Raw genomic sequence first — 60,948 nt, 5'->3', positions numbered from 1 at the left:
AAATATACTCCATGCAGCACAGAGAGAAAATACAATATTCAGAGCTAGATTCAAGGTCATCAAAGAAGCTTAAAAGCAAAGGGAAGATGGCGGGAAAACCCCCAAATTAGCAAAATCAGGACAGCATGACCATCCCTAGACCCAGAGGAATGACGGGAAAAGGTGGTGTGCCCTGAAGCCTGGTACCTAGGCCTAGGCTTGAGAAGAGTTCAGGAGCTTAAACCAGAAGAGATTTGCAACCCCCATAGGAAGTGTTGCCCAGAAATTAGAGAAAAGGAGAAATATTTGGGGTCTTCCTCCTCTAGTCAGTACCTCCCCAGGGCTGAAGCCAATTTCTAAGAGTTTGGAAATCTAGTTTGAAGGGGTCACCCTCTAGAACAGAGCAGGGGAAGGATAAGGAATGAACCTAAGAGTAAACAGGTAGCTGACTAGCCCAAAGAACTCTGAATTATATTTTTGTGCCTCATTTTTAAGTATGAACAAAAATATTACCCAGAAGGAAAGACAATGTAAGAATGAGAAAAAGAAATGTTTTAAGCATGAGAGACAAAAAAGCTATTATCTTCTCAAAGAGATTTGAGATGTTATTGCATTCATGAATCAATAATATGAAGCTATTAAAAAATCTAAATAAAAAATAGAACTCTTAGAAATTAAAAATCATGGTTAAAATAACGAATTAAAGTTGGAAGATTAAACTCTCCTGGAAAAATAGAACCCCAAGATAAGAAATTGAAAAATATGTGGAGAATTGAGAAAGTACATTTGACTAACTAGAGTTCTAGAAAAAGGAAGGAGAAAATAGAGGCAAGAACATTTGTAAAGATAATTTTCTAGAACTGAAGAATACAAGTCTCCAGATTTAAAAGGCCCAGTAAATGCTCAGTACAAGAAATAAATCACATCTAGGCAATTCTTCATGAAGTTTATCAAGGTAAGGAAAGACCCTATAAGCTTTAATAATAATAATAGTCATAATAATAATAATGAAAGTCATCAACAAAGAGAATCACACTGGAAATATATTTATCAGCAGCACTATATTCTCAAAGCCAATTAATTATAAAGATCTTCAAAGTTCTGAGGGAAAATATTTAAGTTGTTTAGAACCAAATTTTTTAATTTTTTTTAAATGTTTTATTTATTTCTAGGAGAGAGAGAGACAGCATGAGCAGGGGAGGATCAGAGAGAGAGGGAGTGACAGACTCTGAAACAGGCTCCAGGCTCTGAGCTGGCAGTCAGCACAGAGCCCGACGCGGGGCTCGAACCCACAAACCGTGAGATCATGACCCAAGCGAAAGTCGGACGCTTTTTTAAGCCACCCAGGCGCCCCTAGAACCAAATTTTTTATATGCAGTAACACTATCAATCAAGTGTGAGATTAGATTACAGATATTTTAGTCCCGTACACACTTCACTTAGGAAGTTATTGGTGATAAATTACAGGAAAATAAAAGAACAAACCAAGGAAGTGAAAGATTTAGAATCTGGGAAACATTATGCCAGGATGTGCCTGTGTGGATCAGGTCAAGAAAATAATTTGTCTGGACAGGAGAGGACAGAGGGCTCGGCGGGGAGGTGGAAGCCATGAGGAAAAGAGAAAATGCCATATATTTGATACTCCTTGAGACACAGAGATTAGGACACACAGTGTTAAGGAAACTCAAAACAAAAACATAAACACACAAAATACATAGAGCTGATCAAAAAAGAAACGTAACCGTAATACATTATTTGGCTGAAGTTAGCAATATGTATTTTGTCATAACAATGTAAACACCACTTATTTTTAACTTAAAAAATTTTCACACTTATTTATTTTTGAGAGACAGAGAGAGACAGAGTGCAAGCAGGGGAGGGGCAGAGAGGGAGACACAGAATCTGAAACCGGGTCCAGGTTCTGATCTGTCAGCATAGAACCTGATGCGGGGCTCGAACCCACGAACTGGGAGATTATGACCTGAGCTGAAGTCAGGTGCTTAACCAACTGGGCCACCCAGGCACCCCTAAGTTTTTAACTTTTAAAGTTTATTTCTTTTGAGAGGTGGGGGAGTACGAGCAGGGGAGGGGCAGAGAGATAGGGAGAGAGAGAGAGAATCCCAAACAGGCTCCACATTGTCAGCACAGAGTCTGACGTGGGGCTCAAACTCATGAATGCTTAACTGACGGAGCCACCCAGGTGCCCGTATTAATTTTTTAACTTTTAGAATCCACCTATTTACAAAGCAAACAGTGACAAGAGTAAAGGGTATCAAGTCTGAAAGTGTAAAAGTTCAGATGGCAAAAGCCAAGAGGTGATGGAAAGAAGCACCCAACTGAAGAGAAAAACAAGCCCACAATAACCTCATTGTCAAGGTCGGAAGTTAAAAAGATACTACCCACAGTTGTCAGAACAAGCAATAAAGGTGTAAATATACCGTTTTAAGACACAAAGGTAGTCAGGGCATTTAAAAATAGTAGTTTATTCTAGGAAGATGGAGAAGGAAAAGCAGCAGGCATGTAAGTGAGCTAAAGCATGATCTGTCATTAACAGAAGCTGGAAACAATTCCTGTGATTTTGAGAGTAAGATAATTCCCAGAAGAAAGAGCTAAAATAAAAGTTAGGCTTTTAGACAGTGGGACTGGCAAGTCAAAGAGTTGAACCCAAAGGTTGATGTTATTATTTATAAGCCTCTGTACCACCTGACTAAAAACCTTGCTCCCTGTGAGTTTGAAAAAATGTACGTGTGTGAGAGATGCAAAGGTTTATAGCAGGCATGACTTTTAGACCATAAGGCTGGGGTGTGAGAAATTCACATCCTCTTCCTTGACTAATAAAAATTAAACTGTTCCAGGGCACCTGGGTGGTTCAGTCGGTTAAGTGTCCCACTCTTGATTTCAGCTCAGATCATGATCTCATGGTTCATGGGATTGAGCCCCGAGCTGGGCCCTGTGCTGACAGCATGGAGCCTGCTTGGGATTCTCTCTCTCTCTCCCTCTCTGTACCTCCCCCACTCGTGTGCACATGCTCTGCACATGCTCATGCTCTCTCTCTCTCAAAATAAATAAACTTAAAAAAAAAAAAGAAAAAGAAAAGTTAAATTGTCCCAAAGTCCCATCCTATAAGTTGTCAGAACTCCAAACTCAGCTGTTTCCAAAGATTCTCCCACCAGGCCGTGGGTCATGCAAAGGCCCTGAGGGCGTACATAGTCTTAAACATTGGAAGAACCTCAGGTCTTCAGTCCATGCTAGTTGTCAACAATGAGTTTATTATCTAACCCGTCAGTCCTCTGGAGGCTGAAAGCAGTAACCCTCTGCCCCCTCGACCTTGTAAGTACAAGCCTTTTTTTAAAAAAATAAAAATAGAATACAAGTAACAGAAAATAAAAGAATGCACAACGTGTAGTGTAAGGCTAAGTACTGTTACCTGAAACTTTTGTTTCACGCATATTTACATGGACTCTGGTATATGTATTTTTTATTGACCCTAAACATTACCCCGTATTGACATTTTTTCTAGATATCCTGTCTTACTTACTTACTTACTGAATAGAACATTCAGATATTCAGTCTACTTTACAAGTATAGTTTTACAACTGCTAGCTCTGACTATGGCTTAGTCTAGGTCAGGCCATGTCAACATTAAGACCCGTAATATCGGCAGACAGCATTTAGAATGGGTGGCAAAACTTCCTACTCTTAACCACCCTACTTGTGCAGCAACTAATTTGGACAATCCAGGTCAGGTAAAGCAAACACTGAACAGAACCCTAAAAAAAAAAATACTTAGCAAGTGATGTGGTTTTGGTATTTATTACTTTTGTTTTTAATGTAATTTTAATAATGACAAATTTGATAGAAATGAATTATAAACCATTGGAAAACTGAATCAGTGAATTCACACTGATAATAAATAGATAAGTGAGTAAAAGAAGTGAATATGGGAATGCCTGGGTGGCTCAGTCGGTTAAGCATCTGCCTTCGGCTCAGGTCATGATCTCATGGTTCGTGAAGTTTGAGCCCTGCGTGGGGCTCTGTGCTGACAGCTCAGAGCCTGGAACCTGCTTTGGATTCTGTGTCTCCCTCCTCTCTGCCCCTCCCCCACTCATGCTGTCTCTCTCTCTCTCATAAATAAATAAACTTAAAAAATTTTTTTAAATAAGTGAATACGTACATATACATAGAGAATGAAAGCCTACTTACAGTAGAATTCTGAAAGCCCATCACAAATATGATGAGAGATCTAGACAGTCCTCATTTGTGAAGGGAGGATACATTTTAGGACCCTGCAGCTTCTTCAAATTCCAACGGTTTTCCCAAGTTAGGTCCTCAAGTTTGCGTTTAAAGACTCCTATTAAATACGTTATTACTGAACAATAATACAGTAGGCAAAGACTGATGTGTAATAAATATTAGGAAATGCCGACATACATTTCTTTAAATATACATTATGTAAATACACTTGTACGTACACACACACTCACACACTACACATTCAAATATATGTTCGAGTCCTCCCCCCCCCCTTTTTTTCATTAAGGTCCCTGTGGTATTAAAAAAAAAAAAGGTTTGGTCTTTGTCCCTGGTTCCTTGCACAGACCTCCTGCCGCTCTTGGAATCTCCTGTCATGGGTGTCGTTTTTAATCATAAGGAGCCTCTTTCAATCATGCTTGAGTTTATGCTAATGAGGTGACCGTAGGCAAGCCCCCAGGTGGCTTCAGGATGGGGGCTGGTGACTGAAAGCCAAGCAGAGGGACAGAGGAGAGGCTGGAAGTGGAAGCCCATCACCAACAGCTGATGATTTAATCAGCGATACTTATATAATGAAGTCTCAATAAAAACCCCTGCATGATGGGGTCCAGAGATGACCACATCAAGGCGTTGGAAGGGCGGCACACCCACAGAGGGCAGGGAGGGTCTGCGTCCTCTTCCCCACTCATACCTTGCCCTATATATCCCTTCCCTATGGCTGTTTCTGCATTATATCTTTTATAATAAGAAAGATGTCACTCAACCACTCAGGTGAGTCATTCTAGTGAATTATCACATCTGAAGGGGGCAGATCTTGAGAACCCCCACATTTGGAGTCAGCTGGGCAGTATTGTGGGTTGTCTGGGGACCTCACTTGCATCTGAAGGGAGGGCTGTCTTGTGGGACTGCGTCCTTCACTTGTGCCATCTGAGGCTAACCCCTCAGACAGTGTCAGAACTGAAATGCATGGTTGGACGCTCGGTGCCATAGAATTGGAGAACTGGTCTAGAAAAACACGTACTTGGTTATCAGAAAAAACCCCACTGCGGACCCAAAGTTGAACGGAAGGCCAGCTTTGGTGGACATTTTTATATACCTCAGAGTCCTGAGGAAGCCAGATCACAGAAAACGACTTGAGAAATCATCTTCCCCAATTTCTTCAGAGACCAAACAGGTAGAATGCATAATTTTTATTTCATTTTTATTTTTGTAAGTAATCTTGACACCCAACATGGAGCTCAAACTCACAACCCTGAGATCAAGGGTTTCACGTACTGTCGAAGGAGCCAGCCAGGGGCCGAATGTGCACCATTTTTAAATGTCTTGAAATAGTGACTTCACAACTGACTACAATGGCGAACCATGCCATCATCTATTATCGGCACTGCTTGTACTTTTTCTACTCTAGGATGACTAGGGAAGGGGTCAGAACAAATCGTTACCAATAGGACTTTTGTGCCCTCTTTACACAGCCAGAGTTGAGGTTAAACACTTTCTTTTACTTTTTTTTTTTTTTCAGTTTTTTAAAATGTTTACTTACTTTTGAGAGACACAGGGAGATAGAGTGTGAGTAGGGGAAGGGCAGACAGAGGGAGACACAGAATCCAAAGCAGGCTCCAGGCTCTGAGCTGTCAGCACAGAGCCCAACACGGGGCTCAAACCCATGAACTGCAGGATCATGACCTGAGCCAAAGTCGGACGCTCAACGAACTGAGCCACCCAGCGCCCCAACTTTCTTCTTGCCAGTACCTTGCCAAGTTCTTAGCACATAGTAGGGAATCCGTTCACTGAATTCAACTACCCTCCCCCCCCCGCCCCCCAGCCTTTGCATTTTGGGTTAGGAAAAAGAGGATGTGAGACAGTCTTTTAACATGACTGTGGGCAAGCTGTTGGGCCAAGAGGCACGGCCATAGGAAGACAATCAGAACTCCAGCCTGTAGCAAGTGGAGGAAGGCCAGCCAAATACAGCTTCAGTGAAGCCTGCCTCTGGGGAGACAAAGGATCAGAGAAAAACCAAGATTTAGCATTAAAATATCTATATTCTGGGCATTGTTCCCACTTGGTTCACATATAGTACTTTCTTACTTAAGGCAATTCAGTTGAAAGCTGGGCATTAATATCTCCATTTTTAAGATCAGGAGACTGATAAAATAAAAATAGGGGCACCTGGGTGGCTCAGTCAGTTAAACGTCTGACTTCAGCTCAGGTCATGATCTCGTGGTTCGTGAGTTCGAGCCGCACGTTGGGCTGTGCTAATGGCTCAGAGCCTGGAACCTGCTTCGGATTCTGTCTCCCTCCCTGACCCTGCTCTGCTCATGCTCTATCTCTCCCTCTCTCAAAAATAAATAATTAAAAAAAATTTAAACATCAGGAGACTGCAGTTCAAAAGGGTTAAGAAAACTTTACCTAAGGTGACATGTTACATACAACTCTCCCTAGGTACTGCTGGTACAACTACTGTTCTTCCTGAGAGGACAATGAACTAGCTTTGTTACTGGTTCAGTTTATTGTGATGAGGGTCTTGGTTCCTTCCTAAAACACATAGAAATAACAATCTCTTTTACATCTATAAGGTTTAACTTTCGAAGCCCTTTCACATCTATAGGGGTAACATTCTTTATTTTGTTTTTTCCTTATGAAAGATTTTCTTTTTTTCCCCACTTTATTTTATTTTTTAATAGTTTATTGTCAAGTTGGTTTCCATATAACACCCAGTGCTCATCCCCACAAGTGCCCTCCTCCATGCCCATCACCCCCCTACCTTCCCCCCACCCCATCTGCCCTCAGTTTGTTCTTGGCATTCAAGAGTCTCTCAAGGTTTGCCTCCCTCCCTCTCCCCCACTATTAGGGGTAACATTCTTCTAACTGTGGGGAAGGGCAGGGCCTTTTATGGGCATTAGACTTAGAATAACCCCAGAAGAGCTGAAAGAATTGGCTGGTTTTCCTGGTCCTCCCACCTAGGTTTTTGTTTGGTTTGGTTCAAAAGGCCTTGAAAATATTCTAGGAAAGAGGGGCTACCCTGGTCAGCTTTAGACTCGTTTGCTTTCTTTCAAGGCTGGCTTGTCCTCTGTCAAGGCTGAAGGTGGCCTCAGTGCATCATTGTGGCCCTCAAAGCAGGAGAAAGAACCTTATAAACTGTACTGATGCTAAATGTAATCACGTCTGCAAAAACTATAAATTGCATTGCCAAATGGAGATACAAGAGAGAATCCTAAATCATTGACGGAGAAGGAAATGGTTTTCTATATTGGCAGAGAGGGGAAAGAAGACACTGCAGGTTAAAAGCCCAGACTTAATCACTGCTCCAAGTTGAAAAGCTAGTGTGCAGATCAAGACCACGGTGAAGGTATATAAGGAACACTAATGCACACACATTTGTATATGTGTATTCTGATATCGAAAACCAATACACACATATAAATACATGTATGTTCATTTTGATACTGAGTTACTCTGACCAGAGAAGTTGAGGATTTGCTTTGTGCACTCTAAGCCAGTGACCTTAAATGACCCTGTTCTATGTTGCCCTTATAAATTAAGCCAGCACTGTATACAACACTTCTGTTTCTTTAAAAAAAATTTTTTTTTTAAATATTTATTTTTGAGAAAGAGAGAGACAAAGTGCGAGCAGGGCAGGGGCAGAGAGTGGGACACAGAATCCGAAGCAGGCTACAGTCTCCGAGCTGTCAGCACAGAGCCTGAAGTAGGGCTCGAATTCAAAAACTGTGAGATCATGACCTGAGCTGAACTCGGAGGCTTAACCGATTGAGCCACCCAGGCGCCCCACAACACTTCTGCTGCTTTCATTTAACAAGGAGAGTGGCTACTATAGGCAGGCATTTGGGATTTGGTAATAAACTAGTCAGACAAAATATCTCTTTCCTGGAACTTCTATTTTAGTGAGCAAGACAATAAAGAAAAACAGCCACGTGTGATGGTGTGGTGGCAGTGGAGGGGTGAGCAGTGAGCTGCGATGTTGTTTTGGAGAAATACAGTATCTATGTTACTTGTCACAGGGCCATTATGAGGATCAACTAAGAAGAGTAGTTTGCAAACTGTGAGGCCTTATATAAGTATCATCAATCCTATAAAGTTATGTTCCATTCTTTACTAGTCAGTCAACATTTGTGATACTATTCATTTGACAAGGGTTTGGTAGGAAGAGAGTGCAAACACATGTTTATTAATTTGTAACTAGTGAATCGACGAATGTCCTGTTTTGATGAACTTTACTAAGTCATAGTATTAAGACGTTGCAGGAACCTCCTGAAATGCCCACAAACAATGCTCTCAGCAATGATGACTAAGACAAACAGAAACAGGAAGGACGATTAGGAGCTGGAAGACGCTGCCGGAGACCAGCAAACACGTGGAGGTAAGCAAGGCTATGGAGTGGGCAAGGGTAAAGGTAGAACAAGCCTCTGACAACAGGACCACTGCATCCGAAGCATCTGGAAGTCCACCCAGAGGAGACCTTCTCTAGCACACACTATGACCACTGTGCACCATCACAGGTAGAACTCAGCTCTGATGCTTTCTGGCAGAAGGCGCTCCCTCACAGAGAACAGTGGTGCCTCCAGCACTCAGGCTAAATTAAACACCATTCCTTCCAATAGAACCTTCCTAGCAAAATGAGACAAATGGTCCAAGAAGGACAGATTTTGGAGTAAAACACTCCTTTCCAGCAGTAACAAAGCAACTGAAATAGGAACCACGCTTTATTTCCTACCCCTCCATCAAGGCTCTGCCATGCTGTCTGGACTATTTATTTCCATCTCCCTCCTTGATGAGTACTTTTCTGTTGACTTTTTGTAGTCTAGTGGACCTGGTTGGCCGAGCACTTGCTTTAAGGCATAGGGGTTCATGAGAATTGCAGAACGACCATAAAAGAGGCATTCTTGTATTTTGCTATAAGTATTTAAACAACACAAAACCATTAAAAATTTGGGGGAGGGGAGGATGGCGCACCTGGATGGCTCAGTCAGTAGAGCATGTGACTCAATCTCAGAGTCCCACGTTGGTGTAGAGACTATTTAAAAATAAAATCTTTAAGAAAAAAACTATTAACTTTATTTTTATGTTTTTAAATGTTTATTTTTGAGAAAGAGAGAGAGTGCTAGTGAGGGAGGTGCAGAGGGGCAGACCCGGGATCTGAAGAGGGCTCTACACTGACAGCAGACAGCCTGATGCGGGGCTCAAATTCATGAACCATGAGATCATGACCTGAGCCAAAGCTGAATGCTCAACCAACTAAGTCACCCAGGTGCCCCCAAACTATGAAGAACTGTAAAAACTTGCTACTCTAAGTGTGGTCCATGTACCAGCAGCCATCAGCAGGGAGAAAGAAATGCAAATTCTCAGGCTGAGTCAGACCTACTGAATCAATGTCTAGGGGTAGGACCCGAGGAGACAGAGTGCGAACAGGGGAGGGGCAGAGAGAGAGTGAGACACAGATTCTAAGCAGGCTCCAGGCTCTGAGGTGTCAGCACAGGGCCCAACATGGGGCTCGAATTCACAAACTGTGAGATCATGACCTAAGCCCAAGTCAGATGCTTAACCGACTGAGCCACCCAAGTGTCCCTGGGGAAGACATATCTTAAGGAAACTCTCACAGATGATTCTTATACTTGCTAAAGTTTAGGAAGTACTGTGTTTATGATACAAATGCATCAGCTCTTAGATATACTTAGATGGTGAATTTTAAAAAATCTATTTATTTTTCCTATATAAGATTCAATTGTTGAGTATGAAGTTATTCTGGTCTTTCACGTGATTGGTCAGCCTTCATTTTACATTTATAAATATAAAATATGTATGTAGTAAATTACCTACCCATGTGTCAAGAACCAGCAAGTCAGCAAAATTAAAAGTAAACAGCCATAGTACATGTTATAAATAGGGATTCATAATTATTATCAAAAATATACTAAGGTCCAGAATTATCTTATCCTAGAAGAAAACATACACATTTGCCAGAAGCAAAGCAAGTCTACGTTTTAAAATAATTTATCCAGGGGCGCCTGGGTGGCTTAGTCGGTTAAGCGTCCGACTTTCGCTTAGGTCATGATCTCGCGGTTCGTGGGTTCGAGCCCCGCGTCGGGCTCTGTGCTGACTGCCAGCTCAGAGCCTGGAGCCTGTTTCAGTCTGTGACTCCCTCTCTCTCTGACCCTCCCCTGCTCACGCTGTCTCTCTCTCTCTCTCCTAGAAATAAATAAAACATTAAAAAAAAAAAAATTAAAATAATTTATCCATACTTTATAAGTGTGCACATGTACATGTATTATGTACAAATATATGCAGGTGTGTACATATAATACACATATGCATGTGCACCACATACATGTACTTGTGTGTATACACACACCCTTACACACACACTTACACAGACTTTTGATCTTAAAGGAGCAAAGTAGCTGTAAAATGTGGCTATATGGACTCCCTAAGATTATAGACGGCCAAGGCTATATTTTTATTTCCTTGAGGACCATGCATTCATAACTGAAATACTTATCAGTATTTCAAAATAGGCAGAAAATGTTACCATCACTATGAAAACAGACCTTGCTCTCTGCACCATGGATTCCAAAGCTGAGGAATATCACCAACCTTACCCATTAGACCCCTGCCTACCTTATTCAAGAAGAATCAGAGGACATGGGATGCTTGGGTAGCTCAGTCGGTTAAGCACCTGACTCTTGGTTTGGGCTAGGGTCATGATCTCTCATGGTTTCATGAGTTCCAGCCCTGCATCAGGCTCTGTGCTGACAGCACTGAGCCTGCTTGGGATTCTCTGTGTCTCTGCCCTTCCTCCACTCATGCTCTCTCTCTCTTGAAATAAACTTAAAAAAAAAAAAAAAGTCAGAGGACATTAATCAAATATGTGTTACTAACCAATTAAAAATTATAAGGATAATTAACATAGTTATGTTAGTTTCAGATATATGATCTACTGATTCAACATTCTATACATTTCTCAGTGCTGCTGACCAATTTATTGAGAACTTGGGAAATAAAGTTCAGTAACTAAACACCGAATGAACAGATTAATAAAACTTTTTTTAAAGGCGGCCCCACTTCAGGCTCCATGCTGACAGCACCAGACGTGCTTGCTCTTTGCTCTCTCCCTCAAAATAAATAAACTTAACAACAACAAAAAACAACCCTTTTTTTAAAGGGGAAGAAACTATCTCACTAGCTTATTACTATTGCTTTTTAGAGGGGAAAGAAGATAGGGCCACTTTTCATCTCACATTCCATTACCAGCGAATTCTTCACTGAATTCAGAACTGCAACGTTTATGAGTGTGACCAGCTTGTCTGAAGAGGACCTCTCACACTGAAGTTTTAACCATTATTTTCAGGAAACTATTTCAAATAACACATAAACTCCTATAGGTCAACCTGCTTGTACTCTGAGTGCTTACGGATAAAACTCCTCCCCTAACCTCAACCCTTTCACTACCTTTACCACCCTTTACTTTGTCTGTTTCATCTTCCATGATAGGAAAATGCTTATGAGACAGGTGTACTCAGAAAGTGCGGTACATCACTTTATTTTCTCCTATGAATCAAAATAGGAAGGATGGAAGGAAAGTTGAGGGAGGGAGGGGAAAATTCCATTATTTCCGGGGCATCTGGATGGCACAGTAAGCTGAGTGTCTGGCTCTTGATTTTGGCTCAGGTCATGATCCCAGGGCTGTGGGATTGACCCCTGCCCTCCAGCTCTGAGAGGACAGTGTGGAGCCTGACTGGGGTTCTCTCCTCTCTCTATGTCCCTCCCCTGTTCGTGCTGGCTCCTAAACATATATACACTTTATGAAAAAAAAAAAAAAAAAGAACCTGTTATTCCTATCAAAGTTTATAAATATCTATGAGGGGAAAAAAGATAAGTCTGTTTTTATTTTGAAATTATTTTAATTTACAAATACAAAACATCTTGGAAGGCAGAATATGAAAGAAAAACACAAAACATACAGGCAGATTTTTTTACTTCCATGAGCTTCTCAAATCCTCACTTATTCACCAGTCCCCAAGATGAAAAACTCTTCTAAAAAGGTATTCAGCCACCACTGTAAAAGAAAGAAAAATGGTCCATTTAAGAGTATAGAACATTTTAATAACAATGATTATTTGAAATGCAATATGCTCTAATTTTATGGAAATAAAACCACTTATTTGAAAACCCCAAGATAGAATAAAAGAGAAGAAACTGTACTTTAAAATCCTGTAACTGAGAAAAGTCCTTAGAGAAGATGTGGCTTTTGAACAGGTTTGTACTAAAAACTCAGAATCTTTCGGGGATGTATGTTTAACAGTCTGGCATAAAGTCTTTCTGAAGATGAAAAATATGAATTATATAACAGGATGGGTAGATGGTAAGTTTTTCCATTTGATATACAATCAGTCAGTTGAAAATAAAGAATGCAAACTAGTTTAACAGTTCCCAACTACTGTATCTTTAATAACTAAAAAACAGGGGTTTAATCATAATGAAAACAAAAATCGTCTTTTCTACAGAACTTAAGTTTCAAAACCATAAACATTAAGGGGCACCTGGGTGGCTCAGTCGGTTAAGCATCCGACTTTGGCTCAGGTCATGATCTCATGGTTCGTGGGTTCGAGCCCCGCATCGGGCTCTGTGCTGACGGCTCAGAGGCTGGAGCCTGCTTCAGATCCTGTGTCTCCCTCTCTGACCCTCCCCTGCTCACACTGTCTAAGAAATAAATAAAACATTAAAAAACAAACAAACCCATAAACATTAAAACTGTATGCTACAATACACGTTAGTACTGTTTACTAATGCTTTTTTTAAAGTAGGCTCCACACTGTATGTGAGACTTGAACTCATGACCCCGAGATCATGAGTGACATGCTCGGCCGACTGAGCCAGTCAGGCACCCCTAGTACTGCTTAATAACGTTAGAAAAACAATTGCATTACTAGATGAAAGTAATATGCCTGAAAGAAATACTCCTGAATATTACTTTAATGCTTAGTGTTTGTTATTAAATTGTATTGCTGTTAACTAAACTCTCCACCAACTACATAACTCCTTTAAATTATAATATCATGGCTTTTACTTCTGACTGCTCTAATTTTATAGGAGAGGAAATACCTTTATCAGAACGGGAAGAAAGGGATAATTCAGCCTAATGAAAGAGAAGCTTGTCGTTGTATTTCACTTGCCATCGTCCCAAAATAATTAAAACAGTGACTTATGATCTTTTCAAGCAGGAAGAAAAACCATCTTTTGGTTTTACAGATATCGAAGAACATTATGAGAAGAGTAAGTTTTGATAGCTTTTCTCACCAAATGCTTTGTTTGGCCTTCATTTTAATGTCAAAACTCTCTAAAGGCAGATTTCTAACTCCTTCAACCTGGAAACAGTTCTGTTACTGGACGACACATTTTCTATGTAACCAGCTGTGGAAGCACCTCTGACTGGTAAGGCTGGTAAAAGATATTGTGTGTTTACTAGGGAAAGAATTAGACAAAGCAAATTCTCAACACTTGTTTCAAAACCCTGTTGGGAACAACCCGACTAATCTCAATCCAATCCGAAAAGGGCACACTCAGGGTGCCTTGTCCGAAATGCTACGTTAGGCCACAACTTGGATGAGGAAGCACAAGCTACTGTCATACAAAACTAGGGTAAACAGCAATGCTGGATAGATGAAGAATTCAGATGTCTTCCCCAAGAGAATCTAGGAAAAAGGAATTTAACACGGGTAATGTTCCATTCTTAGGCTAAAAACAAACCACCCCAACTGTTTAAGCCCCGGATAAAGGAAATTTATGGTAGCAGTTATTTGTGAGAAACCTTCTGAGGAATTTAGGCGTCAGCAAGAAAACATCTGTAGAGGCATTTGATTCTCAATGCCGGAATTTGAATTGATGAAATGCAAACTGGAGCATAAAGTGAGGACTCTGACTCAAAATAAGGACCGTTCAACAGCAGCAGCTTGAGCGATGGCTCTCAACAATTCAAAACAGAGGCTCTGAAGCCAGGCGGCCTGCGTACCGTGTGCTACTCTACGGCTTACTGGTCAATCTACCCGAGGAAGTACCTGCTCTCCGTGCCAGTTTCTTCATCTACAAAATGAAAATAGTAGCCCTAAACTCATAGAAGTGTCACAAGAATTAAAGCAGTTGACTAAAGCAGGAAGAGTCCACGGCACGCAGTAAGTGCCCAATAAGTGTTAGAGGTTGTTCGTATCATCAAGACCCACAGAAAAAGATAAAGATCCTTAATTTGTTCACTTAGTTCAACACTTACTCAGTGCTTCTCAGGGGTACAAGAGTACAGTGGCCTAGTCTCTGCAGTACGCATGCACGCACACACACATCATAACATATACCCGTATTCACGGGTATTTCGTGTGTGCATATATATGGAAATATCCGTACCAGGAAAGCCTCAGAACTCATAACTGAATGTGAAAAGCCCTATCAGTCACTTAAGGCAGACAGACAGTAACGTCTGGCAAGAGAGTTAAAAACACAGTATTAAGTGAAGGCTGGAGAAAAATGTGAGAGGCGCTCATATAACAACATACTGAAAGAGAGAAAAGTATATGTCATCCCAAAGGGTACAACTAAGAACGAGGGGAGTTTACAGGAAACAAGTTCCCTATCAGTTGAAAAAATTAACTGTATCAATTAAACCTGTCTGGAATGGGACGCGGGAGGCATTGAGCTGTATGTATGGAAAAGAAGTCACTGCATAGAGACTCCAACCCACCCCTTCTGTTTACTCAGGAGGTCAAGTGCAGCCCAGAGACATGCAGTCTCAGGTTTTCTAATTCTATCTGACTGTTCTCTCCATGATCCCACGACTCCAGAGCTGGTAATCCTCACTAGTAACAGAATAGAGATTTCTGAAGTCATGGAGTAGGTTGAGAAAAAGGGCTAACTTTCTCTGATCTTAAGTATCTCTTCGTGGCACTTCTGCTTAATAATGACAATAACCTACTTAAGAAATCCATCTCACAATACCACTCAGTCACTTGTCATTTACAAGACAACTTCCACCAGCATCTACAGTAAAGAACCTAGTACTTAAAAGATTTAAGGCTTACAAACCATTTCTAAATAATTGCTTCAAACCTCCCCATGCCATAAAATAAGCCCAATAAGTATTACTATCTCTAAAGGGCAGGTAAAGCCTTATACAACGTCTTTACACCAAACTAAAATGCCTAAAACTGACTATTCTAATTGCTCACTGCTGTTAGGCTTCTCTGTAACTTATAATCAAGCTGGAAAGAAAAGCATTTAGGAGAAGTAAGTCATCCCAGTTTGTCAGTATTTCTTCTCCTCTCCAACATGCTCAAGGGTAAGAAACCCTCCATCAGTCCCCGTGGCTCATGGCAGCCCAGCTTCCATTTCAGTTCTTTCCCCAACTGTTCTTTACGGTTTTACATGAATTACATCATTACTCTTTACTATAACCCAAATAAAAGCTATCAGCCTTATTGAACAAACGGAGTTCACAGAAGCTGAGTAAACTGCCCAAGGTCATGACAGCAATTACGTAACAAGAAAAAGGATCTGAACCTAAGAGATGGAGTCTGGAGCCTGAACTCTTATCACTGCAGTGACTTTCACAGAGGGAGCATTTCCTCTGCACCTTAAAAACCAACTTAATACACAGCATAAAGAAGACTTAAAGGTGAATACTGGTTCTGTCACTTGCTTCGTCACATACTGGTTTAACTTTCTTGATCCTTTAAAATTTTATTTATTAAAGAAAATTGTGCGTATCTCAGAGTTGCTAATAAAGACTGTATAACATAAATTAGCAGGTACTCAATAAATACCAGTAGACTCCAGCAGCATTAAAAAGTCAAAAGACATGTGTATTAACAAAATCAGAGGCTGCCAACTCAAATGATTTCAATACTAATTCTATCCTAGATATTGTCTATTTCAAAAGTTTACTTACACAATGATGTTATTAATAGGGATATGGATCAATTTCACAAAAAAGCCAATGAATCCCATGATAGCGAATCCTATTGCTGTTGCCATGGCAATCTTCTGGAATTCTGGATTTAAAAACACAAAATTTTGGTAATTGTTTGTATTGTCATTGCAAATATAGGAAAAAAAATTAGCAGCAATATAAATAAACTTACTGGTGTACATTTCTCCTGAAAGTAAATATATAATTTTAAATTAAACAAAACATGACATTATTAATAAATGTTTGCTTGACAAATTTTTAAATTTTCTTATTTGATATTTAAGGACACATAGAAATAAAATGTATGCTCATGCTAGTGATTCCATCAACAAGCAGCAAAATAGTCCTATTTTCTTATCAAATGACCAGAATATCAAAAAGAAATGAAAAAGGGATAACAGAAACACACAGTATTTGTCTTAAAACTTGTTACACTGTTAAAAGTTTTATTTATAGGGGTGCCTGTGTGGCTCAGTCAGTTAAGCATCTGACTTTGGCTCAGGTCATGATCTCATGGTTTGTGAGTTCAAGCCCCACATTGGGCTCTGTGCTGACAGCTCAGAGCCTGGAGCCTGTTGAAGCCTCTATCTCCCTTGCTCTCTGACCCTTCCCTGCTCGCACTCTCTCTCTCTCAAAAATAAAAAAAATAAAATAAAAATGAATTATAAAAACACAAAACATGACCTTTTTAAAAATAAACAATAGGTCTGTTGTCTTTGATATCATAATGAAGTGAAGAATAAGGTTTGAGAAATCAAGCTGGCCGGGGCACAATCTGAAACCAGGTTTCAGACCCTGGTAATGTTTCCGTTTAATGTTACTTCCTCAGGGAAGCCCCTCTGCCCTGCTGACTCAGCTAGTCCTCCTATTATGTGCTATCCGAACTTCTATTTCTCTTCCACGGTAATGACCACAGCGGTAATTAAAGTTGTAACTGCCATTACTCGTTCATGACTGTCTTCCCTGAAACAGTCCAGGCTACACGAGAACATGGACTTGTCTCTATTACGTATTTTAATATATTTATTACACTACATACAAAATATATTATATTCTGTTATATTCCCAGCTCCTAAGTCAGGAAGCACTTGAATGAATAAAGGCACATCAATTCTAGTGCATCCTTTAACAGATGAATCATGATAAACAAGAAGTTTAACTTAGTCAGTTGATAACAACTATACTGTTGATTTCATATTAAGGTTTTGTTCGGGGGAGGAAACGGGCGGTGGCAGAGCAGGGAGGACTCCAGAAGATTTTCCAGAGTGGAAATGTGGGCGACATGGACACCAAGAACTCTAACGTCATTAAATACCACTAAAGCCAAAACCTAACATGAAATACAAGGCTGTGATAAATTATCTTTCACCATTTGAAAATATATAAAACAGAAAAATCTGTAAAGTATAAAAAAGTGCAAAGTTTAGGAAGTGACAATATTTTAAAAAAAATACCGCAAAAGGAATCACTAAAAATGTTGATAAAATAATGCAACAGCTATTAAACAGAAATATATCAAAGAAAAGACTCGCAAATGCAAAGATTTCATCTTTCCTCCCATTTTAAAGCTATTACCTTTTCTATCAGGTTTGGTACATCTTTTAACCAGCCGAATGGAGTCCTTCACAAACTGCCGACTCGGCTCAACGAACTGCATTACCTGATCCATGATCCCTATTAAAAAAAAAACAAAGAAGTCAAAGGATGCACACTGGTACTGCTTATCATAAAATCAGAACTCCACCCATTATATTAAAATATAAAGGAACCGAGCCACGAATTTATGTCTGAAAGAAGTCAGTTCCAATTCATAAAACAGAACAAAACAATACAGACTCCAAGCCAAAACGGACCTTATTTTTGCAAACTCTGGTGTCAGATCAAAGGCAATAACACAAACACAGGTCTCACCTATGTGATTATCACTGACAAGGGACACGGGCTCCTAACATGACAAGTGAAGCAACTAACAACACATCCATTCCTTTCCCACTCCGCAATCTTCTCACTGTTCCTGCTACGGAACCAACAATTTGGGGAGCTAGTAGATATTTTCCATATTTTATTTTACACTTGCAGAAACCAGCTTCAAGTGTGGTGAAGGCCAACTAGGACGCTGCCAGAGACCAGACCAGAGGCAACACGGCCACACAACACTTTCAGAGAAGAGTGTATTTCTGTGGAATAGGATCTACCAAATTTTCAAAACCACAAAAAGCATTTAAACCAAGATCCAGACTCTGAGAAGCTATTACATGAACTCCAGACTGTTAGGTCGGACACACCTTTTAAGAAAACAGCACTATATATTTCATCAGGTAGGTTCTTCTGGGGAGTCTATTGCCCAATAGAAATGCCACCCAATCTTAGCTCCGAGAGCCACTGGTATGAAAGAATGAGGCCAACTTATTACGTGCATCTAACCTCATCTGCAGCGCTCTGAACAGCGATCAGGACACAATATAAGTACCATTGTGAGAGCAGGTGGTGGTTCAAATCCCTGTCTAGGAAATATTGGCTCCCTGAGCTCCAGTTTCCTCACCCAGGGTGGGCGGCCTAAATAAAATTCTATAAACATTCCGGGCCGAGTACGTTGGGTCCCTCCAAAAACACAGCAATGCCTGTTTTCTTAGTATTTCACTTGTTTGTTCTTCAAATCCAACGGGCTTAAATTTTATAGACGTCTTGATAAAAGCTAAAAACTTTCAGGGCACCTATGTGACTCAGTCGGTAACGTAAGCCTCCGACTTCCGCTCAGGTCAAGATCTCAGTTAGCGAGCTCCAGCCCCGCGTCGGGCTCTGTGCTGACAGCTCAGAGCCTGGAACCTGCTTCGGATTGTCTCCCTCTCTCTGTCCCTCCCTGCTCACGCTCTCTCTCTCTCTCTCTCTAAAATAAATAAAACATTTTTTAAAAAGTTAAAAACTTCCTCCAGAAGGAAAAAGAAAGGCACATAAAACACTGCACTGACTTTCAAGGGAAGGGGTCCAATCACACGCTAAGATCTCTCGATCTAGAATCTATACCAATCTTCTCACTCTATCCTATAGACGTGGGGGCAGGGCCAGGGCTGAATATAGCTCTTCCAAGACCGGACGCTACACACAAACTCCCAAAGCCAAGCTTACGCCACCATCTCCGACTAGAGCGCAGAAGACACCAGCAGCCCCCAACAGAGTAAAGACCAGCACACAGAGGCGACCCAGGACAAACAGCCGGAAAGCCGGTCTGGGCCAAGACTTTAAACGCTGAAGGATCAGGGGCTGTCAAAGCCACACTCCTTCGGGACCTCGGGAGTCTGCGGCCCAGGGCCTTTGCTTCCCTAGCCGGCCGTGCGAGGAGGTTTGCGGGCGGCCGGAGGCGCCGGACCTCGGTCTCAGCCCGCCTACCCTGGAGGGCCTCGCCGCAGGCTCGCCCACGACCCTCGCCTCCGCTAGTCACAAAGGGTTCATCCCCAAGCCCACCAAGATACAGATCCTCACCTGCCCCCTAAGCCCTCTGACGCCAGCGACACGTAGCACAAGAGCAGACTGAGAGACCGCCGGAACCGGAAAACAGGTCTCTGGCCTATGGCCCGCCCACGCCCCCGTTCATTGGTCCTTTAGCGGAAACATCAGTGCGCAGGCGCAGTTCGCGGAGCAGTTTGGACACGCATCCCGGAAGAGGTGCGCTGCGACATGCTTGACGTGAGCAGTTTTGGGGTTTGGCTTTTCCAGTTTGAGTGTGGCGGCTGGCGGGTTCTCCCCTGCCAAATCGCCTGTACCCCACCAGGCCGATCTCACCCTGTTCACGTTCACAGCGGGAGGCCCCTGCGGTCTTGAGCGGTACCTGTTCTATTAGACACGAGCTAGGTAAATCCTTGCCAGATGGATTCCATTTGATGGGATGATTTCGGATAGAGGTTTCTGTTTTCTGCACTTCATCTTGGTCGTGTATCTCCTGACTGCCCATACTTTTGTATGCATTTAATTTCATTGGTCAAAATGAAGCTTGTAAACAATATAAACATGTGACCGACCTAGCTCGAAATGGTCTCCAACCCCCAAACCTGGCCTTCCTCGGATATCAGTCTTGGGACTATATCTAGAATTGAATCCATCATTAGGTGTGCTCTAGGTTCGGTTTGGTTTGGAGAAGTGGTTATAATGTAAATGTCGTATCTGACTTTGCTTTCCTGAGAATATTATGAACTCAGATATTTGGTCGTAACAGGTGAGCTTGTCAACTTGTGATTTTGTTTTTAGAATGAGTCATTATTTGGACAATTATTTGAGCACCTTTAAAAAATTGTTTATTGAGCATTGTATAAGACCCTGTGGAGTTTATCGTGGTCTGGTTAAGGGAATTTACAGTGCAGGGAGAGAGATAGATAAAGTATAAGTTAGTATAAACGCTATAGAGCAAATAAAGGGGTGACGGGGTGTTGTGAAGAGAAAGACAGAGAGAAAAGAATATAGGATAAAGACAGGAGTCCTTTAGATGGCCGCTATAAAGATTCTCAGGAGATGATACATGGGCTGAAATCTTAAGGATGAAGAATTATTCATACACACCCTGGTCTGTTCAGAATTTAAAAAAGACTCAGAACTAAGGCAAAGTATCTATATGAACTTTGTCATATGTATGGATCACCTGCAATGCAGTGTATGGGGAAGGTTTTAGATACTTAGGCTTATGACCTGTAACCCATTGAATCAATATCTGGAGATTTAGGGATTAAAAATCTATATTTAAAAGAAAACTTAGTAGGAGATTCTAGGGACTGAAGTTTCTAGCACTGTCAGTTTTAGCGCCTCTCTGAATTCAATACTCTGTCAGCTGCTCCTGAGTTATATTTATTTCTCAGGTACCCAGGTACCCTTACCTTGCCCCACTGTTAGGATATGAGAGCTAGTAGGTGGCACAGACCTTGGGGGCTTTGGAAACTATTTTACTCTGCTTCACTTCCAACACATCCTGGAGTCAAATGTCCTATGAAAAAAGTATTAACAGGCTCCAGTATTTTGCCTTGACATGGGACAAAAATCATAATCATGTATCATCATATTTGGAAAACCTAGGATCTTACCTAGAAGGAAAGTGCCGCTCCATCACTGAAACATACATATAACAGAACACTGAACATTATGGAACACCACACTGAGCCATTAGGTCTTTGATATTTTGGTAAGTGTTATATTTGTATAGCCACACATAAGCAATTAGAGTTTCTCCTTGAATTCAGAACTTATGGACATAGATTTTGGAAGTGCCAAATGTCATACACTGACAACAGAGCTAGGGAAGTGATAAATGGAACTATCCTATTGCTATATTCTTATATTTCTTGTGAAGTGGTTTGGTACTAAGACTGTGTTAAGAATTCACCCACTAGGGGCACCTGGGTGGCCCAGTCCATTAAAGCCAGCTCAATTTTGGCTTCCGTCTTTTTTTTTTTTTTTTTTTGGCTCAAGTCTTAATTACACAGTTGTCAGATACATCCCAGAGTCATGCCCCACCTCCACTGTGCTGGGTGAAGCCTACTTAAGATTCTCTCCCTCTCCCTCCCTCTTCCCTATCCCCCTCAAAAAAAATGGCAACCACTTAAAATAACTGCAAATGATATACCTGAAAAGCATCATGTATTAGAATGACATTCAAAGAAATAACAGTTTCAAGAAGAATGAAATCTCTCCATTTGCAGCAATGTGGATGGAACTAGAGGGTATTATGCTAAGCGAAATTAGATATAAACATCATATGATGACTCATATATGGAATGTAAGATACAAAAGAGATGAACATAAGGGAAGGAAAGCAAAAATAATATAAAAACAGGGAGGAGGACGAAACATAAAAGACCATTAAATACAGAGAACAACCTGAGTATTGCTGGAGAGGTTATAGGTGGGAATGGGCTAAAGGGGTAAGGAGTATTAAGGAGGACACTTGTTGGGAAGAGCACTGGGTGTTCTACATAGGAGATGAATCACTGGAATCTACTCCTGAAATCATTATTACACTATATGCTAACTAACTTGGTTGTAAAATAAAAAATTAAAAAAAAATAAAAGAGGGGTGCCTGGGTGACTCAGGTGGTTAAGCGTCCAGCTTCGGCTCAGGTCATGATCTTGTGGTTCGTGGGGCTTAAGCCCCGCGTCAGGCTCTGTGCTGACAGCTAGCTCAGAGCCTGGAGCCTGTTTCAGATTCTGTATCTCCCTCTCTCTCTGACCCTCCCCTGCTCCCGCTGTCTCTCTCTCTCTCTCTCTCTCTCTCTCTCTCTCTCTCTCTCAGAAATAAATAAAACATGAGGCATCTGGGTGGCTCAGTCGGTTAAGCGTCCAACTTCGGCTCAGGTCGTAATCTCACAGTTCATGGGTTCAACCCCCACGTCGGGCTCTGTGCTGACAGCTAGCTCAGAACCTGGAGCCTGTTTTGGATTCTGTATCTCCCTCTCTCTCTGACCCTCCCCTGCTCACGCTCTCTCTCTCTCTCTCTCTCTCAGAAATTAAAAAAAAAAAAAAGCCATTTAAAAAAAAGAAATAAAACATTTTAAATTAAAAAAAAAAAAAGAAACAAAGAATACAGTTTGCCCAAAAGGAGGCAGGAAAAGATGAACAAAGAATAACAAAAAAGCAAAGCAGCCAAAAAACCAAATAACAAAACAGGAGAACTCCATATAACCACATTTATAATTGTATTGCATCTAAATGTAATTTTTAGGTTTAAAATTCCCCTTAAAAAACAAGTCAAAGTGGGTTTAAAACCCAAAGATTTGGCTATATGCTGATTGCATGAATGCACTTTAAATATAAAGGCATAAGTTGCAAGTAAATAGATGGAAGTAGAAACAATAAGAAGACAATGTCAGAATTTGCTACCAGGGCTTATTGAGAGCAGATAATATTAGATAATGTAGATTTTAACCGTGAGAATTTCTGGAGATAAAAAGTAGCATTTGGTAATGATTAAAGGTCAGTTTGTCAGGAAGTTATATTAGTCCTAAGTTTGTGCGCCCTTAACAACTGAGCTTCAAATGTCATGAAACAAAAATTGACAAAGAGACAAATCTACAAGCAAGTAGATTTTAACAATCTTTCAGCACTTCATGGAATTAGACAAAAAAGAACAATCAGTGAAGAAATTGAAGATCTGACAACCACCACGACCTAACTATAAATGGAGCAGTAACCCCCAAAATTGCAGGTACATTCTCTCCAAGTGCACATGGTATTTCCAGATAGAACATACTGGACCATAAAACAAGTCTTAAATATTAAAAAGATTCAAATCATACATGGGTTTTCTCTGACCACTATGGAATTAAATCTGTAACAACCAGGTAACAAGATAAATCCAAGTATTGAGAAATAACATTCTTCTGAATAAATCATGGATCAAATTGGAAATCACAAGGGAAATTTGAGAGTAGCTTCAACTGAATGATAATGAGAATGTGGTATATCATATCTCAAGATACTACTACACACCCACAAGAATGGTTAAAAAGGTTGATAACATCAAATTTGGGCATAAACAGAAATCAGTCAGAACTTGGGAGGGGGGGATGGGCATGGAGGAGGGCACTTTGGGGATGAGCACTGAGTGTTATGTAGAAACTAATTTGACAATAAACTATTTGTAAAAAAAAGAAAAATAAATGCTTGAAATTGAGAATATGAAAAAAAATAATTAAAAATTATAAACAAACAAAAAAAAAGAAATCAGTCAGAACTAAAGAGTTGGTAGGAGTGTAAAATGATACAGTCTTTTTGGAAAACTTTTGGCAGTTTGTTATAAAACTAAGCATACACCACCCTCTTACCTCACAATTCTAGTTTTAGGTGTTTACTGATGATATCTGAAAATATGTTCACCTCAAGACTTGTTCAAGAATATAGCAAGTTTATTTGTAATTAAAAAAACTAAAGTGATTCATGAGTCCATCAAAAGAACAGATAGGTTATATGGAAGTGTTGAATTACTATATTGTACACCTGAAACTAACATCAATAACACTATGTTAACTAACTGGAATTAAAATAAAAACTTATAAAAAGGGGGAGATGGATAAATGAAATGGTATAATCCCACAATTAAATACTAGTACACAATTGAGAAAAGGGAAAAATATATATGCAATAATATTGATGAATATCATGGACATTATGATGAGTGAAAGAAATCTGTGTGAAAGGCTGCATATTTTACAATTCTGTTGTTAAGAAGTCTAGGAGGTAGATAGAATTAGTGTACGGTGAAAACTGGGAGTAGGGATGGAGGAGGAGGAAACTCAGATGAAAGTATGTAACTTGACCAGGGTTAGAGTTACACGGGTGTTTTAGTTCAGATTGCATAACAAAATACCATGGACTGGATGGGTTAAACAATACACATTATTTTTCACAGTTCTGGAGGATAGAAGTCCCAGATCAGGGCTCCAGTATGGTCAGGCTCTTGGTAGAGGGCCTCTTCCTTGTTTAAGGAGGGCTGTCTTCTCTTATCTATCCTCATGTGGCTGAAAGAGTGCTAGTCCTTCCCCTTATATGTATACTAATTCCATCATTAGACTCCACCCTCATTACCTTATTACCTCCCAAAGGCCCCACCTCCATCATAGTAGTACTTTAACAAGTGAATGTGTTTGGGGGTGACAGAGATGTTGAGTCCAAGGTAACAGGTGTATGCATTTCTCACAGTCCATCAAATAGCACCCTTAAGGCCTGTGCATTCTACTTTACATAAAATTTGCCTCAAAAAATAAAGCACTATAAGCAAATATTAAACCCTAGTTAAATGATATAACCACTGGCAGGAGTGAAGTATACAATGATCTGCAACTTACTTAGGTCAGTGGTGCGTTCATGGTTTGATAGAGCAATGGACAGATAAGGGATAAAGCAAATACAGTAAACTGTTAATTGTAGACTCTTGGTTTATTTGTGTGGGTATTCATTGAACAGTTTTTATGTATGAAATCACTTGTAATATGGAGGAAGTATACACAGATCACCAAATCAAGTCTTTAACTTTTTGTTCTGACAAATAATGATGACTATAAATTGAAAGTATATGTGGTAGAAATTTTAAATTGTCCCTTAATTTAAAAATGCCAGTGAAATATTAATGGTGTTATTTGAGATACGCTGAATTAATGCTCCATTTAGATTCCTGACTCTGCCTGAAGCAAGAAAAAATTTAAAACCCTGTAGAGGTAGAGGATTTTTTTTTAAACACCAAGCTTAAGTAAAAAAGCTTCTGGTTAGGTTAATGAATATTTTACCCAGAGTTTTAGTCTTTTGTTCCTTAAAGTAAGAAAATAAAATCTTTAATTGAAAATGGGATATATGATATTATTTTTACATTTATTTTACTCCCAAGCAAGATCTCTTTGCTTATTTGAAGGAGAGTTTAAAATTACATCTCTATATCCTCTTTATATAGACTTTCAAAATGGGTGTTGAAAACACATAACTAGAGTTCTCATCGCAGTAACTTAAGAAGTTTTATTTTTTGTTACACAATAACACTGTGTTATATGATGTATATGTATTTGTATGTCTATGCTTAGGAAAAAGCTAATATAGATTTGCTAATGTTTAAATTGTATTGCCATTGACAGTTCTTTCTAGTTTAAATATTCAAACTTCTAAGGTTTTTTTTTTAAAGGTACTAAGATATTTCATAAAGGGATAGTAAAATTCTACCATATCCTGGGCTTTAGGGACCTTCCCAGCTGAGAGCAGCTCCCTAGGAGGCTATGCTGCATTTTACAGCTGATGGGAAGAAACCCCTGGCGGTTTGGTCCTGCACACAGAAACACATGTAGTCACAGAGCTCACCATTTAATGCTGATGTCACAGCAGCCATCCTTGATTTGTGGCAGCTCTGACGTGCTCTTCCTTGTTCCCTTGCTTCAACTAGGTTTATGTATTTTCATTATCTTGCCTATAATTCCCCCGTCACATCCTGCCCTTCTTTATTCTCCCAGATCTCCATTTCCTTTCCCTAGGCTTCCTTCAAGTCCCTCTTCTTGGGAATTTATGTTTTATTTCTTCTCTAAGACAAATAGTAGTTGTATACAGCTAGCTATATGACTGGGAGGTGGGGCGTAGGATCTAGGAAGAACCAAGGACCCCAGAGCACCCATCTTTTTGTTGTGTATTATCTTGTGTAAGTATCCAAAACTGGGAAAATCCGCCTTTTTTTTTTTTTTTTAAAGGAGAAGCTGATGCTCAGTAAGTAGACTACATGTACCCGTGGAGTGCTACAGAACCATGAAAGTGTTAGTAAATCTCCAGAAAAATTAAAGATTGGATATAGAAACAAATAGTCTTTGGGACAAAAATATTTTAAAGGTAAATATGATCGGGCCAAATATAGTTAGTTGTGGTTTTGGTTTTATTTTTTCTTGAGAGAGAGAGAGAGAGAGAGCATGAGTTGGGTAGAGGCAGAGGGGGAGAGAGAGAGAATCTTAAGCTCCATGCTCAGCCCAATGTAGATTTCAATCCCACGACCCTGGGATCATGACTTGAGGCAAAATCAAGAGTTGGATACTCAACCAACTGAGTCACTCAGGCACCCCTGGGCCAAATACACTTTTTAAAGTACTTTAAAGAAATAATTCTGTTTTATTTCTTCATAAACACAAGAACTAGAAAAGAGCAATGAAAATGACTGGAGACATTTAGATGGTACATACTTAATTACCAGCGACCCTACACTGTCACTTCTAATAAGCAAGTCTTGCTAGTTCTCTACAGCATTTGATGTCATCAACTACTTGCTCTTGAAACTCTCTGCTACTTTCACTTTTAAAAACAAAAACCAAAAAGCACTTTTCTGACCATTTCTGAACCTCCTTAAGAGACTTTGTTTCCTGCACTGGCCCTGTATGTTCATGGCAGGCTCACTGTTCTAACACACACCCCAACATCTGCTTTAACACCATGTTTATTTCTTGCCCAGAACCAGTCTAAAGTGGACTTGAGGTAGGGATGGGGTCTGTTTTACATAGTCATTTAGCATCTTGCACTCCTTCCTACACAGTGCTGCCCATTTCTAGGGCCTTGGAGTCTTCCGGTGTCTCCTTTGCATCCAGCCAGGAGATGAGGGAAGAGAAAGAATGTGGAGGATTGTGTGAGACTTTAGGGTCCTGAAAACAGCACCCATCACTTTCCCCTACCTCTCTTTGACCAGAACTCACCAGTAAGGCTTCACGGAACTGCAGAAGTCACAGGAAGCATAGTTTCATTGTGTGCCAGAGGACAAAGGAGACATCGATATAACTGATCAGTTAGCCAGTCTTTACCAGTTTCTTAGATATTAGTGTTCCTAAGGGTTCCATTCTCAAACTATTCTTACATTTTAGACTTCAGTTAATTCTTGGAGTTTTGACTACTGTGAGTAGATTATTGAGAAGTTTATATTTCTGATCAAGTTCTTGTTAAATGAAAAAAAAGTCTATAGTATGTGACAACTTAACTAAGAAATTTTAATAATATCTACATACACATATTAATACACACACATTTATGAAAAGATGAACTTTTAAAATTGTATGAATACCTATGATGGGGAGAGAATAGGGGTAAAAGTGAAACCTATTTGGATATACCTCATTTGGTAGATTTGATTTTGGAGCTGTGAATATTTTACTTTTAAACTCTTAATCTTTTAAGAGTAAACTTTTGAAATACAGAATAACTGTCCTAAATGAGTTTAGAACAGCAATCTGTGTGGCATAAGGATGTAATGAAAAGCATGAGAACTTAAAGAATTTTTAGTAATATTTTCGGTAGGATTATTGGTATTGTTTTTGAGACTGTTATTTGTAGTTATGGGATAAAGTCAGTATGTTGGCGTCATTGAAAACTAGAATTTTCAGAGTTGCTAAAAGGAGAAACTGGCATTGTTAAATTACAACCCTGGCATCTTGAGTTTGATTTATGATTTATGGAGTATTTGCTCTGAAAGCAAATAAATTTCCTGGCTCTGTCCTCTAAAAAGGCCTAGAAACAGTGTTCAACAGAGTGGCAGTGAGTTCCTAGTCCCCAGATTATGGTTTCTCTATCCTATTTTCTTTTTAAAGTTTATTTATTTATTTTGAGGGGGGGGGAGGGAGGGGCAGAGGAAAAGGGAGAGAGAAGGAATCATAAGCAGGCAGGCTTGAACTCATCAACTGTGAGATCATGATCTGAGCTGAGATTAAGAGTCCAATGCTTAACTGACTGAGCCACCCAGGCGCCCCTACACTATTTTCTAGGAGAAGAAATTAGAGCTCTGTGGAAAGATGGAGGATCCCGAGGCAGAGGCAGGAACTCTATGAATCTGGACTATTATTCAAGAAGATGACTAGAGTTATATCAGAAGGTCTCAGGAGCTAACCTGAAGAGGTTCCTGCTGGCCAAAGATGGAACACTGTGGACCTCAGTAGGGATGATAAATGCAATGTGTGGAGACACATTGAATATGTTTAAATCCATGCATTTATAATTGTACTTAAGCACTTTTTTCAGTCCCCTTTGGAGAATATAAATGAAGCATATAAATACTTTGAAAACTGGCAAATAAAGGATAAGAATTAAGCATTTATTCTACTTTTTCTGTACCATCTAACCAAAATCATTGATGAGTGGAAATTTCTTTTTATAAAATTGTTGCAGGCAATAAACAAAAGTGACAAAATAATATAGTTAGAATATTACATGTTGTACTAATAATAGATTAATGGATCTAGGTTAACAAATGCTTCCAATGAAGGACCAGATAGTAAATATTCTGGATTGGAGGCCATAAAGTGTCTGTTGTAGCTCCACTGCTGTAGTGCCAAAGCTGCAATACAAAATGTGTAAAGGAATGGATGTGCCTATGTTCCAGTAAGGGGCGCCTTGGGGGCTCAGTCAGCTAAGGGTCTGACTCTTGATTTCAGCTCAGGTCATAATCTCATGGTTCATAGAGCAAGCCCTGTGTTGGGCTCTGCGCTTACAGCATGGAGCCTGCTTGGGATTCTCTCTCTCTCTCTCTCTCTCTCTCCGCTCCCCCATTCACATTCTCTCTCTCTCTCTCTCAAATAAATAGTTAAAAAAAGAAAAATATTGTGAAAAACATGAAGGTTGGAGTTATTTTAAGATACATATTCTTAAAATGTTTTAATTTTAGGCCATAAAATTGGTGCCTTGCTGTGATGAGAAAATTAACACCCTTCCTCCTTACTCCCCTCCCAATTTCTGTTAGTGTTTTGGAATATTCCCTAAATGAGGGATAATTCTTTTAGTGAGGCACAGTGTAATTCTTTTGAAACAGTAAATTAAGAAGTTCTAAGACCCCCACACTCCTATACACCATCATATCTTAGCTAATGAGATAAAACAAGAAAAGGATGGGGGGAAGGCATGTAGATTTAGGAAAGAGGAAGAAAAGTGTCTTTCTTCACAGGTGACATGATTGGCTCTGGAAAACCCCAAAGAATTAAAAACAAAGTCTGGAACTAAGAGGTCAGTTATAACAAGATTACAGGATACAAAGTTAATTTACAAAAGTCAATTGCTCTCCTAGATACCAACAATGAAACATTGAAAATAAAAAACACAACATCGTTTTTATTAGCACCAAAAAGAGAGGGAGGAAAGAAGGGAGGCAGATTGATTGAGATATATACGTGTAAGATCTATATTAGGCAAGCTATAAGACTAATGAAAGAAATCAGAGAAGATTTAAGTAAATGGAGAGAAACTCTGTGTTCATGGATAGGAAGAGTCAATATTACAAGATGCCAGTTCTTCCCAACGTGGTATGTAACACAATTCCCATCAAAATCCCAGCAAATTATTTTGGATATCAATAAACTGATTCTAAAGCTTACAGAAAAACAGAAGACTAGCCAAAGCAGTATTGAAGAAACATGGAAAATTGGCAGTACTACGCTTCAAGACTTACTGTAAATCTAAACTAATTAAGATAATGTGGTATTGGTGAAAGAAAAAACAAATACAGCAAAACCTTGGATTGCGAGTAACTTGTTCTGTGAGTGTTACTCAAGATGAGGAAACATTTCTAATAAATTTTACCTTGATAAATGAGCGATGTTGTGCAATATGAGTAGTACATGGCACCGAATGTCACATGATCACAACTGAGTCCATGATTCTCTCTCTCTCTCCCTCCCACTCTCTGTGTGGGATTGTGGGCGATCGTCTCCTATGCTCAGATGCTCAGTCTCAGGCCTCGGTGTTTAGCAGAAATCAGTGATTTTTTTTTCAGAATGTTGGAAAGTTCCCACAACTGTCACTAGTGTATTTTTTTTTTTGTCATTTCAAAGCACCTAGGTTACTACTTTCCTTTTCCTTACAAGAGTAAGCTGAGGAATGTTTTGCTTCATTCTAGGTCAGGCTGCCTGCATAAGTAGACCCTTTCTTCTGCTGCCTTATTACCAGTTACATTAAATACAGTATATGATAAGAGTTTATTAATACGGTAATGTAAAAAGGATTCCATTGAACCTATAGATAGCAATGATTCTATTAGTGACAGTGAAAATCATCCTACACAATAACCCTCCCCTTTCTTGTCTCCCTCACACCAGCCATAAAGGTTTTCAAAGGTAAGTGCAAGTTAAGTTCTTTAGTTTTCTTTATATTTTGCATTTTCTTAGTTATTTTCTATTATATTACAGCATTGTAATTATTTTCATGTGAATATATTTGGGTTATAGAATGAGCCATCTGAGTTTCCATTATTTCTTATCAGGAAATTCACTTTGATATACAAGTGCTTACAAATAATAAGCATATTTCCATGACAAATTATGTGTGAAAACCAAGCTTTTATTAGATAAGTTGAACAGAGCAGAGAACCCAGAGACAGACCCACACCAATACAGTCAACTGAAATTTGCCAAAGGAGCAAAGGCAGTTCAGTGGAGCACAGCTAGCTTTTCAGCAGATGTACCAGAAAAACTGGAAATCCACATGCAAAAAATGAATCTAGCCAAAGACCTTCCATCATTCACAAAAATTAACTCAGAATGGATCATAGACCTAAGTGAAAAAATGCAAAAAATCTAGAAGATAGCATAAGAGGAAACCCAGGTGACTTTGGGTTTGCTGTTGAGTTTTTAGAGACAACACCAAAAGTATGACCCACGAAAGAAAAAACAAGTGTGATTTCATTAAGGTCAAAACTTCTGCCCTACAAAAGACACTTGTAAGAGAATGAAAAGACAAGCCACATACTGGGAGAACATATTCGCAAAACATATCTGATAAAGGACTGTTACTTAAAATATACAAAGAAAACTTTGACAACTCAGCAATTAAAAAAATAGGCAAATTTGCAACAACGTCAATGAAGCCAGAATGTATTATACTAAGTGAAATAAGTAAGTCAGAGAAAGACAAATACCATATGATTTCACTCATATGGAGTTTAAGAAACAAAACAAATGAATGTATGGAAAGGAAACCACAAGAGACTCTTAATGATAGAGAACAAACTGGGGGTTGATGGTGGGAGGTGGGTAGGGGATGGGCCAGATGGATGATAGGTATTAAAGAGGGCAGTTGTGGGGCACCTGTGTGGCTTAGTTGGCTAAGTGTCCAACTTCAGCTCTGGTCATAATCTCACAGTTCACGAGTTCAAGCCCCACATTGGACTCTCTACTGTTAGTGCAGAGCCTGCCTCATATCCTCTGTCTCCTTCTCTGCCCCTCCCCAGCTCATGCTCTCTCTCTTTCTTTCTGTCAGAAATAAACATTAAAAGAAGACAGCACTTGTGATGAGCACTGCTGTTGTATGTAAGTGATGAATCACTGAATTCTACTCCTGAAACCAATATTGCACTGTATGTTAACTAAAAGTTTATTTATTTTGAGAGAGAGAGTGCCGTGTACGTGTACATGCATGCAAGTGGGGTTGGGGCAGAGAGAGAGAGGGAGAGAGAATCCCAAGCAGATTCCATGCTGTTAGCATGGATCCCAACTCAGGATTCCATCTTATGAACTGTGAGATCATGACCTGAGTCAAAACCAAGAATTGGATGCTTAACTGATTGAGCCACCCAACTAACTAAAGTTCAAGTGCCCCAACTAACTAAAATTTAAATAAAAAATTTATTTATTTTTATTCAAGCTGACATAATTTTTTTTAAAGAAATAGGCAAGAGATCTGAGCAGATACCTCAGTAAAGAAGATAGATAGATGGCAGATAAGCATATGAAAAGGTGCTCAATATCACATGTCATTGGGGAATTGCAAATTAAAAGAATGAGATACCACTATTGCCTGTTATGATGAGGAAGTGGAGCAACAGACTTTCATTTCTATTAGAAATGCAAAATGGCACAATAGCTTTGGAAGACAGTAGGGCAGTTGCAAAGCTAAACATAATCTTACAATACCATTCAACAATCACACTGTAGTTTTCTGTACTTTCTATTCAGTTTTTCTGTAAACTTAAAACTACTCAAAATGTATTAGTAAAAAAATGAATTCTAAGACTCCAGGGAATGGATGGGGCACCTGAGTGGCTCAGTTGGTTCAGCGTCTGACTCTTGGTTTTGGATCAGGTCATGATCTTGTGGCTTCGTGAGTTGAAGCCCCACATTGGGCTCTGTGCTGTCAGTGTAGAGCCTGCTTGGGATTCTCTCTCTCCCTCTCTAGCTGCCCTTTCCCCACTTGTGCTGTCACTGTCTCTGTCAAAATAAATAAACTTAAGAAAAATTAAAGACTCCAGGAGATGGAAAGAAACTAGAGAGTCATTCCATTGTTTTCTTTATGCTATATCTAAAACAAAGTGAAGCAACATTGAGACTCCTCCACTCTTTCCGTCTAACAGTCAGTCCTTGGTTTTTATTTTGTTTTGCTTTGTTTTCAAGGTTCTGAGAAGTCCAGCATCTCTGTAAGACAAAGCGGACAGGATGAGTTGACCACATACCTAGTTATAACCAACTGACTCTTAAAGAAGACAAGGAGTTCTGACCCCTTTATTAAATACTGGAACAGAATGACATTCAATCACACTTCCTTTATAGTGAGGCATGGAAAATGTTATTGGCCGGATTGTGTGCCACCCAAATTCACATGTTGAAGTCCTAAACCCCAATTCCTCAGAATGTGATTGTAAAGAGAGAGAGAGAAAGAAAATCCCAAGCAGGCTCTGCACTGCCAGCACAGAGCCCATGTGGGGCTCAAACTCCTGAACAGTGAGATCATGACCCAAGCCCAAACCAAGAGTCTGATGCTTAACTGAGCCATGCAGGTGCCCCTGGAGATAAGGTTTCTAAAGAATTAATTATGTTAAAAGGAGGTCATTAAGATGAGCCCTATTCCAATAAGACTGGTGTTCTTATAAGAAAAGGAAATTTAGGTGTGCCTGAGTGGCTGTCAGTTAAACGTCTGAATCTTCATCTCAGCTCAGGTCTTTATCTCAGTGTTCTAAGTTCAGGTTCTGCACTGGGGTCTGGCCAGGCATGAAGCCTACTTCAAAAAAAAAAAAAAAATTAAGAAAAAGGAATTCAGACACAGAGAAGTGCAGAAGGAAGATGATGTGAAAGATACAGGAAGAAGACTGACATCTAAAAGTTAGGGAGAGAAGTCAAAAGAAACCAACTTTGATGATATCTTGGTCCCTGACTTCTAGCCTCCAGAATTGAGAAAATAAATCTCTGTTCAAGTCACCCAGCCTGTGGTACTTGGTTATGGCAGCACTAGCAAACTAATATAGAAGGCAAGGTTTTATTGCCTTTTTTCCCCTTCCTGTTTCCTAAGAGAAATAAAAGTTCCAGTGAGCAAATTTTTGGATATACAGTAATCTCATAGGAATATAAAAATCATGAAATGTTGTTTTCCATTGTTGCAATGGAGACATGTAGAGCTTTGTGAAAATGTACACTAGACAAAAGAATCAGATATATATATTTTTAATTGAAGTATAGTTGACATACAATATATTAGTTTCAGGTGTACAACATAGTGATTCAACACTTATACATTATGAAATGCTAATCCATGATTAGTGAAGTTAAAGGGGATGTCAAGGTTTTTAAACATTGTTTTTAAAATTATGTCTTGATCAGTTAATTTCATTGTCAAATGGCTTTTTAAGTTCCTTATGAATACTATATTTCCTGTGTTCATGCATGTTTAAATATACCTGTCTTTCTGTCTAGTGGCTTGGGTGGTTATAAAATTGGGTGTCATTTAACTTTTCTTGAAAATTTGACTGAAATTAATTATCCCATTATATCCTAGCACTAAGTGTTAGTAAGGTGAAACTTGACACTAGCTTGAAATTTGTCCTATCTTCTATGTGATTAAAGAAATCTTTCTCTATTCCTGAAATCAATGGGAAACAAGAGCTACCTCAATAAAAACTGATATTTTATATACTTAAATTTTTTTTAGCATTTATTTTTTTGGAGACAGAGAGACAGAGCACAAGTCGGGGAGGGGCAGAGAGAGAGGGAGACACAGAATCCCAAGCAGGCTCCAGACTCTGAGCTGTCAGCACAGAGCCCCACACATGGCTCAAGCTCACCACCCCTGAGATCATGACCTGAGTGGAAATCAGACACTTAACTGACTGAGCTACCCAGGCCCTCCTTTATATAGCTTTTTACATAGACTAATTCTCAGGGAAATTTTGTGTTCTTACATCTTGTATAAAGTTTTTTGTTTGATCTGCTGGTTTATCTGCCCTTTTATTTTTTCTTTGTTCTTTAAATATTATATTAATTGTTTTTTCACTGTGGTGGGCTAAAGCCTTTTTATACTTTATTAATTCCATTTTTAACTCTTCTGTTTCTTGCTGTTTCTAATTCATTTTCTGATATTATTTTGGTTCTCAAATTTTTTTAGCAGTACAGTTTTCTTTTTTATTTCATTCTATTTTTTCAGTTATTCACTGATGAGAAATTATCTTCTGGAGTTCATGTCCTTATAAAGATTTTTTTTTGGTCACAGAAAGTCTCATGGAGAGTTTTCTTCTATTTCTTTTAGATTTCTACTCTCACATTCTTTATCTGCCTTCTGTATGCTGTTGTCATCTCTCTGTGACTTTATTTTTTAGTAGCATGTTAGTACAATTTTGTTTTATTTTATGTTTTTATTTAAATCCAAGTAGTTAACTATAGTATAAATAATGGTTTTAGTGCACGTACATGTAACACCCAGTGCTCACCCCAACAATGCCCTCCTTAATGCCTGTCACCCATTTAGCCCATCCCCCCACCCGCCTCCCCTACAGCAACCCTCAGTTTGTTCTCTGTAGTTAAGAGTCTCATATGGTTTGCTTCTCTCTCTGTTTTTTTTTTCTTATTTTCCCTTCCCTTTCCCTATGTTCATCTGTTTTGTTTCTTAAATTCCACATATGAGTGAAATCATGTATTTATCTTTCTCTGAATGACTTACTTCACTTAACACAATACATTCTAGTTCTATCCACATTGTTGCAAATAGCAAGATTTCATTCGTTTTGATCACTGAGTAATATTCCATTGTATATACACATCTTCTTCTTTTTTTTTTTATGTTTTATTTATTTCTGAGAGAGAGAGAGAGAAACAGCATGGGCAGGGGAGGGTCAGAGAGAGAGGGAGACACAGAATCAGAAGACAGGCTCCAGGCTCTGAGCTAGCTGTCAGCACAGAGCCTGACACAGGGGGGCTCAAACCCATGAACTGTGAGATAATGACCTGAGCCGAAGTCGGACGCTTAACTGACTGAGCCACCCAGGCGCCCCATATACCACATCTTCTTTATCCATTCATCAGTTGATGGACAATTGTGCTCTTTCCATAATTTGGCTATTGTTGATAGTGCTGCTACAAACATTGGGGTGTGTGTGCCCCTCTGAATCAACATTTTTGTATCCTTTGGGTAAATACCTAGTAGTGCAATTGCTGGGTCAACAGGTCTCTTTTTATTTTTTGAGGAACCTCCACACTGTTCTCCAAAGTGGCTGTACCAGTTTGCATTTCCACCAACAGTACAAGAGGATTCCCCTTTCTCTGCATCCTTGCCGACATCTGTTTTTTCCTGAGTTGTTAATTTTAGCCATTCTGACAGGTATGAGGTGGTATCTGATCAGGTTTTGATATGTATGTCCCAGATGATGGGTATGTTGAGCATCTTTCCATGTGTCAGTTAGCCATCTGAATGTCTTTTTTAAAAAAGTGTCTGTGTCTTCTGCTCATTTCTTCACTGGATTATTTGGTTTTGGGTGTTGAGTTTAAGAAGTTCTTTGCAGATTTTTGATACTAACCTTTTATCTGATATGTCATTAGCAAATATCTTCTTCTGTCAGTTTCCTTTTAGTTTTGTTAATTGTTTCCTTCTCTGTGCAGAAGGTGTTTATCTTGATGAGGTCCCAATAGTTCATTTTTGCTTTTGTTTTCCTTGCTTCCAGAGACTTGTCAAGTAAGAAGCTGCTCCAGCTGAGGTCATGGAGGTCGCTGCCTGTTTTCTCTGTAGGATTTTGATCGTTTACTGTCTTACATTTTGGACCATCATCCATTTTGAATTTATTTTTGTGTATGGTGCAAGAAAGTGGTCCAAGTTTATTCATCTGCATGTCGCTGTCCAGTTTTCCCAACACCAAACGTATCTCTACGATACGTTTGTGGGTCCATTTCTGGGTTCTCTATTCTGTTTCTTTAATCTATGTGTTTTTGTGCCAGTACCATACCTTCTTGATGGTTACATCTTTGTAGTATAGCTTGAAGTCTGGAATTGTGATGCTTTCAGCTTTGGTTTTCTTTCTCAACATTACTTTGGCTCTTCAGGGTCTTTTCTGGTTCCATACAGGAGACTCATTTTAGACCTAAAGACACCTGCAGACTGAAAGTGAGGGGAAAGAGAACTATCTATCATGCTAATGGACATCAAAACAAAGCCGAGTAGCCATACTTATATCAGAACAAACTAGATTTTAAAACAAAGATTGTAATAAGAGATAAAGAAGGGCATTATATCACAATTGAGGGGCCTATCCATCAAGATCTAACAATTGTAAGTATCTCCCAACTTGCAAGGACCCAAATATATAAATCAATCAATCACAGGCAGAAAGAAATTCATTAATAATAATATAATAATAATAGGGGACTTTAACATCTCACTTACAGCAATGGAGAGATCATCTAAGCAGAAGATCAACAAGGAAATGGCTTTGAATGACACACCGGACCAGATGGACTTAACAGATATACTCAGAACTTTGCATCTTGAAGCAGCAGAATACACATTCTTCTCAAGTGCACATGGGACATTCTGCAGAATAGATCACATACTGGGTCACAAATCAGCTCTCAACAAGTACAAAAAGATTAATATCATATCATGCATATTTTCATGCTTTAATACCTTGAAACTTGAAATCAATCACTGGAAAAAAAAAATTGGAAAGACCACAAATGCTTGGAGGTTAAAGAACATCCTACTAAAGAATGAATGGGTTAACCAAGAAATTAGAGCAGAAATAAAAAATTACATGGAAGCCAATGAAAATGAAAACACAACAGTCCACAAAACCTTTGGGATGCAGCAAACCTTTGGTCATAAGAGGGAAGTATAGAGCAATCCAGGCCTCCCTAAGAAGGAAGAAATGTCTCAAATACACAACCTAACCTTACATGTAAAGGAGCTGGACAAAGAAGACTAAATAAATCTCAAAACCAGCAGAAGAATGGAAATAATAAAGATTAGAACAGAAATCAATAATATTGAAATAAAAAAACAACAACACTAGAAACCAATCAACAAAACCAGCAGCTGATTCTTTTAAAGATATAACAACATTGATAAACCCCTAGCCAGATTTATCAAAAAGAAAAAGGAAAGGACCCAAATAAATAAAATCATGAATGAAGGAAGAAAGATCGCAGCCAACACCATAGAAATGTATAGTTTTAATTTATACAATACTTTTTAAAAACATCTTTTATAAAAATGTAAAACACACAAAGAGAACAAGATCAATGTGTCATTTTTTTTCATCTTGTGTAGACAGAACATGGGCTACTCTGCTTAAGTTTCACTTTGCTCTCAGTAGTTCAGTGTCCCTCATCCTTTCCTGTTTGTCTCCCTAGAACCATAGCTTGAAAGCTGTGTTTTGCTTCCGTTTCCTTTTCTGTAGCCTGAGGTTGTAGGAAAATGGCATAGGGCTTGTTCCATCTGTGTTTCCTGTGGGTTCTGTTTTCTCCTCTGAAATGTGACCCAGTATCCCATCCTAAGGGTTCACTTGGGTCAAAGTGCACCTCGTTACTGTGGAGGGAAATCTGTGGTCCCAGACTCTTCAGTTTCCACATAGATCCGATACCTCCCCTGTTTCTGCTCACTGTCTTGCTGCAGAGGCTTCTACTCTTAAAGATGTCTTTTTGAATTTTGCCTAACTATCCTATTAGATCTCTCTGATGACTTTTCTCCAAAGTAAGAAATATTTATGAAGATTCTCAATATTTCATTCGCTCTCTTTCTGGAGCTTAGGGTAAAGGTTGGGAGGTATGCCAAGGCTTATCAGAACTTTATTTTTTCTTTTTTCACAACTCATTGAAGTTATGGCATGAAGTTGTGTGCTTTTTCTTATTTGGTTCTTGTTCTTGAAATTTTTGTTGCTGCTAATAATTACTATGAGATGTTGGAGGAGGTGAATTCTGGGCTTCTGTTTTACTTGACATTGTTATTTTAATAGGAAGATGGGAGATTAAAATAGGCCCTGTTATCTTGTGATCCTTTTAACCCAGAACTCTTTAATTGGAAATTGAGATTCTACACCGTACAGAAAGCTCTTTGATATGTCCTCCTTTTATCTTCCACTCACTTTCTTTGAATTACTATCCTCTCCTAATTGATGCTATAGGAGTAATTTAACCCTTAAGCTGATAATTGTTCTAGCCTACTGATACCATACCAATTAACATGGGATAATGCTTAGAATAATAGAAAACAGAACAGTAGTACAAATGGCCAAACCAGAATTTTTGTTACAGAGCAATGAGTTCAGTTGCCTATTTTTACAGACAGAAATGGAAGCAAGTGAGGAAAATAAGTGTAAAGTCCTGGCATTTGAACCAAGCTTCCTAACTCCCAGAGCAGAATTATTTTTTCCACTGTATCTCTACGTTTCTCTACCATCCCATAGTGACTCACCAGATGGCTACTTTCTAGCACTTTTAATAAATGGGAAATTTAATACCTAGCCCTCAGTTTAGTTCATTTTGGCCTAAGAATTATGTACTAAGGAAAGATATAACGTATTCACTATGCAAGTGGACCATCTATCTGTATGTAACATCCAGTCCCCTCAATGATAGCTGGAGTTGATTCCGTGGATTTTAATATCACCTCCCTTTTTATTGTTCATAATGCATCCCACCTAAGACTCATAGTGCTGTAAGCACTCTTGACAACAGGGTTGGCATATCCTAGATGAAGGAAAATCAGTGGTCTGGTCAAGAGTGTTTGAAAATTTCCTCTTCCAGCCATGATGGAAAAACTGGGAAAAGACCTGCCCTCCCAATGTAAGAAAATGACAAAACTGGGCACAATACATGAAATAACTGTTTTCAGAGACTGGGAAACAGGAGACACAGGCTGATCCATAAGGAGAGGATCAAGTAAAGTGAGTCTTCAAGTCACCCCAGCTTTCTGCTGGAAAGGCACTCTCCAAAGCCAAACCACATGAAAAGGATCCCAGTTAGAGAACAGGGGTCTTGAGTTCAGGAGGTAATTATTAGAGATCAAGGTACCAGAGATGGCTGTAATTCTTAGGGCAGGCGAGCATGGACCTGGGGGCTAGGTGGAGAATGAGCTCTAGAAATCTGCAGAGGTCCCCTGGAGTCTGTTAATGAAAGTTAAGCTGTGCTAATTAATATAAGGCCAGCTGCCACAAGGCTGGGCCAATGATTAGGAGCTCTAAGATGAAGATTTCCTGGAAGACCCGAGATCTAGAACACATACAAGTTCACTATCAATCCTGTGACAGTCAAAGGATAGGAATAGTACAAAATTTGTGCCATTCAGTTTGATAACTTAGAAGGAACAGACAAACTCTTTGCAAGACAAAAATTATTAATGGAAAATCTGAATAGCTCTATAAATATAGTAAAGAAGTTGAGATCATACTTTAAAACTTTCCTACAAGGAAAACTCCAGGCTCAAATGTCTTCACTGAGGAATTTTACCAAACATTTTAAGGAATAATCATAATAATAGTATGCATAAACTCAGAAAATAGAGAAAAGAGAACCCTTCCCAGCTCCACCTTTGAAACTAATATCACTGACAACCAAAACTAGACATAGTCAAAACCACATACCAATGTCTCATGATATTGATGCAAAAATTAACAACCTATTAAAAAAGTGAATCTAGCTATGTATAATAAGCATAATATATTATGTCCAAGTGGGATTTTTCTTAAAAATTCCAAGTTGGCTTAACATTCAAAAAATAAATATAATTTAGCATTAACAGAATAGAGAAGGAAGAAAACATATTTTCTTGCTTCAGATAAAGAAAAGATGCATTTGACAAAATATAGTTTATGACAAAAAAAAACCTTACTGAAATAGTAAAACATAACTGTTAAAAGACATTAACAAAATGCACAACTAACATCATACATTATGGTAAAAGACTGAATTCATTTTCTCTAAGGTCAGGAACAAGGTTCATTCCCATCACCTTTATTCAACATTGAATAAAGTCCTTGCCATCTTGGGCTAGTAGAAAACAGCAAGACAGAAGTGAAAGGCACTTTTTGTGTTGGGAACAAAAATGTTAAGTTAAAATATAGGGAGGCAAACCATAAGAGACTCTTAAATACAGAGGCCAAACTGAGGGTGGGTGGAGAGCGGAAGGGCTAAATGGATGATGGGCATTAAGGAGGACACTAGTTGGGATGAGCACTGGGTGTTACATATAAATGATGAATCACCAGGTTTCACTACTGAAACCAATACTACACTGTATGTTAACTAACTTGAATTTAAATACATTTATTAAATGTTCATTTTATTCGCAGGTGGCATTACTATGTTTATGGTTTTTTAAATTTTTAAATGTTTATTTAGTTTTGAGAGAGAGAGAGAGATACTGAGCATGAGCAGGGGAAGGGCAAAGAAAGGGAGACACAGAACTGGAAGTGGGCTCCAGGCTCCATACTCTCAGCACAGAGCCTGACACGGGGCTGAAACTCATGAACTATGAGATCATGACCTGAGCCGAAGTTGGAGGCTTAACCAACTGACACAGACACCCAGGTACCCCTGGCATTACTATTTATAGAAATTCCTAAGAAATCTTCAAAACTTAGGTTAGAATGAATGAGTGAATTTAAAAGGCCACATGATGCAAAGGTTAATATGCAAAGTCACTTGTATTTCTATATATTAGCAATGGAAAATTAGAAAATGAAAATATTAAAATGTATTAGCATCAAAATCATGAAATATTTAAGATAAATTTAACAAAATATATTCAAAACCTATACACTGAAAACTACCAAAACAAAAAGCAAAGACAAATGTGTTCAGGGATTGGGAAACTCAATATTATTAAGATGCCAGTTCTCCCCAAATTAGTAAATGCAGTGTCTTCCCAATCAAAATCCCAGCTAAGTGTTTCGTACAATTTAAGCTGATCTTAAAATTTATAAGAAAATGCAGAGGGCCTAGAGTAGCCAAAATAATTTAAAAACAAGGACAAATGTCAAGGACTTCAAGACTTAATGTAGAGCAACAGTAAGCAAGAAAATGTCATGTTGTTCTCAGGTTTGATAAATACATAAATGGAACAAAATAGAGACTCCAGAATTAGGCTCACACATATATGGTCAGTTAATTTTCAAAAGAGATGCCAAAGTATTCAATGGTAACAAACAGTGCTGGTACAGCTAAATATCTATATGGGGAAAAAAACCTCAGTAAAAATCAAAACTATAAAACTTCTAGAAAACACAGGAGAAAATTTTTGTGATCTTGGTATAGGCAAAAATTTTAAACAGGTAACAGAAAGCTTGTAACTATAAAATATTGATGAATTAAGCTTTGTCAAATTAAAAATGTTTGCTCTTCAAAGAACACTTCAGAATATAAAATGGCAAGTCACAGACTAGGAAAATATACTAACAAGATATGTATCTTGCAAAAGACTGGTATACAGCATATATAAATAACCTTATAATTTAATAATTAGAATATAACCCAGGGCATCTAGGTGACTCATTTGGTTAAGTGTCTGACTTCGGCTGGAGTCATGATCTCGCAGTTCATGGGTTTGAGCCCCTCATTGGGCTCTGTCTGACAGCTTGGAGCCTGGAGCCTGCTTAAGATTCTGTGTCTCCCTCTCTCTCTACCCGTCCCCTGCTCAAACTCTGTCTCTGTCTCTGTCTCTCAAAAGTAAATAATAAAAGTTTTTATTTAGAAAAATTTTAAAAAGGATATCCCAATTTTATAGAGAGAGGTAAACTAAGTGTTTAACAAAGTAACACATATGATAATATACTCACCATTTATTTTTTTTAATTTTTAATGTTTATTTATGAGAGAGAGAGAGGCAGAGTGTGAGTAGGGGTGGGGCAGAGAGAGAGGGAGACATGTTAATATACTCACCATTATTTTTTTTTAATTTAATGTTTATTTTTGAGAGAGAGGCAGAATGTGAGCAGGGGTGGGGCAGAGAAAGAGGGAGACAACAGAATCTGAAACAGGCTCCAGCCTCTGAGGTGTCAGAACAGAGCCTGATGTGGGGCTTAAACTCACTATCCATGAGATCATGACTGGAGCAAGTCAGATGCTTAACCGAGTACACCCAGGTATAGGGTATACTCATTATTAACTGCACACCCACCAGAATAGATATTTTAAAAAATGACAGCACCAAATATTAATAGCTGGAACTCTTGTTCATTGCTCTAGGAATATAAGGGCCATTTTAGAAAAGACTCAGCTGTTTTTATAAAATTAAACTTACCCTAAGACCCAACTGTCTACCTTGAAGTATTTACTATGAGAAATGAGAACATCTGTACACACTTAGATACATGTATATTTATAGCAGCGTTATTTATAATAGTTTTAAAGCTGGAAACAACCCAAATGTCCATCAATAAAAGAATGTGTACATAAATTTGGGTATATTTATACAAAGGAATGGTACTCAGGAGCAAAAATAAATGAGCTACTGATAACATGCAGTAATATGAGTAGATGCCTGAAAGGTTATATTTGAACAACAACAACAACAAAAATAAAACCCCATACTTAAATACAGGCATGAAAGAGTACATACTGTATAATATGAAATATGTATAAGAGTATGTAGTGTTTATATGATATTCTAAAAAGTCAAAACTGGCCTAGACTGATAGAGAATAGGACAATGGTGGCCTGAGGTAAGGGCTGGGGATAGGGTTATCTGTAAATAGGCACAAGTGTACTTTTCAGTAGCAATGCGAATATCTCAGTGGTGCTGGTGGCTTCCTGGGCATATACATTGTCAAAGCTCATTGAGCTCATACACTTTAAAGGGTGCATTTTATTAAGTGTAAGCCATGCCTCAGTGTGGTTGGTTTTTTTTAAAAATCCTGTTTTCCTATATTTAAAAATGGCATGTCCAAGTAATATCCAAAATATATAAAGAACTTATATAACTCAACACCAAAAAAAAAAAAAAAAAGAAAAAAAAAAAGAAAAGAAAAAANATAAAGAACTTATATAACTCAACACCAAAAAAAAAAAAAAAAAGAAAAAAAAAAAGAAAAGAAAAAATCCAGTTAAAAGATGGGCAACAGGCACGAACAGACATTTCTCCAAAGAAGATATCCAGGTCACTGGACACACGAAAAGGTGCTCAACATCACTCATCATCAGGGAAATGCAAATCCAAACTACCATGACCTATCACCTCACAACTGTTAGAATCGCTACACTCAAAAACACAAGAAACAACAAGTGTTGTAGAGATAAAGGAACCTTCTTCCACTGTTGATGGGAGTGCAAACCGGTGCAGCCAATGTGAAAAACAGTATAGCGATTCCTCAAAAAATTAAAAATAGAACATATGACCCAATAATTGCATTCCTGGGTATTTACCCAAAGAATATGAAAACACTAATTTGAAGGGTATATACACCCTTGTGTTTATTACAGGATTATCTATAATAGCCAAGATATGGAGGCAGCCCAAATGCCCATCAATAGATGAGTGGATAAAGGAGATATAGTATATACATACAATGGGATATTATTCAGCCATAAAAAGGATGAAACCTTGCCATTTGCAACAACATGGGTGGTTCTAGAGGGTATCATATAAAGGAAATAAGCCAGTCAAAGAAAGACAAATACCATGATTTCATTCATGTTATAATTTAAGAAACAAAACAAAGGGGCAAAAAAAGAGGCAAACAAATAAACAAACACCAAATAACAGAAAACAAAAAAACCCAACTCTTCCCCATATAGAACAGAGGGTTGCCAGAGGGTGATTGGTGGGAGGATGGGTGAAATAGGTGATGGGGATTAAGAGTATACTTACCTTTTTTGTTTGTTTGTTTTTGATTCAAGTTAGTTAACATACAGTGTAGTTTTGGCTTCAGTAGGAGAACCCAGTGATTCATCACTTCATATGACACCTAGTGCTCGCGCATCCCTAAAAGTGCCCTTCCTAATGCCCATCTCCTGTTCAGACCATCCCCACATCCCCACATGCTGGAGGGGACTCCAGCCACCCTCAGTTTGTTCTCTGTATTTGAGTCTCTTATGCTTTGCTTCCCTCTCTGTTTTCATGTTATATTTCCTCCCTTCCCCTGTGTTCATCTGTTGAGTTTCTCAAATTACACGAGTGAAATCATATAACATTCTCTGACTTATTTCTCTTAGCATAGTATATTGTAGTTCCATCCACATTGCTGCAAATGGCAAGATTTCATTATTTTCTAACACCAAGTAATATTCCTGTGTGTGTGTGTGTGTGTGTGTGTGTGTACACACCACATCTTCTTTACCACTCATCAGTCAATGGACATTTGGGCTCTTTCCATAACTTGGCTATTGTTAATAGTGCTGCTATATGTTGCGGACGAAATGACACAAAGGACAAGACACACACAAAAGACAGACACAGACACAACTCCGGCCGGAGGAACAATTCTACGCAAGCCCCTCTTGCAGTTTATTTCATACCCCGGTAACTGGATACAAACTGAAATCTACAAGATGCATTCCTTTACCAATTAAGGGCAAGTAGCCAAACACATTTCAAGGACAGGGGGGAGCAAAGGGAGGAAGCGACCACAACATGTTTACTAAGAGGCCTGCTCACAATTCCAGCCTCCTCCTTATTTCTAAGGAGGGCATGTTCCCTCGTTTGCGAGCGGACCATTAAACTTGGATATTGTGTGCAGGCCTCCTGGCAGAGCATCCTGTTTGCAGGCATGCTTCGCCCAGGCAGGGAGCCCCGTGTGCAGGCACATCCCCGCATCCCTAACCACGCTTTCTTGTGGTCACTGTCGGGCTCCCACACTATAAACATTGGAGTGCATGTGCCCCTTCAAATCAGCAGTTTTTTATCCTTTGGATAAAAGCTAGTAGTGCAATTCATGGGTCCTAGGGTAGCTCTATTTTTATTTTTATTTTTATTTTTTTGAGGAACCTCCATACTGTTTTCCAGAGTGGCCACACCAGTGTGCATTCTCACTGGCAATGCAAAAGAAATCCTCTTTCTCCACATCCTCGCCAACACCTGTTGTTGCCTGAGTTGTTAATGTTAGCCATTCTGACAGGTGTGAGGTGGGTATCTCATTGTGGTTTTGGTTTGTATTTCCCTGATGCTGAGTGATGTTGAGCATCTTTTATGCACCTATTAGTCATCTGCATGTTTTCTTTGGAAAAGTGTCTATCCATGTCTTCTGCCCATTTCTTCACTGGATTGTTTGGTTTTTGGGTGTTGAGTTTGATAAGTTCTTTGTAGATTTTGGATACTAGCCCTTTATCAGATATGTCATTTGCAAATATCTTCTCCTATTCTATCAGTTGCCTCTTAGTTTCATTGACTGTTTCCTTCGCTGTGCAGAAGGTTTTTATCTTGATGAGGTGCCAGTAGTTCATTTTTGCTTTTGTTTCCCTTGCCTCTGGAGACGTGCCAAGTAAGAAGTTGCTGCAGCCTAAACCAAAGAGGTTGCTGCCTGTGTTCTCCTGTAAGGATTTTGATGGTTTCCTGTCTCACATTCAGGTCTTTCAGCCATTTTGAATTTGTTTTCGTGAAGAGTACACCTATCTTGATAAGCAATGAGCAATATGTGGAATTCTTAAATCCCTATACTTACTATACATTTGAAACTAATATAAAATTGTATATTAACTACACTGGAATTAAAATAAAATGAAATAAATTCCTGTTCTCCTGTTTGAACCTTGAAGCAAATTTTCAAATTTCTTTTATGAGAGAACATTTTTTAAAACAAAGGTTTGCCTATTTTTTTCAGAAGTATCTCAGAAAGACACAAGGTGGCGATGTTACCCCAAGAAAGTGTATGTGTTCAGTCTCTAAAGCCCCAGCTTCACCTGACAAGTCTTTGGTCCTCAGAACAAGGTATTGTCCTCAATACTTTCTTATCCAAGTACTTATCTAATATACTTATTATTAATTGATTATATACTTAATTATTGTCTACATTCAATAACTATGCCACAGATCTTTTTGAAACAGCCGAAGAGCTTTATAACTTTTTTTTTCTACTGTAGTCAACAATAGTCAAGGTGGTAAATAATTCACAGCAAGTAAGATATTTTGTTACTGGGGAGACTACAATTTGTTACTCACCTAGTGAACTGAGAAATTTGCCTTAACCTCTAGACAGAGGACATTTCCTAACAGTACTTCTCATTTGTAGTTCAGACATTCAGCCATTAGAGGACAGTGCAGAAGCATAATTATGGTCATTCATGAAGGATGTGGGAAATGCCAATGGAAGTCTTTGGTGGTTGGTCTGGGAGAACTGTTTTAGTGCAGCAACCAAGTACATCTTCTACAAAAGGAGACTATAACCAGATAAGTAGTAAGCACCAATAAATATTCATTCTCTCAAGAGTAAAGAGTGTAAAGGAAATGAATACATTTATAGAAACCATCTATTTGATGCAGCATTTTTTGTTTAAAACATTATTTCTCACTAGTGAAGTAGTTTCTCTTAATGAACCCCCCTGAAGAGAACTATAAACTCTGGACTCAGAACCATATGAAGACACAGGAAGGAAAAGAAAACAGGCAGGTTCTGGAGGGGAGTTGATACTTAGGAGAAAAAAAGGCACTTAGCGAATTTCTCATTTTTTGACTTTTATGCCAACGACAGATCCCAGTTTGTGCGTTGTGGTTGGTGGGCCCTCAGATGGTAAATCTCATTTTACTGGCTAGAGGAAGCAAAGGACAGAGTAACTGGAAAGCGAGGAGGAGGTGGCAAGAAAATGAGACCAAGAGAAAGTCTCCCTTCCAGCCCAGCCCTCAACCGTGATTACACAAGGCAACTTCACACTGCTGAGGCTGAACACTAGCACCTCCCTGTGTTTCCCTACTACTTGACGGTGCCTCTCAGTGCCGTGGGGAGATGAGCGCCCTGGGCCCCTGTGATCCTAATCCGGACTGCTGTCTGCAATGCCTTGAGCTTATATATATGAGCTTATATATAAGCCTCTTTGAGCTTCAGTTCCTCCAGGTGATAAAGGAAACTCTGCCTTTCTCACAGGGTTATTTCTGAGGACGAACAGAGAAAACTTGTGTGAAGTTCCTGGCACAGAAGGAGTTGAATAAATGATTAATTTTCTTCCCACTTCTCTTTCTGGTTTACATGAATCCTTGTGACCGATTCTCAATTTCCAAGGTAAACTCTACTGGCAAACCTTCACATCAGCTGAAGACTCTGGTCCTGACCTTTGATAAAAGACTGTGGGCTCGCTTCTCACAAGACTTTGGTCGTCTGTCCCCCTTTTCAAATCCAGGTTTGAAGAATAAGCTCTCACATCTTTGCAGTGAGCACTGGCTTGCTAGGCTCCCCAAGAGAGGCCCGGGTGGCCGCAGCCCCCCAACAAACTGAGATGCCAGCTTCCCAAGCCTATGTCAGCATTGCTTGCCCTATCTCAAACATTGGCCTTTCTGACTTACTATTTATTCTAGACCTCTAGTCTTTATTCATCCTCATTTCCCACTGCCTCCTAGTTTTTTTTCTTGGCGGTTACATGAACATGATTTTGAGTGACCATGTGCACCTGTTATGGAAAGGCCTACCGTCTCTCTCTGTCATGGAGTCGGTCCTTTATGATTCTTTTTTCCTACGTCCGCCATCCAGTCAGTGCTCATGTGTAAGGCTTGCAGACTAACCGGAATTTGCTCACCTGCCCTTACCTCTCACCTGGATCACGCGCTAGCCTTCTACCTGGTTTCCTTGCTTCCTTGCCTGTGCCCTGTATGCCATTCTCCTCCCAACCCAAGAGTTAAACCTTTAAATACGCTTATCGATTTGTATCATAATCTTTAACTTCTGTGGCTTCTTCATTGTAGTTAGAAAAAAAAAAATCAAATCTCCTTATAGGTCCTCTGATTACTTGTCTGATGTCACTTTAAATTGTTTTTTTTTAATTTTTAATTTATTTTTGAGAGAGAGAGAGAGAGAGAGTATGAACAAGGAAGGGGCAGAGAGAATCCAAAGCAGGCGCCAGGTTCTGAGCTGTCAGCCCAGAGCCCAACGCAGGGCTCAAACTCATGAACCATGAGATCATGACCTGGGCTGAAGTCGGATGCTTAACTGACTGAGCCCCCCAGGCACCCCTGTCTGATACCACTTTTACTACTCATCAATCACTGTAGTTCTGTCTTTCTGTCCCACAAATATTTCAGACTTAACCCTTCATCCAATCTGCTGTGATTGTTGTTTCCTGTGCTTCAATGTTCTTTCTTTGCTTGGCTACCTACCTGCCTTTTATTATTCCCGCGTTGCTTCTATTACTGTCCGCTCAGAAAAGCCTTCCTGGCTGTCCTAACCAAAGCAGTCCTTACCTAGACGCAGACCCCTCTGTCCTATTGTACTGTTTTGTTTCCTTCAGAGCACTCATCACCATCAAAATCGTCTTAGAAATGGGCACCTGGGGGGCTCAGTCTGTTAAGCCTCCAACTTCGACTCAGATCATAATCTCACAGTTCTTGAGCGTGAGCCCCACATCAGGCTTTGGGCTGACAGTACAGAGCCTGATTGGGATCCTTTCTCTCTGCCTCTCTCCCTGACCGTTCTCCACTTGTGCTCTCTCTCTCTCAATAAATAAATAAACAAACAGGCAAACAATCAATAAATAAATAAACAAAAAGACAACCAACTTTAAAAAATTGGTCTTAAAGAAAAAGAAATGGTTTTTATCTGTTGTAACACCATCCCATACTGATACAGAGTTTATTGGAGAAAAACAGAGGAGGAGTAATAGAATATATACATTGTCTCTAACTCTTGTTACTCATTAGATCTTATGCCAGGTACAGATGGTCTGCATGTCCCATGGCCAAGGTTCCAATAAAGGAGGACATTCCCTCGGGATGTTCTGTATATTTGTGATGTGCCTTTTGGGAAGAGGGTCAAAGTCGAAAAGCATCCATGAGACGATACAAGTTCCCTGGTCTGGGAAGTGGCCTTGGAAAGGATACTCCATATCCTCCAAATACAGCTTGCAATTAGCCTGACAAACTAGTAATTAGCCTGTTAAACTACCTCAGATCTCTTTTCCAAGCTCTCTGCCATGCTGCCAAAAGTGGGGAGGACATGAGCATCAAGGGCCGCCAGCTTTGTCTCCTCACTAAAACATAACCATGTTAGAGGTGGATGTCTGTCTTGTTTGCCACTAAAATATTACCAGGCACATAGAAAGGTAGTCACCATGTTTGTCGAACAAATGAAAGAAAAATGGCATGAATAGCAATGAAGTAAATGACTAAAAGGAACTGAAATATAGCAAGAAAGGCCATACTTGAAATTGTCTTGGTAGTAGACAGGGTACTACTGGGTACACAGATAGCTAAATTTATTGCAGCATAAGGGACAGTAGAAGCTACTGGTGAAATGACTCCAGTTAGGGTTTTCCCCATTATTTTAAATCCATATGCGTCACAACTTCATTTGTAGAGTTCTATCAACGATACGTGCTGTCTCTTAAATCAGTGGTACACTCTGGTTGGAAACAAAATTTCATGAATTTTTTTTTGAGAGTATCGGATTAGGATTCTCTGGGAGACCGCTTCCAAGTGTCTTTCTTTTTTTGTTCTCATATTGTTTTATTCATCTCAAACTGAGATCACAGTCTGTCCTGGATTGTGTTTAGCATCGCGGGTGACAATGAGGTCATTTCCACTATGCTAAGGCCAACATCAGCGATGCTTACTGCATCCCGATTGATCTTTGGAATACTTCTAAATTACCAAAGTAAGAAAAAATTTTTAGTAAAGGGAAAGTATATGATGAGCTAAATCCTGAGAAGTATGACTAATATTACAATGTAAAATACTCAGCAGGCACTCAATCAAGTTCATCTCTTGAGGATTTCTCATGATCAGAAACTCCCCTGGGGGTTAAGTCAGCATTCCAGTTTTACATATTTCATAAATATAAATCCTTGGGGTGGATACGATTGCCTTGTAACATTAATAAGATTTATTTCTGTAATCGCAATAAAAACTATAAAACAAGCAAAACAAAGTTTTTTTAGCGCTCTCTTCCATGACCCATACTGGAATCAATTTTTTCTACCAATGTCATATCTATTTTTCAAGGCATTTAGGGGACTAAAGAATGACACAGAATGGGGAAATTACACAAATTAGTTTGCTCTGTATTTCTACAAGTCAAGTAATCTGTTGGAATAATTTTAAGGCAATTCTTTAATGATTAGTTTAAGACCATCTTAAGCTCTCTGAAATTTTATACCTTTGGTTACTTTTTCCTAAAAATTCCCTTCAACCTTTTCCCCCATTTTCATTCTACTTTCTCCCTGTTTCTTCTTGGACCATTTTAATGATGTTTCTTCCTCCCCTTTATCACTTCCTAACCATCAGTGCCACTCCACTGTCAATGTCTCGGCCTTTTCATGCTTTACACTTTGTTTCACTTGCCTAATCACATAGCTTCACCTTTCACTTAACGAACCAAACTTTGAATAAACATTGTAGCCACGTGTAAAGCTGGACATGTCCATTTAGCTGCCCTACACGTTCCTCACAATGCACTCTGTCCCCACCACCAAGCACTTTGTGTTTTCTTGATTTCAGTGTTAGGATGAACATGATCCCCTTCTACTCTGTAAGCAGAGGAGTCCATCTCCACCACTTTCTAGACCCAGTCATTGAGTCTAGTACTACGTCTCTTCCTAAAGTCTTCCCTATCTTTTTGTTTCTCTGCATCTTCATTCTGAGCAGAATAACCATAATTTCATGGGTGACCTCTCTGAAACTTATCAGTCACAGCAGCCTGGGAAGCAGCAGTCCTGAACCTCTTTAGGATTCACCTCAAGGCCACTCTGAGCCTCTTGTATGAAATGTGACCTCTCCTCTATTAATAAGGCTCTAAATTGATTATACTGAAATTATAGGAAGTATATGGGATGGACACAAATGATGCTAGTAAATATTTCTTATATGTGAAGAATGGGTGAGTCTTTGGAAATAAAAACTACAGAAGTGAAAGATATGAAGCTGACCTTTAGAAGGATGGGAGAATGAGTAGAAAAGCAAAGTTGGAGTGCCCTGGGTTCAGATTTCAACTCCACCCTTGGTTTGACTGTGGACTAGATACTTACCTGATTTTAGCTTTGGTTTCCTTATTTGTAAAATGGAGATAGTATCTCATTTCTCACTCAAAGGGGCTTTTTGACAGTTAAATAATGTTTTATATAAAGTTTCCATTTGGAAATTTACACATGGTATATTCTTACCAAGTCAAATATTGTTAATACTTAGGAGTATAGGACTTAAATACGTTAAATAACAGTTCAAGGAAAAAATAATAGAAATATTATTGGGGCACCTGGGTGACTCAGTCAGTTAAGCGTCTGGCTCTTGATTTCTGCTCAGGTCATGATCTCAGTGGTGAGATCAAGCCCCACGTCAGGTTATGTGCTGACTGTGAAGAGTCTACTTGGGTTTTCTGTCTCTCTCTCTCTGTGCCCCTCCCCTGCTCATGATCTCTCTTCTCTCTCTCTCGCTCTCTCTCTCTCAAAAATTATAAAAAATATCATAAAGAAATACACAGTAGCTGCCAAAGAATAGTACTGACAGCTGTTCTTTTTTTAAAAAAAGTTTATTTATTCATTTTGAGAGAGAGTGTGTGTGCATACACAAGTGGGGGAGGGGCAGAGAGAGAGGGAGAGAGAGAGAATCCCAGGCAGGCTCCATGCTGTCAATGCAGCACCCGAACCAGGGCTTGAACCTACCAACGATGAGATCATGACCTGAGCCCAGATCAAGAGTTGGAGATTCAACAGACTGAGCCGCCCACGTGCCCCTGTAGCAGCCATGCTTGAAGGCCCCAGGATATCTTGAATGGAGAGAAATTATAGGCCTTAGACACAGCAGGATTGCACACAAATTGTTTGGCCCCTTAGCTTCTTTGCTGCACAGAACAAGAAAAGGTTTGTAGATTTTTATGGTCTTTAAATAAAATCAGGCTAGACTCACTGCTCACCTCTGCCTAGAAACTTCCAAATTTGAAGGCATTTTCCAGCCACTATCAATTATTCAAGAGAGACATCGGGGAAGCTATAGATGAATAAAACTCTCCAGGTGCCCTCCTTGAACCAACAGGCTAACCTGGCTGTGGGCTAGGCCACCAGGGTGAGGACGATTGGAAATGGCCATTTGTGTCTGCTACGCACAATCAGGAGAGAGGTTTTAACATGGCTCGGGGTGGTCGGGATCAATGAGTGCCGCGTTCCATTCACTGAAGAAGAAACCCGAGCTGAGACGGGCCGAGTTGGACAGTCACGCAGCTCGGGAGTAGCAGAGCCAGGCCTGAAGCCCAGATCCGAGTCCAAAACTCTTTTCCCACCGCCCTACAGCTGCTGCTTTACAGTATTGAGGTTTGGGGATTTTTACTCATTCAAATGCAAATGTATTGTGTGTTTCTTTAACAGGACATTTTTTTTGTCTTACTTTACTAACTGGGGTCTGTTCTATTGAGCAAATGAGTATAGACGTGGAGGTGTTAAAATCATCAACCTCTTTTAGAGCCTGAGGATTTTTCTTTTGCTTCTCTTTATGATGTGGAACGCTGGCTTCTTTTTTCTCCCTTCCAGCCGGAATTGGAGGCAGCAGTACAGATAACTTGACCTACTTGTTCTACTGGATGAGTAGCGAGAACGAGATTAATGAAATCAATGTAGCCCACAGGGAAGTCCTGCCCATCCGCACCCCACCCCCTCCTGTGGGAATTCTTCCAGGGGACTTGTCTGGGGAATGCGTTGCTATGAAACAGTGCTGCAGCTGGGCTCTGTGGGGGGTCTGGGGGGGTCTCATAAAAGCTAGCCATATCTGCACTTTGAGAAGGTTAGAGACGTTATGTGCCACCCAATATTATACACCGATAAGTCAGGACCAACATATACCTTTAAAAAGTCCCTCATTCATCCATCCATTATTTATGGAAGCCATACCGTATTCCAGATATTCTGTTTGGTTCTGGAGATGTACTGTCCTTACCTTTGAGGGAATCACACCTTTTGAGAGAGGGCAAAGGAAGAACACAAAAGGCTGCAGCTACCAAGTGGAAGAGAAAAGAGAGGAGAATGGACACAGGGTGATAATCAGTATCATGATGGCTGTAGAGACAAGTGAACAAGTAATTATAATGCAATGTGATAGGTACCACGGTAGGGGTAAGAGGAAGTTCAGCTGTGGACACACCAGGGTGGCATCTAACCCCATCCTCCAAGGTCGGTGAAGGGCTTTTGGAGGCTGCGGTATGTAAGCACAAACCTAAAGAATAAAAGAAGTTGTACAGGTGAAGAAGTAGAAGAGAGGATGTTCTTAGAAGAGGAAATCATATGTGTAAAGGGTCTGGGGCATCACAGAACCTGCGGAACACAGGGAAGCACAGGGGAACAGTGGGTCTGGAGCACAAATGAACGAGGGTAGGACCAGCAAAGTGGGCGGTGTGAGAAGATAGAGGAGTAGTTTGAAGGACCTTGAAAGTTGTGCAGTGGCTTTTCCTGTTTTTGCCCCAGGACTTTGCCTGTGATACTTGCACCTCTTGGAAAGCAGTGTCACGCCACTTAGCCCCATAAAGCCTGGCCTAATATTTGGGGATTTGTGGAAACAATTTGAAAGGAATAGTGCAGGTGAGGTCAGAGTCCAGGGTATGTAGCTGGCCACTCAGAAAGAAGTCATTGAGTGGAGGAGCATAGTGTGCTGATTTAGTCATGCCCCGGGTCTTAGAGCTAGACCAAGATGGAAACCGAGGTAGGACTAGCTTCAGCTAATGGCAATAGCTTTCAAGTAACAACAGGTGAAGCACAACAGAAGTGTATTCTCCTCTCCTGTGGAAGTGGTTGGCTTAGGGGTGCCCTAGGGCAGGTGTGACAGCTCTGGCGTATCATCTGAACTATGCAAATATCCTCTTTCTCATCACATTCACCTCCCCCACTGACTTTAGCCCTTATTGATGACTTTGGCCTAAAGCAATTACCACCCTATTTTGTCAGACGGTGATTTTTGTTTTTAACTTTCCAAGTGCTGTTTGAGTACACAATCTGCAGTGGGACTTGAGCAAATCAAGGAGTTAATTCTCCCCAACCCATTAAACCCTTAGGTGGTCTTGGCTGCATTACCCACTACAGACCACTCCCTGGCTGTCATGTGAAAGCCAGTCATTGGAAACAGTAACCTGTTCCAGGCTTTGCATCTTTTTGGCTCAGTACTCCATTGTCTCTCTTTGGTTTACTAAACTTGACCTCCTTCTTGACTTGCAACTCTGTTTGCAAGAATTTGGAATCCATCACAGCCTTCAGCATGCATTCCTTCTTCTAGGTCCAGCTCTGTGAATCCCCACACATTTGCTGAGGCATTTCCTAATGCTTTCCCTTCGGGGAAGTAAGAGCCTACACTGGACAGATTATTTAACTGCTTGGGAATTTATTGGACATAATCAAATTGGATAAGTAACAATTTTGTCATCCAAAAACTATGCTATAGTTCATTGATTATCATCAAGAGGAGTAATAGGGAATTAGAGAAAAGGGTATTAGAGGCAAGTCCCACTAAAGAGTGTATAAAAATCTCCTTGGAGAGTTGGGCATAATATTTTTATGTTTATCAAAAGTTCATAAATTTAAAAAAAAGTTGAGAAGCACTGTCTTAGCACAAACTAAGCTATTTTCCAAATTTAGATATGAGTATAAACGGGAAATAGGATTGGAGTTAGGGAGTCAAGCTTGTCTCAGCAGCCACATAGAGGAAAGGAAGGAAAATGACAATAACAATACTTTTAAAAATTGAGTATCTGCTATGCACCAGGCACCATGCTGGGTTCTTAGCAAATACTAACTCTTTTAATTTCCACCATAGCCCTGTGAATTAATAACAATTAATGTCCTCATTTTAGCTTGATGGTTTAGAGTGGTGAAGTAGCCAAGAGGCACTCAGGCACTAAGTGGAAGACCCAATACACCATCCCAGACCTTGTGCTCAGAGCCCACATTGGGGTCATTACCAACGATGCCAGGCCGGGTGGGAAATCAGAGAGAGGTTTGGGCTGACACTTTGGCTGTGTGCCTAGCGTGTACCATGTTGAGAAATGTAAGCAATGGGCTTCCTTTGTCAGTATTGGTGGGCTAGAATTGAGGAGGACCCACTGCTGGTACATAGTAGTTACAAGGGTGGGCATACTGATGACCTGAACTTGTGCATCTGTAATAGAAATGCTTCTCCATGTTAACACTATTCTTCCACCATGGACACACTGGCTTCCTGCCCATGGCAATGGAAGTGTCACATGGCAATGTGGAAGTGTCACAAGGATGCCACTTAGCCTCATTCTCGTCTAATGAGTAAGTCTACCTGTAGGATTGTTCTGGTATCTTTTATCATTTAGCTCTGATACTGAAGATTCTGCTTTCACTTTCCTTCCTTGGCAGAAACCCCTAACAGAGAGAACTTTCACCTCAAATTCCCCCTTAGCCATTCAACAGGGCTTTCTCTTTAGGAACTTCATCCTCTCAGGTTGAGAATCACTGAAAAGCCCCGGGCCTCTTCTCCAGAGTGGCATTAGAATGTTCCAGTATTTATCCCCTGGAAGGAGGGAGAGGCTCATACATTCTCAGTCCCTGTGTGGCTCCTTTTCTGATATTAACAGCTTATGTATAAAAGTACAGCTTACCACCAAACCGATTAAAAAGGCATTCCAATGCATCTTGCGAAGGACATTAAATGATAGGTTCAAAACTCAGACCAATAGTTCTCTAAAGTCCCCTCATCCAATCCCCAATTTCTTTGTGCCCTAGAGCTGCTCTCCTGTGACAAACTCCACCAGCCCCTGAATCCCCTCAAACCCCCTATTTCTCTTCTCACTCCATGGCCTTATTTTGTAGTGCCCCCCTCCTGCTTCCTGTGAGTAACGCAAATTAACACAGTTCCCCCTTCCCCTCAGGTCTACTTTTTCCTCATTTCTCCCTTTTTATTTAATGTTTTTTTTTTTAATTTATTTCTGAGAGAGAGAGAGACAGAGAGAGAGATCGCATGAGCACGGGAGAGTCAGAGAGAAAGGGAGACACAGAATCTGAAGCAGGCTCCAGGCTCTGAGCTGTCAGCACAGAGCCCAACGCGGGGCTCGAACCCACGAACCATGAGATCATGACCTGAGCCAAAGTCGGCTTAACTGACTGAGCCACCCAGGTGCCCCCATTTCCCCCTTTCTTTTGGCCATTCGTCAAAAAAGATTCACAAATTGTGTGGTGTAGGCAGTATATTAGAATGAAGAACACACACCCGCACAGAAATCGTGCTCTCTCTGGTCTCACTGAAAGAGACATGCCAGTAGAGTTGGTCCTCATGGGTCCATGTTGCTTTAAGAAAATTCAGGAAACTTTTTTAAAAGTCGAAACTTTTAAGATGTCTGTTTTGATGCATTTAAGAAGCTTCCTGAATTACTGTTGCCTAGAAAATGTTGGTGGTGTGTAGTTACGAGGAGGGGCAATGGATAAGGGAGGAGGCACATCTGGGGTAATTAAGTAAGTCATCCAAGCACACCTACTTCCTGTGAGTAACACAAATTAACTCTAGTGTTGGGGAGGGAATTAAGGTGATAAGGAAATGGGTCTTAGAGCCTCAGACCCAACCTAGAACCTTTGCAGTCTCCTTAGCTTAGGTGATTTACCATTCTGGTTTCGGCAAGACCTGGATCCTTCCTCATGCTCTTTTTCTTGTACGTGTCTTCTGTTTGACTCTTCCATACAATATTTTAAACTCTTAAATGAAATTTTAAAAAAAGAAAGAAAGAAAATCACCCATAATCTTAGCTCACTAAAAGAATTGTGTTAACCTTTCAGGGTCCTTAACTTTTTATGGACAAACACTAAGGTTTTTTAGTGTTTGTCCGCAATCATATAAACAATTGTAGCCATAGCCTTCAAATACTATCGCAAATATTTTTCGTGGTATTATGTCATATTTCAAATTATCATTTTAATAACCAGTATGACATTGTGCTACTATGTCCTAATTTCGTTAGCCATTTCCTTATTGTTGGATATTTGGTTTGTTTTTATTATTTTACAGTAATGGATAATCTTGCAATTGATACTTATATGGACCTAGGTTTTTCTCCTTAGGTCCTAAGGATAAATTTCTAGACACTAGAATACTGGTCTAAATTATATGAATGTTTTCACAGCACTTAACTTTCCATTAAGTACCAATTTATACCATTTGCTTTATTATACACATGCATTCTACTTATATATGTTACCAAATCTTCTCTTGCATTTTTGTTTTAACCTTACTTTTGCTTAAAAACATTTTACATTTTCATTTAATTGAATCTGTTACTTTCTTCTATCTTATATTGCTTCGAAGTTTTAGAATGAAGCAGCATAGATTCATTCAACAAGATATGAATTTCCACAGCTACATGCCACACAGATCTGGGCTGGGATCCTGCTCCCTAGTAAAATTTTCTTGAGTTTGTTGAACTTCTCTGAGCTTTAGCTCCCTCTTCTGCAAATTAGGGTCATTCTGTGAAGCATTTTTGTCAAGCTTAAAAAAGAAAATGGAAAAACTCTAGCAGATTGGTTTTTTGGGGGATAAAAATCCTCAAGTCTCTCTCTCTCTCTCTCTCTCTGTCCCATTCTTTCTTCCCACCCTTCTCTATTTTCCCTTCTGTAGTTTCCTATGTTAACTAATTTTACTTTTAAAAAGCAAATTTGTTCTTACATGCCTTGTTCCCAGGGCATGCAAGCTCCTAGTTGGTGACTGGCATGCCTCATAATTGGATCTAGAATCTTTAACATTGACTAAAAGAAAGTTGTAGAGTTAAGAATGCATCATATTTTCTTTGGTCAAAGCTTTACCTGCAGCTGCCAACTCCCATCTTCTATCACCTGTACACAAATCCCAAACACTCAACACCAATTTGTCATAATGTCAGTCAGCAGTCACTTGATTTCAACCTCACTGCAGTAGGCAGCTGAGGAGGAGAAACTGAGGACAGATGGGCTCTTCTAGATTTGGGTTGGCAGCACAGCTTTGGTGGAAAGACTAGAAAGTAAGAAAAGTGAAACATTGATGGTACTATTATAAAATGATCAATCGTTTTGCGCAGCCAAGATGATTGAGAAACTAGGATAAATACTCCCAATGATACACAGATCAGTGTTACTTGGAATAAAAGAGAGGGTAAAGAGAAAACATGCTAAGCTCAGTGGGATTTGCATTTATTTCAGTGGAGGGATAGTCACAGTGCTGACCTGGCTTAGGGTGTGATGAAAAGAAAGAATTGCCTAAGTGGCATGTGTGTGAATATCGGCAGGGTGGAAGCAAATATTTTGAGAAAAAATATAACAGGAAATAAATATCCATGCCAGATATCAAAACAGACTATAACATTGCATGTTTAATGCAAAGAAATATGGATGAGAAAAGGAAAACTTACGAGCGGAGAGGCATAGAGAGCCTAGAAATTGACCTCGTGTCTGATGTCCAAATCCATGAAGCTACTTACCTACTGCCCCGCCAGCCTGTGAATGTCATCTAGGCACCTCAGACTTAATAAACATGCCTTGGACTGCTCCTCCTGGTCCAGGGTTTGCTATCTCAGTGAATGTTCCATCATCCACCTAATTGTTAGGCTCCCGGACCTCAGTTCTTCCCACCAGGGGTCCCGCTGCTGCCAACATGGCCATCTGAACTCTCCACATCTCCTTTTACCTTCCCCCTGTCTGTTCTCTTCAAAAGGCTCATTGTGTCTGTTGTTTAAAATAATGGAATGGCTTTCTATGAGGGGGGTGGGGGGGGGAGGAGGCATAAGGGTAAAAATCCTTCCACTGCCTACACAGCCCAGCATGATCTGGCCCTTCACCATCCCTGCAGCCCCGTTTCTCACACTCCTGGCTCTGCACAGCCAGCCCTTTTACACCACCTTGAATTGCCATTCCTTCCAGTCTCAGTTTCAGGGTATTCGGATAATCAGAGATCCCCTACGCCATTTTGGTTTTCCCCATAGTACTTAGTGTCGTCTAACCTATTTTAGAACTCATTTATGATATTGTTGCTTATTATCTAGCTCTCTATACTAGAACATAAGTTCCGCTGAGACAGAGACTATCATCCATTTCATTCGCTGGTACCCAGAGCACTGTCCGGTACATACCACTTAACAAATTGCTATCAACTAAATTGTTTCATTCACTTTTATCTATGGCATGTACATGAATAAAGTACTAGCCACTAGACTGCTGGATAGCATGTATCCATGCAACTAGAAGAAAATGGGCACATTTTGAGTGAAAGAATCAAGGTCAGCAGCCGTCAGACTAATAAGCAGTGCAGTTTAATAGGGACTAAAGAAAAAGCCTGCCTTTGGGTCTGAAAGGTAAGAGAAAATCAGAATTATGGCATGAAATGACATGATAGAAGGGATTATGAAAAATACTTTAGGATTTGTTTGAAGGTTGCCGTTGTTTGTTGTTCCTATTTTGTTTGTGTTAACATCTTGCTTTGGTGTGGTACATTCGTTAAAATCAATGAATCAATGTTGATACATTATTATTTTTTATTTTTTTAATGTTTATTTATTTTGAGAGAGAGAGAGAGATAGAGCACTGGTGGAGGAGGGGAAGAGAGAGAGGGAGGCAGATAATCCCAAGAGGGTTACTCTCCACCAGAGCCTGAGGTGTAAAGTTTTGAACCCACGAACTGTGAGATCATGACCTAAGTTGAAATCAAAAGTCAGATGCTTAACGACTAATGCACCCAGGTGCCCTTGATATCTGTACTTTACATTAGGGTTCACCCTGTGTTGTGTAGTTGTATTGGTTTTGACAGTGCACAATGCACATGCCCACCATCACAGTACCATACAGAATAGTTTCACTGCCCTAAAAACTCCCTGTGCTTCACCTGTTTCACCCTCCACCTTCCCCCCCCCCCCCAGCTCCTGGCAACCACGGTTTTTATTGTTTCTATGGTGTTTTTTCCAGAGTGGCATATAGTTGGAATCATAGAGTATATGGAGTCTTTTCAAGTTGGTGGCTTTTTCTTAATCG

General features: G+C 39.7%; 1 protein-coding gene and 1 long non-coding RNA gene across 2 annotated transcripts; one reads left to right on the top strand and one right to left on the bottom strand.

Annotated features, from left to right (window-relative positions):
* Positions 1–12,200: 12,200 nt before the first annotated feature.
* On the bottom strand, positions 12,201–19,748 carry SEC61G (SEC61 translocon subunit gamma). The gene is made up of 4 exons (XM_039252377.1): positions 19,676–19,748; positions 17,771–17,869; positions 16,175–16,277; positions 12,201–12,298 (listed from the first exon to the last, which is right to left on the bottom strand). The coding sequence occupies exons 2-4, from the start codon at positions 17,862–17,864 to the stop codon at positions 12,289–12,291; spliced, it is 207 nt and encodes a 68-aa protein (XP_039108308.1). The 5' UTR covers positions 17,865–17,869; positions 19,676–19,748; the 3' UTR covers positions 12,201–12,288.
* Positions 19,749–19,838: 90 nt separating this feature from the next.
* Positions 19,839–47,990, top strand: LOC120245355. Its single transcript, XR_005531767.1, has 3 exons — positions 19,839–20,044; positions 46,656–46,762; positions 47,913–47,990. It is a non-coding gene; the product is annotated as an uncharacterized LOC120245355 (long non-coding RNA).
* The last annotated feature ends 12,958 nt before the right edge of the window (positions 47,991–60,948 follow it).

The sequence above is a fragment of the Hyaena hyaena genome, unplaced genomic scaffold (genome assembly GCF_003009895.1).
Source record: "Hyaena hyaena isolate Hyena2069 unplaced genomic scaffold, ASM300989v1 scaffold_420, whole genome shotgun sequence".
Lineage (NCBI taxonomy): Eukaryota > Metazoa > Chordata > Mammalia > Carnivora > Hyaenidae > Hyaena > Hyaena hyaena.
Note: the sequence above shows the minus strand (reverse complement) of the source record. Positions and strands in the feature narration are given on the sequence as shown.

Coding starts and splice junctions, on each gene's coding strand:
- SEC61G (XM_039252377.1), bottom strand. CDS start 17,864: ATGGATCAGGTAATGCAGTTCGTTGAGCCGAGTCGGCAGTTTGTGAAG. Junction 16,278..17,770: donor TACCAAACCTGATAGAAAAG/GTAATAGCTTTA, acceptor TTTTAAATCCAG/AATTCCAGAAGATTGCCATG.